We start from the raw sequence: 69,088 nt of genomic DNA, 5'->3' as shown, positions 1-69,088 counted from the left end.
GGGTTCCCTGTGTGGGGTCTGTGCAGCTGGGGTGGAACGGGGCCAGGTGGGTGATCCTGATGCCATCCTGATCCTGATGCCATCCCGAAGGACGAGCAGGGGCTGGGGGCACTCACCTGTCCGGGTGAGGCAGCTCCGGGATTTGTCATTGGAGGAGGAGCAGAGGGCAGGGGTCAGGTGTGACTCTCATGGAAGCAGCTGTGGGAGTGTGTTTGGGGTCCCCCTGATCCACAGAGGGCTTGGGGCTCTCCCCAAAGCCAGGACAGAAACGTTTGGTGCCTCTGGGGATCTCCAGTCCGTGGTGTGGTTTGAGGTGAGAGTGGTGACATCGGTGACATCGCAGTGCTCTGGCACAAGAGAGGAGGAGTTTTTGTGCCGTCCTCTCTTGCCACGATGGGAAACTGCACATCCAGAGGCCATTTCTCATTCTTTTCCTGTTTGAAAAGGTGTCACTCTGTGGGCTCAAGTGGCTGCTGGGACCAGTGTTGGTGGGGTGTGATGATCCTGGGAGGACAGGGATTTAGGCAGCTGTGTTTTCCAGCTTAATTGTGAAGCAGGATGGGCCTGTCCACTGCTTCAAGTGTTAAAAATTATTGTTATAATTCAGATCTTCCCCCAAATATTTGACGCAGAGAATGTTCTCTGGGTTTGTGACAAGCTTTGCCTGTCCCTTCTTGCCACTTGTGTGGAATTCCTGCCAGCTGGGTCCCCTCCAGGTCTCCAGGGACTCAAGGCTGGATTTGCTGGGGGCTCATGCTGGCCCCACGTGTGGTCCCAGGGCCTGTCCTGCCCTTCCCAGGCCGCTGGCTCCTCACCTCCTCCCTTGCTTTCGCCCTCCCCACATGGCTGGAAGTGTCCAGGAAGCGCAGCTGGGGAGGCACAGGCAGCCCCTCCTCTGGGATGCTCCTTTTTATTGGAACCAGACCTTTTGGGAAGGGCTCCCTCCTCCTCCTCTGGCCACTCAGACCTCGGAAATTCAGCCCTGGCCACCCATTGTGTCACCTTTCCTCTGTTCCTCCTCCTCCTCGCCCCATTCCTGCCGGATCGGGCGGCTCCTCTCCCTCCGTGTGGGGCTGCTCTCGGGCAGAGTCCCCTGGTGCTACTGGTGACACAGAAAGGAGTGGAAAAACCACTCGGTTTCCCTGGAGATGTGCTCAGGGCAGGGCATTATTATTTCTTTTTGGCTAACCAGGCCTCCCCAGCAGCTGTTGAGCAATCCCTGGTCCTCCCAAAACAAACAGGGAGCAGCTCTGGTGGCCAAATGTTGCAGGCTCCTTGGAATGAGTGTCAGCACAGGGCCGGGGTGCCGTGGGGCTGCTGAGCACAACAGCTGCACTTCCACATCCTCCTCCTCCTCCTGGGGCACATCGGGAGCTGAGCGGGACAGGGGACTCTGATGGAGCAGCCTGGAATCTCCTAGGATGATGTTTGAGGATAAAGACGTTGGATTTGCCCCAATGCTCTTGAATATTCAAGATTATGGGGTTTATCCCGTAAGTGGAGGCTGATTTTTGTTCCCAGCTTGTCTTCCCGCGGCTCCTGGGGTTTGGGCTGGGAGAGGGATGTGACAGCTCTGCATCCCAAATGCCTCTGTGCATCACCTCCTGCTCCTCCTCACCTGCCCGGGCGCAGCTCCCAGCTCCCCCAAAGTGCTTCCCAGGTGAAAACGATCCCGAAATTGGATTTTAGCCATGAAACCACAACCCTGCTGCTGGTCCCCTCCCAGAAAACTGAGCCTGGCTCTGGACGGGATCCTGGGGGGAACACCTGACATCTGGGCTGGGCTGGGAAGCCTTTCCCAGGATAACTGTGCTCCGCACGGCCGTGCAAATGTCCTCAGTCCTTCTCCCCTGATTATTCCCGGGATTGTTATTTCCTGGCAGTTTTTCAGCCTGGGGGATGGAACAAGGCTGGGCTGGGGCTCTGCTGTCATTTCGAGCCCACTCTGCTCCCGCAGCCCAGGGGATGAATGAGATTTTCTCCCCGGCTTTGCAGATCTGGGGAAGAGAGTTGAGATTGGCGATAAAAGCACTTTCTGCTGCTCAGAGCTGCTGGGAGCGTTTTCCAGAGGTGAGAACTGCTGGATCGCAGCGTTTGCAAACAGCTTTTGCTTTCGGGGACAGTCACACCCAAAATAACCAGGGGGATAAATGCAGGAGCCCCACGGGTGGGGCTGAGCTCCACAAGTTGGGATTTTGTGTATCCCAGGAGCATTTCCTGCAGGATCTCGGCTGTCCTGGTCCCTGTTCCTCCTGTTTGTGCTGGTGTTTGGGTTGGTGCTTGCAAAGGCATCCATTGGAATTGCAGCTGGGTTTGCCTTCCTGGAGGAACAGTTTCAGGGCAGTGAAGGGGTTTGGGATCAAACTGGGATGCAGAAATCCTCCTTCCAGTCCCCCTCGCCAGCTGGGGAAAATCCCTTCAGCTCCGGAAGGCTGCCCTCCCTCCCTGCCTCATTTTCCCCTCACCTTTTCCCTGTTTTGCTTATTTAGACGGGAAAACCTCGGAGTTCAGAGCTGTTTGTGGCTTCCCGTGAGTGCCCCTGGATCCCAGGCTGCTCCTGCTGCCTGTGCTGCTCATTAGCAGCACCCAGGCTACGTGCAGAGCTCCCAGAGATCCCATTAACTCGTACAGAGATCCCATTAATTCGGGTCCCTGAGCCATTCCCTGTGCCCGGAGTGTTGGAGCTCGTTGCTCTGACCTTGGCACCACGGCCAAGCTCGAGGTCTCTGCCCGCACTGGGCTTGGCTGAAAAATGGATTTCTTTGTGTTTTCGTGCACCAGGCGGTCCCAAAAACGCACCCAGGGCATGACCCAGATCCTGCTGGCAAAGCTGTAGGGTGGCTGAGCAGAATTGTTGTTATTCCCGATTTTTTTTGGTGGCAGTTCATGATGCGAACGCAGAGAACTTCAGAGCTGCTCAACAACGTCCTCTCCAGCTCCGGGGATAAGTGGGAATGGTGGGAAACGGCTGATGGGGGAACTGTTCCTCCTGCTCCAGGGTGGGAATGTGTGGAAATGGCCCTAAAATGATTCAAACTCTTCACGGTGCTGACAAGAGCCCCCAGCCGCCATCCGAAGGTGATGAGCTGGTGCTAAGGGAGTTCCTTTCCAGCCACCACTGAGGCTCCCAGCTCCTCTGGGAGAAGCAGGATCCCAAGGAATCTCCTGATGGAGACGCCTTTCCTGGAGTGCAGGAATTCCCTGCACAGCTGCGCTCTTCCTGGGCCTCCACACGATGCTGGTTAGTCCTGAGCCTGTGTCCCGGGAGCAGAATTCCAGGGAAGGAAGGGATGGAGCTGCGGCCCCAGCAGGAACCTCCCAAAGCCTGGCCTAACTGCCCCTACAGCAGGAACCTCCCAAAGCCTGGCCTAACTGCCCCTACAGCAGGAACCTGCCAAAGCCTGGCCTAACTGCCCCTACAGCAGGGACCTGCCAAAGCCTGGCCTAACTGCCCCTACAAGGACCTGCCAAAGCCTGGCCTAACTGCCCCTACAGGAACCTCCCAAAGCCTGGCCTAACTGCCCCTACAGCAGGAACCTGCCAAAGCCTGGCCTAACTGCCCCTACAGGGACCTGCCAAATCCTGGCCTAACTGCCCCTACAGGGATCTCCCAAAGCCTGGCCTAACTGCCCCTACAAGGACCTGCCAAAGCCTGGCCTAACTGCCCCTACAGCAGGGACCTGCCAAAGCCTGGCCTAGCTGCCCCTACAAGGACCTGCCAAAGCCTGGCCTAGCTGCCCCTACAGCAGGAACCTGCCAAAGCCTGGCCTAACTGCCCCCTGCCAAAGCCTGGCCTAACTGCCCGAGCTCCTGGCCGTGGCAGAAGCTGGAGCCGGGCCAGGACGTGGAGCTGGGGCTGTTTAACCCTTTCCGAGCTGCTTTTCCCTGGGAAGAGGTGCCGAGGCGCGGGATGGTGGCTGGAGCTGCTGCAGCTGCAAGGCTTTAAGGAGAAAATCACACCAGCAGTTTATTCAGGGCTGTGCCGGTAATCCTAATATTTAGTGGGGTTTTCCCTTCGTTTTTAAGCTGCTCTGGCTGCTCCTTGGGTTTGTAAAAGTCCAGGTGTGGGATGGTGGCTGGAGCTGCTGCAGGTGCAAGGCTTTAAGGAGAATATCGAGCAATTCATTCAGGATTATGCTATTAATCCAAATATTGAATATTTTAAAAGTCTTTTAAAACTCATCTTGGCTGTTTCTTGAGTTCCTAAAAATCCAGAGTTGTGTGCTGTGGTTGCCCAAATTTGGGCCACCGTGAGGAGAAGCCCCTGAGCCCCACCGTTTTTAGGCTGGACCAGGTTTTTTTTTGAAGCTGAACGTGAGGCTTGCATAAGGCTCTTAAAATTAGTGCTGCCTTTCAAGCCCAAGGGCCGGAATAAGGTTTACAAGCCATAAAAGCCTCTTATCAAAGTTGATTTCCTCCAACGCACCTTTCATCTTTTATAGTATTTGCTTTTCAAATCCTTGAACTTAAAAGGATTAAACAGGTTAAAAGGAAATAAAAAAAAAAAGGGAGGGGGGAGAGAAAACAAATAGGAGGGAAGATGGATTGGGTCTGGATTAGGGGAGGCCCGTATGAAATATGAATTAGGAGAAAGTCTAAACAAAGAGTTGTCATTTTTCTGTGCTGCTGAACATTAACGTGCGCTGCAGGCCCGGCTCTGGGGAATATTTAATTTCTCTGAGTTATTTTTTCACTTTGCCAAAGGAGTGGAGCAGGGAGCAGCTGGGCAGCGGTGGATTGGGAATTTGTGTTGCCTCTTTGCGTCCTCTGTGTGATCCACCCCAAAATCCACTGGTTTTGTCCTGCTGCAAAAAATCGCTTCCCAGGCAGGGAAAGGAGAGCAAAGATTTGCCCAGCAAAAAGCTCCTAAAATTCCAGGAGTTGTGAGAGGGACCAGTGACTTCCCTCTCTCCTCTCCTCTCCTCTCCTCTCCTCTCCTCTCCTCTCCTCTCCTCTCCTCTCCTCTCCTCTCCTCTCCTCTCCTCTCCTCTCCTCTCCTCTCCTCTCCTCTCCTCTCCTCTCCTCTCCTCTCCTCTCCTCTCCTCTCCTCTCCTCTCCTCTCCTCTCCTCTCTCCTCTCCTCTCCTCTCCTCTCCTCTCCTCTCCTCTCCTCTCCTCTCCTCCTCTCCTCTCCTCTCCTCTCCTCTCTCCTCTCCTCTCCTCTCCTCTCCTCCCTCTCCTCTCCCTCCTCTCCTCTCCTCTCCTCTCCTCTCCTCTCCTCTCCTCTCCTCTCCTCTCCTCTCCTCTCCTCTCCTCTCCTCTCCTCTCCTCTCCTCTCCTCTCCTCTCCTCCTCCCTCTCCTCTCCTCTCTCTCCTCTCCTCTCCTCTCCTCTCCTCTCCTCTCCTCTCCTCTCCTCTCCTCTCCTCTCCTCTCCTCTCCTCTCCTCTCCTCTCCTCTCCTCTCCTCTCCTCTCCTCTCCTCTCCTCTCCTCTCCTCTCCTCCTCCTCTCCTCTCCTCTCCTCTCCTCTCCTCTTCTCCAGGACCGGGGACTTTTCCAGGGCTTCCCTGGCCACAGCGGTGTCTGCAGAAGGGAGGAGCAGAAGCCTGGCCGGGTTCTGGCTCTGCCTTCCCTCCGGGACTGTCCCCACAGAGCTGTCCCCAGGGCCCCCGGTGTCCTTGTCCTGCTCCCTGCCTTCTCCTCTGTGCCTTTTCCAGCTTTTCCCCCTCCCCTGCCCCTTCCTTACCCTCGGGGAGGGGCTGAGCTGCCACTTTTTGCTCCAAGATTTGCCCCTGGCCCCTTTTCCCTCAGCACCTTCATTCCTCTGCAGGAGGCTCCTGTCACCCAAACCATGCCAGCCTGGAGGGGAAACGCTCCTGGCAGCTCCTCCTGGGCTGTTCCCCACCCCAGAGGGGCCCAGCAGCCCCCGTGCCCCCTCAGCCGGCGGCATTCAGGGGCAGGTTTGGGGTCAGTGCCCGGCTCTGCCCATCCCCGTGCTGGGGTCTGGGGTGGGCAATGCAAACAGGCCCGGCAGCTCCGGCCTGGGGCAGTCCTGACCTCCCTGGGTCATCCCCGGGGGGGTTTTCCTGTGTCCCAAAGGCTGCTGGACAATCCCGGGGCTGCTGGGCATTCCAGGGGCTGCTGGACAATCCAGGGGCTGCTGGGCATTCCGGGGGCTGCTGGACAATCCAGAGGCTGCTGGACAATCCAGGGGCTGCTGGACAATCCAGGGGCTGCTGGGCATTCCAGGGGCTGCTGGACAATCCCGGGGCTGCTGGGCATTCTGGGGGCTGCTGGACAATCCAGAGGCTGCTGGGCATTCCAGGGGCTGCTGGACAATCCCGGGGCTGCTGGACAATCCAGAGGCTGCTGGACAATCCAGGGGCTGCTGGGCATTCCAGGGGCTGCTGGACAATCCAGGGGCTGCTGGACAATCCAGGGGCTGCTGGGCATTCCAGGGGCTGCTGGGCATTCCGGGGGCTGCTGGACAATCCAATCCAGGGGCTGCTGGGCATTCCAGGGGCTGCTGGACAATCCAGGGGCTGCTGGACAATCCAGGGGCTGCTGGGCATTCCGGGGGCTGCTGGACAATCCAGGGGCTGCTGGACAATCCAGGGGCTGCTGGGCATTCCAGGGGCTGCTGGGCATTCCAGGGGCTGCTGGACAATCCAGGGGCTGCTGGACAATCCAGGGGCTGCTGGGCATTCCGGGGGCTGCTGGACAATCCATTCCAGGGGCTGCTGGACAATCCAGGAGCTGGCTGTGTGTGGAGATGGACAAGGCTGTGCCGCCTTCAGAGTAGCTCCATCCCATTTTTTGGGGTGTCCTGTGCGTGAAGGGGTTTCCCCTCTGCTGCTCCCGGTGTCCCCTCGGCCACGATCTCGTCACTTCAGGGGGTGTGTGAGGTGAGGGACTCAGGGGTGTTTGTGGCTCCTTCACTTCCCATTTTTCCTCAGTGGCCCTTGGGAAGGGTCACACGGGGCTGTCAGTGAGATCCCTCAAGGACCCTCTGAGGGGCAGGGTGGCTCTGAGCCGCGTTTTTGCCTGGTTTTGGGAGGGATGCAGCTCTGCAGGGTTGGCCAGAGACAGACATGGGGGGTGTTGGGATCCTCCAGGAATTTGGGGAGACGTCGGTGGGGGTCCCTCTCTGCTCTCCACGTCTCATTCCTGCTGCTCCAGTGCATTTTAAACGGGAGGGAGAATTCCCAGTGTGAAAGCAAAGAGCAGAGCTGGGAGGTTAAGGGTTAAACCCAGGACGCCTCAGGAATATCCCGAATTCCTCCCCTGTGACTCAACCTGCTGCAGTGGGATCCTGAGCCCCACATTCCATCCCTGTGACTCCACCTGATCCTGAGTCAGTCCCCTGGCCTGGAAGGGGCTGGAATTGTCAGGGAAACTTTGGGATGCTCAGGTGGAGCCTCAGGAATTCTCCCGTGATAGAAACGCAGGATATTCCCAACCCAGGAATTGGTGTGAGGGAGGATAAAAAATGGCCAAAATCATTCCCAGGAGTGGTTCAAAGCCCCCCCCCCCAGTTTCCCTCTGAAATTCCTGTCCCAAAGGAGTTCTTGGTACTGGAAAATGTTGGCAGAGCACCTCAGGGAGATGAAAAGGCTTTGGAATGTGGGTGCCAAACCCACGGCAGCTGCTGGGGGAGCTGGGACTGGGGGAGGGAAGCACTGGAAAGGCGCTGCTTTGAGGATTAGACCCACCAGGTGTGTTCATCCCTGAAATCCCAGCAGCATCCCAAGCTCTCAGCACATTTCAGTTCCCAGGAAGGCTCCGGCTCGGCTGCTCCTCCACCTTTTGGTGCCTCTTGTTGGGAGTTTTTTATTAGATCCCAAGGATGGAGATGGAATTCCCATCTGGGATGTCCCCCCAGCCCTGTTTTGGGCTTGCTGAAGGTTCCCAGGACAAATTTCAGGTGGATCTTTCGGCTCTGGGGGCAGGATCTGGGGTCAGTTTGTTCTGTTTGATGAGTTTGGGGAGCCCCTCTGGCTTTGTGGCTTCCCTGGCTTTGGATCTCTCCGGGATTCCTTTCCAGCCAGGAGTGGAGCAGGAAGGAGCAGATGTGGGGTGGTTTTTGCAGTGAACATTTTGGGGCTGATAAAAGATTTTGGGGCTGATAAAAAGCTTCTAAACATCCTCCAATGGAACAAAATTCTCCGACTGGAGGCTCCTAAACTCCTTGCAGAAGTGAGGCTGTGCAAATCCCACTGCCAGGGAACGGGACTTTGCCCCTTGCGAAGGTAAATCCCTTCTGGAAACGGGGCTTGGGAATTTCTCAGAGCCATAATTCCACCTTTATTCTCCCTTTCTGGGCTGGTCTTTTGCTCTGCCCCGTGGTGAATGTGCTGCTCTCGGTGGGGTCAGGGAATGTGGGAGTTTTCCCCTGGCTCTGCTGGAATTATTTGAAAATCAGCTCCTATTTTGTAGCTTTTTGTGGCAAAACGAATCCTCTCTGTCCTTGTGCCTTTCACATGAACCTGCTCCCGTCTCCTGCCTGAGGAGCAGGGGAAAAGCAGCTGGGAAGGGGAATATTCCAGGCAAGGGGCTCAGATCCAGCCCATTTCTCTGTTGGGTTGTCCTGCGCCCATCCTTCCCCAACCACCACCAGCAGAGTTCACCCAGACCCAGCAGAAACCGCTTGAAGGTGTTGATTTGGGAGCAGGAAAAGCTTTTGGAGCCTTTCTGGCTGCTGTGAGGCCTTAGGGAGAGCAGTGAGGACAGACCCCACCCGGGCTGGGCTGGGCTGGGCTGGAGAGCCTGGCTCAGCTCCTGTCCTGTGGGGCTGGTGGCAGATCACCCCGAGGCTGCCTGGGGTGGGGGGTTAATTTATTGTACTGAGTTAAACTCATTCCACGGAAGGAATCCTTCCCTGGGAGGGTGGGGAGGCCCTGGAACAGGTTAATCCATGGCTACCCCATCCCTGGAAGTGTTCAAGGCCAGCTTGGATCAGCCTGGGATAGTGCGAGGTGTGGGCTGGAACGGGATGAGCTTTAAGGTCCTTTTCCAACCCAAACCGTTCCAGGATTCCATTACACGTAAGAGGTGGAGCCCACGGGATGGAGGGATGGATGCAGGGCAGCCCTGGAGCCGGGGCTGCGAGGAGAGCCCAACACCCATTAATTAATTAATTAATTAAAATCTCCAAGCCGTGCAGAGCCCGGTTTGCCCTGGACTAAACCCAGTGTGAGAAACTTCCTCGCGGCGTTCCTGCGTCGTCCGGGCTCAAGTGTTGTCATCCGAGGCTGCTTTGCATGACAATGCCCGCGGCCCTAATTATGCACGAGGATGCTAATGGGCCCGGAGCGCGCTGGATCTCCATGGGAAAAGTGTCTGCTTGGCCGGGGAGGGGGGAGAAGGAGAAAGAAAATCCACCCAAACAAAATAAACCATGACAGTTCGGGCAGGGAGGAGGAACGGGGCGAGCGAAGGGGCCGGGAGGGGTTGGGGAAGGAGAGGATGAAGCCGGTAAGGCTCAGGTTTGGCTTTTTTGGCGGTCCTTTCTCAGTGTCTGTGCTGCCTGTAAGGGGTAAGGTGACCAAAATCACCTCTTCAGGGCTGATGGCGGCAATAAAATGGTGCAAAACCGGGGTCTGGGATTGCCAGGCATCAAAGGAATTGTTCGGGTGGTGCAGCGGGAGCTGACACTGGGGGAAATTGAGGCACGGAGGAGCTCAGCTTTGCCTGGATGCCAGAGGTGGGCATGGGAAGGGATCCAGCCTTGCTTTTCCCGCGTTCCCTGTGCCCTGCACTCCGTTATCATCCTTCCTCTACTGCTCCAGGACTGCTCCCAGGAGCAATCCCTGCTTTATCACCCAAAAAAGGCAGCTGGAAATGAAGGGTTTTGCCCGCTGCATCCAGAGGCTGCTCTTCCCAAGGGTTTCTGGATTCTTCTCCAGGATTCCCCAGCAGCTTTCCCTTCCTGTGGTTGCCATTTTGCAAAGACTGGGATGAAGGAGGGGAAGGCAGCGTCCTCCACCGTGTCCTCCCAGGTCTCCTGGGAATCATTTTCCCTATTTCTCTCCTACTTTGAAAGGCTGAGGTGGCTCTGGCACGGGCAATGTTGACACTGGTTGGATGGAGCTGGCTGAGCTCCGATTTGCAGGATCATAAAAGACATCAGAATCCATCCCAGGAGGGGAGAGTGGGACCCAAACCCCACATTTTACCGGGGTCTGTCACAGGCTGGGCCTCCAGCCCTTGGCTTTGGCACCTTTGGGAAAGCAGATAAAATTCCAGGCGCTCTCCGAGGAGCCAGGGAAGGTTCCTGATGCACCTGACACCTGCTGGGGCTGTGGGAAATACCTGCCAGGGCCGGGGCTGGGCCAGGGCTGTGATTAGCGCTCCTGAAATGCTCTTAATGAAAGTGAAGAGCAGCCAAGGGCCAGGTGCAGCTCTGGGGAGCTCAAACCTTTCCCTCTGCGCGGTGCTGGCTTTAGGGTCACTGGAATTGCCCCTGCAAACGGGATGGGTTTTAACGCCCTGCTGATTCATTCGGCGCTGTTCCTTTCTGGGTGAGGACAATCCCCACCCAGCCACCAGCAGCAGCTGCCACCGGGGAAAACACAGCTGGAAACACCTGGGCTGCTTTTCCAGAGTTTTTTCCATGGGTTAACAACGTCCTGCTGAGAGTGGCAGGGATGGGCCAGGCTTGGGCTGCCAGGGAAGGATTCCTTGGGCATTTCTGGGGGGGGCTCAACCTGGAAAAAAGGAGGCTCGGAGGATTTTCTGGCTCTGCACAAATCCCTGGCAGGAGGGGGCAGCCGAGGGGATCGGGATGTGCTCCCAGGGAATGTGAGGACAAAAGGAAATGGTCTCAAGCTCCACCAGATGAAGTCCAGGTTGGACATCAGGAGGAATTTCTATGTGGAAAGGGTGGTCAGGCACTGAACTGCCCAGGGAGGTGGCTCCAAATCACTGGAGTTTGGAGGAAGGAGATGAGGATGAAAATGTGAGCTTGGTTTGCGCCAAATCATTGGAGTTTGGAGGAAGGAGATGAGGATGAAAATGTGAGCTTGGTTTGCACCAAATCATTGGAGTTTGGAGGAAGGAGATGAGGATGAAAATCTGAGCCTGGGTTGCTTCAAATCAATGAAGAGAAGGGAGAGGGAGATGAAAATCGGAGCCTGTTTTGCTCCAAATTCTTGGAGTTTGGGGTGGAAGAGGAGGGCGAAAATCTGATCCTGTTTCCCTCCAAATCGTGGAAGTTTTGGGGTGGGAGAGGAGGATGAAAATCTGAACCTGTTTTGCTCCAAATCCTTGGAATTCAGGGGTGGGAGAGGAGGACATAAACATGCAGCGCGCACAATCAATCATCTGCGAACTCCAACCGCTGCGTTCTCCCCTGGGAAAAGCGGGGACAGGGCAGCGTGAGGGCCCCGGTGACAGCCCGAGCCCCAGCGCACCCCGGCCCCACAGTGCGGAGCGCTGGCTCATTGTTTGATCTGGCTGTGAGACAGATTAGCAGCCCCAGGTGGAAAGTCATAATCTGCATTTAAATGGGCCGCTTATAAAAGGTGGGGAGCGCAGGAGCCCGCAGCATTATGCTGCGTCTTTAGCACGCCCTAATCTCTCTTTATTTTCTCCGCAGCCTGACCTGGGGGCACAGTTTCTAATTACCAGGTCACCCTGCTAATATTGTCATTTCCAGCCAGTGCCTGGGAAACCATGGCAACGCCACATTTGCTTCCAAGTTTCTCCAGGAATAAAATTTGCCTTTTAATCACGGAAAATGACTGGGCGGCTCCCCGCTCCCCCCCTGCCCTCCTCGCTGATGTCATTCGTTTTTGGGGCTTTTCAAAGGTGTTTCAAGGGGGACTTTGGGAAGCTCCAAAGGGATAAACCTGTGAGGTTGGAGGCTCCACGAGGGCTGGTTTGGATCCCAAAGCTTCCCTGAATAGAATCATGCAATGGTTTGGGTGGGAAGGGACCTTAAATCCCATCCATTCCCACCCCTGCCATGTGCAGGGACACCTTCCCCAATCCCAGTTACTTCCAGGGATGGGGCAGCCCCAGTTTCTCTGGGAATTCTTTTCCAGAGCCTCCCTACTCTGGCAGTAAAAGTCCATAATGTCATTTTAGGATGGTTCTTATCTTTAAAAGTTGTGGGTGAGCTGCTACAAGAGGGAGCAGAGGGTGTTGGGCATCCCAGAGATGGTCACCCTGGCTCTGCTCGGAGGTGACCTCTGGGATGGTGGCTCCAACTGATGGACTTCACCTCTCAGCTTGGAAAAAAACCCAGGTAGAATTAGGAAGCAACGGGGCTGGTGAGGTGGGTGTGATCTGTGCTCTGTGCTTGTCATTCCTTGGGCATCTCTGGTAGTTTGGGGCTTCAAAATCCACGGTTTCCTCTCCCTCAGCTGTTAAATCCAAGGTGGGTTTTGTGTCTTTGATAAAAACTTGCTTGGGATGAGCCTGAAAAGCTCCTGAACTCATGGAGCTGATTCCCAGCTTCCAAGGGCTGGGCTGGCAGTCCCCTGGTGAAATCTGCACCGACGTTGGGAGAAATTCAGGTCAGCTCGGAGCTGAATCTGCCCCTGGGGCCTTCCCCTGGCTCTGCTCGGTGCCTTCCCTGCCTTTCCCGAGCAGTTTCTCACTCTCAGAAAGTGAAACTCTCACTCCAAACGAGTCAGACGTGAACTGGAATCCCATTTGAAGGTGATTTTCCAGCTGACAGGAGTAGGTTAATTGTAAACTGTCTACTGAAGCTTTAAAACTCCTGTCCAGCCTTATTATTAGCAGCTGAAAATTTATGGAGCGAGACTCTGCGTGGTGATAGCTGGGCTCTGCCCAGACGAGGTGTGTAATTAATCCCCACGCTGGCAGCAGGAAAATCAGATGGAAAGCTGCTTTTTTTCCCCTCTGACACATCTGGGAGGGGACAGAAACTCTGCCCTACCTGTGCTGGGCTGGGGGACCTCGTCTGAGGAACTGAGAGTTAAATCCTTTCCATATGGGAGAAACTCTGGTGTGGGGATGGGTCGAGTTTGGGAAATTGGGTGATGGATCTGGACTCTGCAGGGGGCAGATCCCCAGGGGGTTTTCCCCTGAAATTGGGGTATTGGGTGGTGGATCCTGGGAATTTTGGGATCTCTGGGATGGCTTGGGGCTTGGTGTGGGAACAGCCGGTGGGGATGACCCATCCCTGCTCCAGAGGGGTTCATTCTGCACTGGAGGAGGCTTTGCCTTGAGGGCAGAGCAGGAGGGATCTGGAGGAGCCTTTTCTTCCCCTCCCTCCCGTTGTTGGTGTCGTGATCGGGGTGTGCTGGGTGGCAGCTGGGGGTGGCAGGGGGGACAGCAAATGTCCCTGTGCCCTGCAGCCCTGCCCGGAGCATCCCTAGCAGCCACTTCCTGAGCATGAGCTCTCCCAATCCCATCTGCATCCTCATTCCCAGCCGGACAAAGGCAGGAGGTTGTGCTAGAGCTGCTTCAGGTTTTATTTTGTACCCTCTCTCATTCCTTGGACCCCTTTGCTCCCTGTGTCTCTAAGTTCTCCTCTCTCCTCACCTTTCCCATCTTTGCAGCATCAAATCCAAGCATTTTAACCAAATTTTGCAGAAGAAAGGCCGTTTGTGTTCGTCCCCCTTTCCTCTCCCGGGTGGCTGCAATTCCCTGCCGGGGGCTCAGTGTGGTCCCGAGGGAAACAAACCCCAACTGCGGGGAAACACCGCTGCTTTCGCTTTTCCTTAGAAAACCCCACCTGCCTGCTGGAACGGCCCTGGGGAGGGCAGAGAGAGAGCCCAGCTCCTCCTCGGCTCCGCGGTGCCGCATTCCCGGTCCTTCCCGAGCGCTGCAGCCGGAGCCCATCGCGGGATCCCGGCACAGCTGCTGCGGTCTCCTCCTCTCCGGGAGACAGCCCCGGCTCCAGCGCGGTGTCAGCACCAACAGCTGGCCGAGGAAATGCAAATCGCCGCTCCCGAAGGGAGCAGCTGACACCGAGCCCGGAAAACCGGGCTGTCCCAGGGAGCGGGGCAGCTCCGCGGGGCTGCGCGGGAACTTTCTCCCTTTTTAACTTGTTTTTATCGGTGCTCGTGTTCCGCAGAACTGATAAAAAAACCCCAGCTCCTCCCGGCACTGCGCAAGGGCGAGGATCCAGGGCTCAGCCTCGCTCTGCCCACCCCCATCCCGGCTTTCTGCAGGAACGGGGGGCTCTGCCGGTGCCCCCCTCCCCACAGCCTGGCAGCACTTCTGTCCCCGCACCCGCCCTGATCTGCTGCGCTCAAACCTGCCCTGCAGCATTGTCAGAGTTCCCTCCGCTCACCCTTTCCCTCCCCGCCCCTCCTGCTCTGCTTTCTAGCACAGGCTGCCCGAAGCTGCGCGCTTTTCCAGCGTTTTCCCCTCCCGGCCGGGGCTGGGCAGGAGGCCGGAGCTGCCCCGTGTCCAGCTTGGCTTTGCCGAGCGGAGCCCAAGAGCTTCCGAGCCCACACCCAGAGCAAACAGAGCCGGAACGGCAGGGCCAGGCTGGGGCACGAGCTTTGCTTTTGGGGTTCCTGCGAGGAGCAGATCCCCGGGATGCTTCCGCTGGGAAGGTGGAGCCGGCTCTGGAAAGGGGGACAGAAGGAGCTGAGCACGGCTGGGACGGGACAGAAATGTCCCTGATCGCGGCTGCGTCAGCTCTGCCCGAGTGGGATCCTGCAGGAGCCCCGGCCGGGTCTGCCCCGCTCCCGCTGCACCCAGCGCTGCTGGGGTGGGATGGGAAAGGTCCCTCCTGGCCCAGACCCCTGCAGGGTCAGGCAATGTCCTAATTTTGGGCCGTTTTCCAGCCCATCCCACCCACACGAGCGCTGCGAAGACATTTTCTGCTTCATGGAATTGTTTGTGGCCGCTCTCGGCAGCGCCGTGGCCCCACCGAGCTCTCCCTGGAGCTCCTTCCTCCCCATAAAACCGGGAGCCGCGTTTGTTCTTTTATCCCAAAAAGCAGCCGGGCCAAAACTTGCAGCGGGCAAAGTCCGAGTGGGGCAGGGGAGAGCGCTGAGGAGAAATGTCTGGGATCAAAGTGTTCCCACGTGGCCCAGCAGAGTGACACTGACCCCAATTAGTGCTCGAAGTTAATGAATCCCTGCAGGTACTTGGCTGAAGTGCTTTGCAGAGGTGTGGAGGGTTTGCGGCGTGGCCGGGAGCTCTGGGTGCTCTGGGGCTGCAGGGCGCTGTCCCCGGCTCCGGATGGGATCAGAGGGGGCTTTCCAGCCAGGAAAAGATTCCAGGGGGGATAAAATCTCCCCCTGGCGCCTGGAACTGGGCCCTGAATCGGGCAGGTCGGAGCAGACACCGCAGGGAGAGTAGAGCCAGCGGGACTTGGGGACAGCCGGAGCTCAGGTGGCCCCTTTGGGGTCGCACTCTGGATTTGTCCATCTCCCATCCCATTTATTCCCTGGCTCTGCTTGCTCCGGCTGCCCCACAGCAGCCCCGTGCCAGCTGCGGCTCCAGGGGGAATTGGGGACAAGCTGTGGGACACTTTCACAGAAGTGTTCCCAGGTGGAATCTGCGGCCCCGTGGAGGGACCTGCACAGGTTTGTGTCCCCAGCGAGCTCCGCAGTGACAGCAGCGGTGGGGGAGGAGACAAAGCCCGGCCTGAGCCGCTCCAGAGGGGCAGAGAGGGCAGGGCTGGAGCAGGGATTAGTGTGGGATGGGGTTGATTGGAAAAATCAATGCTGGGCTGAGGCAGGAGGTCGTTCCTTCCTGGGGAGCCGTGCTGTGCCCCTGAGGGGGACAGGGGACATTGGGCCCCGAGGGTGACACAGGTCCTCCTTGGCTGTTGAGAGATTTGGGGGGGGATTTCAGCCCCAAGCCTTGGGGTGGCTCCTTTCTCCTCACCTCATGCTCAGCATCCCCCAACTGGGGCAGACACCACAGGGAGAGCAGAGCCAGCAGGATTTGGGGACAGCCGGAGCTCAGGTGTCCCCTTTGGGGTCGCACCCTGACCTGTCCAGGCTGGATTTGTCCATCTCCAATCCCATTTATTCCCTGGCTCTGCTTTTTCTGGGACACCCCAACCCTGACCCACAAACCCAAACCCATCCTGGGGCTTCAGCATTGCGTGTTCCCTGGAGGCTGATAACAAACCCTGATAATAAACCCTGATAACAAGCCCTGATCATAAATAAACCCTGCTAATAAATCCCACACCTGGGGCAGGTGGAACTTTTAATACAATGTATATTTATTGCAAACAATAATATACAAAAAAACAAAACAAAACAAAAAAAGGTAAGTTTCACAAAGAGAAGGATCTTGCAACCAAAACCAAACCAAACTTACCTAAAGACAAAATATGATTTAAAGGACAGGTCTTTTAAGTTACAGAAATACTTTAAAAAGATCTGCTTTTATACAGAAAATAGAAAGATGCCATATTATAAGAGTGCTTTAAGATTTTTTTGTAACTCCTACTGAATCCCTAAAAAAAAAAAAAAAGTTAACAAATATATCATTTTTTTTAAATAAAAAAAGTCTGCTGTCTTTTTTAAAAAGCAATCCTTAACTGTTCAGCCACAGCTTCACCAAAATCAGTGTCCCCCCCACCTCTCCCAGGCAGTTTTTGGGGGGGTTGAAGGCTAAAACGGTGCCACCCCTGCAGCAGGGCTGGGGTGTGGGGCTCGTCCTTGCACGAGCTCGTGTGTCCCAGAGAGCTGAGGCAGGAAACAAGGCAAATGATTCAGTGATCCGCTACATTTGCAATCTTTAGTTTGTACAAATCTCATTTTTCTTTTTTCCTTTTTTTTCTCTTCCAGTTTCTCCTCGAAGGCCAAAGAAAAACAAAAAAAACCAACAAAAAAAAAAAAAAAAAAAAAAACAAAAACCCAAAAAAAAGGAAGAGCACAAAGTTCGTACAAACCCAGGACACAGATTCCAAAAAAAAAAAAAAAAAAAAGAATAATAATAATAATAATAACAACCAAAAGGAATTGAAGAGATAAATAAAGGACTGGTTACAGTTTCAGACCATAATTTAACAGGCACGGTCACCTTCCAAATCATGCTCCCACTAATGCAACGCTTCTGAAAGGACTTAGAAGGGAGATTCAAACAACAAAAACCAAGGAAAACTGTGATTAAAAGCTGCTCTTCTCCCCCAAATAAATAATTTAAAGGATCTGTGATGTCCCCCAAGGCAGAGAGGAGCCCCTGGCTGGGTTTGGCACCCTGGGGCGGGCGGGGGGTGCCCGGAGGGGTCGGGCTCAGCCCCCCAGCCCAGGGCCAATGATTATCACGGGGCTGCTTTAAGGCTTCTCAGCAGCACTTTGGGGCTGCTTTATGGAGCTGTTCTTTTTTTTTTTTTTTTTTTTTCCCTCTTTTTGTTTTTCTTTTAAGGCTCAAGGTTATTAAAAAATAAAGTGAAGTTCTCCTCCTGGCTGGTTTTGCTACGAGTTAGAAAAATAAAGCCTCTCCCATGCTGGTCCCTGCCCTGGTGCCAGATCTGGGTTCCCAGGGCAGGGCACGCTGGTTTAGTTTCATTTTTAGAGCAAAAAAAGACACTTCTCTATACAAAAATACCTCTGCAAGAAAACCTAGGGCTGCTCCACTAAGTGTCATTTTTTTTTTTTTTAGCTGTTGGAAAAATAAGAGCATTTGAAAAAAAAAAATCTCTAAAAATTAGGTATAAATCCCCTCAAATTGGTAACGAATCATACACAGTACATACTAAAAATATTTAAAATAGAGAATATTCCTCACAGAGGACTCCGAGTTTTCTCTTTTACCCCCCATTTTTTTTTTTCTTCTTTTTTCGTTTGGTTTTTTTTTGTCTTTCTTTTAATTACTGCTAAAAAAAAAAAAAAAATCATTACAAAAGTCCAGAGAAGGAGCCAGCTGGGCAGGTTGGGTGGAAATCTCCTCTCCACGCTGAAAGAAGCAGAGTTCAAGTCCAGTCCTTGGCAAGTCTGTCCCCAGTTTTGGGGCTGGGAGCGGGTCCTGGAGGATGCTGTAGTGCAGAAGGCTCGAGGCGCTCTCTCCTCCCCGCCAGCTTCCACGTGAGCGGCTTTTTAAATTATCATTTCAATTTCAAACACTGAACCAGTCTGAGGCAACTCATTCTTGCTGCTTTTCTGCTTTTTACTTTTTGATTCTTTTTCTCGTCTTTTTCTCTTCTGGCCGCCGGCTTTAGGGCCGGGTGAGCTGCGTGTAGACGGGCTGCTCCCAGTGCTGCGGGCTGTGGGTCTGGGGGATGGAGGGCACCCCCGACGTGTCTGCGATCGGGGTGTACATGGGGCGCTGCGAGGGGTTCATGTAGCTGAAGGTGGAGTAGAGGCCGCTGCCCTGGCCGGCGGCGTGGCTGTAGTAGGAGCCCGAGCCCTGGTGCTCGCCGTACTCGTACTGGGCGCGGCTGATGCTGGGGTAGGACGAGCTGTAGTGCTGCAGGTTGAAGGAGCTGTAGCTCAGCTGCTGCGGGGAGTGCTGCTGCTGCTCGCTGTAGTGGCTGGGGCTCAGCTGCTCCGTCTTGATGTGCGTCCTCTGCTGCTGCGGCTGCTGCGGCTGCTGCGGGCCCTGCTCCGCGCTCAGCGCCGGCAGCTGCGGCTGGGGCTGCGCCGGCGGCGGCTGCTTGGACATCCACACGTGGCCGGCGCCCGCCGGCGTCCCCGCGGCGCCGCTGATGCCGTAGCTGCCCGTGTAGGTGACCTGGCCGGGCTGGCCGGGGTGCCCGTTGGGCGGCAGGTACTGGTCGAACTCGTTGACGTCGAAGGTCTCGATGTTGGAGATGACGTCGCTGCTCAGCTCGCCGATGTCCACGTCGCGGAAGTCGATGTGGGGCGGCTGCCGGCCGCCCTCGCCCAGCGCGCGGCCCTCCCGCTTCAGGTCCTGCTTGCCTGGCTGCGGGTCCGTCTTGGGGGTGGTGGGGGGTGTGGGGGGGCCCTGGGACTGCCCTGGGGAGGAAAGAGAGGGGTGAAGGTGTGAGGGGGTGTCACTGGGACAACGTCATCAGCGGGTCACACCTCCGGGCTTTTCTCAGGTGTGAGGGACGGAGACCCGAGCCCCATCAACACCACCCTACAGCGCCCTTGGACACGAGTTGTTTGGGGAGGTTTTTTGGTTTTTAAGAAGAATGGGTTCGTGTTTCTCACAGGCAAACAGGGGGAAGTGGCTGCAGTGGCACACTGGGGTGAGGATTTGTGTGCCCGGGCTACGGGCACGGCTCATGGGCAGCTCTCCCCTTCTCACTCCACTCCTGGGTCTTTCCTTCCCCCCCTCCCCTCCACCCAAGCCCAACTTCAGCTCGGTTTGGGCTGCAGCTTTGGGCAGCTGTGCCGTGTCCCCGTGCCCCCCGTGGGTGTGTGGGTACCTACCCGAGTGCTCCCCGGGCGAGTGCACCTCGCTGATGCTGGAGGAGGACTGGGGCGAGTCTGCCTGCAGCGCCTTGAAGATGGCGTTGGGGGAGATGTGGGTCTGCTCCGAGCCCTCCTCCTGCTCCGCCTGCCCGTTCTTCACCGACTTCCTCCGCCGGGGCTGGTACTTGTAGTCGGGGTGGTCCTTCTTGTGCTGCACCCGCAGCCGCTCGGCCTCCTCCACGAAGGGACGCTTCTCGCTCTCGTTCAGCAGCCTGGGGGGACACGGGGCACGAGGGGTCACTCGTAGCTCACGGGGGGCACTGAGCAGTGACATCAGTGCCAGTCTCTCCCCTGGGTCCTCCCCAAGGGCGATGCAAAGCCCCCCACAGCGCTGAAGCCCCTGTCCGGGACACTCGCTGGTTGTCACCCCATTGTCCCGCAGATTCCCTCGGTGGCCAGACCAGAGTTGCAGGAGTGGCAGCGGGGTCCAGCCCTCGCTCTCCCCACCCTGTGGGCACACCTCGCTGTCCCCGGGCGCTTTGGGGACATCCCTGCCTGCCAGGGCCAGCTTTCCTCGCCCGTTTCTCCTCCTGCCACCGATTTAGGATCCCCCCTCCCCCCGGTGCAGTCACGGAGGACGCGGCGGCCAGGTGACTCACTCGCCTTCTGTTTTCCTCCCCTACCCGCCTTATTCTGGCACTCAGAGGCCACCCGGCCCTGCGCCACCACCGCCGCCACCCACCCTCCCTCTCTCCCTCCCCGCATCGCCCCGCGCTCCCTCTGGCCCGGCCCGAGCTGATGCAATCCCCAAAATCCATCATTTCCTCCGCACCGGGAGCGCAAACAAACAACGGCCGGGACAGCCCCCGCACGGTCCCTCCGCCCCGGGCATCGCTCAGGGAAGAGAAACTTCCAGCACCAGAAGGCGGCCACAGGGAACGACTTTCCCTGCTTTCCCCCTCCTATCCTGGCTTCTCCTCCGCCAGACGAGTTTTGCACTCGCAGAAGTTTTCAGCGAGTTTTCCGGGCACGCACCATCCTCTCCCTCCGCGCAGCGCTGCTGCTGCGCGCTCCGCATGCCCCGCTGCCCCCGGGCGTCCCGGCCCCGCACTCACCTCCAGAGTTTGCCCAGGGTCTTGCTGAGCTCGGCGTTGTGCAGATGCGGGTACTGGTCCGCCAGCTTCCTGCGGGCCGCCTGCGCCCACACCATGAAGGCGTTCATGGGTCTCTTGACGTGCGGCTTGTTCTTGCTGGAGCCGTTCACCCGCACCGGCATCGGCACCAGGGTCCAGTCGTAGCCCTTCAGCACCTGGCTCACCGCCTCCCGGATGCACACGGGGAACTTGTCCTCGTCGTTCTCCTTCTTCAGGTCCGGGTCCCCCTTGGGGAAGGTGTTCTCTTGGGGTCTGGTGTTCTCCGTGTCCGAGCCGGATCCAGAGGGGCAGGGGGACCCGGCGGAGTCATCCGACATGGTGGGGCTGGGGGCGTCGGAGATACATTTGTCCTGTTCTTCTGTCATTTTCATGAAAGGGTCGAGGAGATTCATGCGAGAAAGTGGCCGAGGGGGAACAAGGGGGCGAAAAAAAATTTAAAAGAAAAAATTAAAAAATCAGGCTCTAAGGGACGGGGATGGCTTAAAAAAGTAAAACGCGGAGAAACGAAGTCTCCACCGGCTGCGGAGAGGAGGGGAAGAACCGCGAGAAGTTTGCGAAAACTTTTTATTACTTCTCCCTGCCCTCGTCAGCACAAAAACGCTAAGAAAAAAAAAAATTAAAAGCAAGAAAACCAAAAAAACTCCGAGATGAGGAAAGGGAGACACTTTGGCGAGGCCGGGAGAAGGAGCAGGAGAAGGAGGCGAGCGGGCGAGCGGCCGGGGCAGTGTCGGGCGCGGCGGCCCCGCCGGTCTCCAGCGCGGCTCTGCGGCCGCTGCGCGCCGCGCGCACAAATACCCAGCGCGGGGCCGCGCGCCCGCCCGCGCCCCGCCAATCACAGCGCGGCCCGCGGGGGCCGCTGAGCCGCCATTGGCTGAGCCGCGCAGGGGGCGGGGCCGCGCAGCGCCGCGCAGGGGGCACGGCCCGGCCGGGGCGGGACGGGCGGCGGCGGCGGCGGCGGCAGCAGCAGCGACGGCAGCGCCCGCGTCCCGCTGCGCCCCAGGCAGCCCGCGGATCCCCGCGGACGATTGCTTCTCCGCGGATGGTCCCCGCGGATGATTCCCCGTGGGTGATCCCGGCGGGGCCGCTGCGGCCGCGCTGGCGGCGGGCGGGACGCGCGGAGCGGAGCGCGCCGGGGGCCGCGGGCGCTGCGCGGCTCCGTCCCGAGGGGGCGCCAGAGGCTCAGGAACGGCGCGCGGGGGGCGGGGGGGCCGGGCCGGGCCGGGCGCGCCCCCGAACCCCCCCGGGACCGCGGGGACAGAGCGGGGGCGGCCGCGGGGGGCTTCGGTGGCCGGCCCCAGATACCCCGAATCGCTGCTTGGCTTTGGTTTTTTCCTCCTTTTAAAACTTTCTTTTGGTGTGTTTTTGGAGGGGGACCCGGCGCGTCCCTCCGCCCACCCCGCGCTGCGACATCCGTGCCTCGCCGTTTATTTCTCTTTATGTCGCTGCTCCCCAGCCCGGTGGCCCCGGCGAGTCTTCCCCTGCGCGGCCGGACAGGGCTGCGCTGCCGCGGGATGCGGGACCCTCATCCCGGTGCCGCATCCCGGTTCCTCATCCCGGTCCCGCACCCGGGTCCCGCACCCCGGCCTGGAGCTGTGCCGGGGGAAGGAGCGGCCTCCTCCTCCCTCCCCCTCTCCACAAAAAGTTTTGTGAGTTGATCAAGTGTTGTCCTCGAAACGGAGCACCGGGAGCTCCCCGGGGGTATCCGTGGGTAATGCAGACACTTCTCGCTACAGAAATCTTTAGCGATGTGTAGGAATCACACGTTTTGATCCGCAAACGGCTTTCCCGTGCGGGTCAGAACGAGATCAGGGCTGTCGCTCCAATCCTGATCCAGGTGGGCAGTAAAGCAGATCCCGGTTTTTGAGGCTCCAGGATTTGGGGATTTGGTGGGAGCTGCTGAGCGCAAAGGCAGCTCCCGAAGAGCTGCTCCCCTTCCCACCTCCCTCCCTTCACCCCGCGCCCCTCGGCGCATTTCGGGGCAGAAACCTTGGAGCGCTGCTCCCTTCCCAAACCCCGGAGCCGAGAATTTTGCATTTCAACTCGAGCGTTAAAGTTGGGGCTTCCTCGAAGCTGCCTTAATTTGCTGCTTTAATTCGCAGCCTTTGTGCGGCCGGACAATCCTCGGGACAGCGGCCGCCTCCGTGCCCTGTCGCGGCGGGGCTCCCCTGTCGCGATTGTCGTCGTTCCCGTAGCGAGGGAGGGTTAAAGGTATTGGAAAGGGCACGTGAAAAAAAAAATACATTAAAAAAAAAAAAAAAAAAAAAAGGACGAGGACGAGGCAGTGGGGAAGGAGCTGTGAATAAACGCACTCGAAACCCTCTCCCTGGGAGCCCTTGGTTGTTTTTATCTTTCCTTGAGGTTCTGGTGATGATTTTGGTTTTTTGTTTTTTTTTTTTCCTGCTTGCAAACTTTTGGGAAGTAGTTGTGCTTTGGGTGAGTTTTAAGGTAAGTGGCTGTGCTCTATTGCAGAGCCTTTGTCTGCAGGAACTCTGTGAGCAGAGCGGGGCTTTGCTCCAGGAGAATTGGGGGGTTTTTATTCCTGAAACGCCGAGGACGCTTCTCCCAGAGTTGTGTTTCTTCCCTCCGCTGAATATTCAGTATTCCAGGAGAGGGACACTGAATTTTGCGTGGTTACTTGCGGTGGACAAGGTAAACTTTGAGGAGATAATGTGAATGATTTTCCCTGGGTAATGTCAGCTCCAGGGCGGCGCGTGCTGGAATTGCGCTCCCCAAATCTCATCTAATAAATGTGTTTGTTGCAGAACATCAAAGCAAACGCGGGCAGGGGATGGTTCTGATCTCAGCTGGGGCCTGAATCTGCACGAATGTACCTGGAGAGGAGCAAAACGCCGTGACAGCAGCCTGTGCCCCGGCTCTGCTGCTGACTGGCAGGGACAAACACCGGGACAATTTGGAGGGTAATGGATTGGCCGAAAAGGGTCATAATTAGGACATTTTTCATCCTGCAAGTCCATCTGCTGCAAGGGGCTCTGCCTTCCCAGAGAGGCTGCTCGGAGCGCGGCGAGGGGCTTGACAAGTTTGAACAATAAACAAGAGCGAAAGGGGGAAGGAGCTTTGCAGTTATTGTGTGTGATTTGATAATTTCTGGCTTATTATTTTTAATTATTGCTCGATGGACTATTTAGACAAGGTGGACAAGCTGATTAATCACAGCCGGGTGGAAGCTGCCTTTAAAAGCTGCTGCTGCTGCTGCTGCTCTCCTGTCAGGATGGAAGTTTTCCTTTTCTTTTTTCGGGAATTCACATTGTTTTACCCCCAGTGCTGAGCTCAGAGAGCCGGGAAGATTTTTAGTGAGGATTACAGCCCCTGTTTGATGGGTTTTTCCTGCCTTGGTGCTAAACCAAATCCCTGGTTTTTTAGGAAATAAAACTCTCCAAGTGTTTGTGCACGGAGTGGAGGAGATGGGAATTTTGGGAGCGGAGGGAACGGCGGCCCGAGGGGGATTTTGAGGAGGTTTTTCTCCCCAAATTTAAAATACTGCTGTGCTTCCGATGAGTTGTGCTGAAAGGAGTTGTTTTGTGGAATTCTGGGGGTTCTGGGGGGAGGAGGGGTTGATCCCGCTCCCCTTTGAGCCTGGGGAGGTTCAGGCTCTGCTCCGACCCCCGGGATTTGGAATTGGGGTTGGGAAGGCTTCCCCAGGGATGCTGTGATGTCACCGGGTCCCTCTGAGCTGACACAGGCCAGCGGTGCCTCTGCCCTGCCACCAACCCCCCCAGTGGGTGAGAAATCCAAGGAGAAGCTGCTGCCATCCCGGGAAAGGCTTTCCCTGCTCCTGGAGCGCAACGAGGGAAAAGCGGGAAGGTTTGGGGTGTGGTGGAATTCCCTAAAAACAGAGGCATTCCTGCAGCAGATCTCTTAATTTTGATATCAAAACTGCATCAATTATTGATCCATGGCCCAAAAGACGAAATTCCAGGTGCGATTGTGCCTTTGGATTACCTGGGAATGTTTGCTCTGCTGTTTTCTGAGGGTGGTTTTGGCAGGGTTGGTTCATCTCTTGTTAATTGCAGCTCCATTAATTGCGGCTTAATTATCACAAAAATCCCCCTCCTCAGCAGCGACATTTTATTAAATACAGGAGCGGGCTGCATCCCACAGAAATATTCCCAGACTTTGCCTTTTCCCTGAGCAGTGTGAGCAGGGAAGTCTCAGCCCCGTCCCTGCTTTTCCCTTTCGGCACAGAATGTTCCGTTTCTCCCTGATTTTCCTCCGTCCCCTTTTCCCAGCCCTGCTCGGGTCTGCAGGGATCCCGCCTTGTGCCATTCCAGGTGTGAAGTGCCCCGGATTTCCCTCCTATCCCAGATATTCCCGGTGCAGGGATGGAATTTGTGCTTTGGGTGTTGGGGGGAGCTGCCCGAGAGCTGTGGGACCGTCCTGGATCCCAGGACATGAGGTTGGTGCGGAGCCCCTTGATCCCATTTCCTATTCCTGCTGATCCAGAGGTGTTGGACACCTCTGGCACGGCCTCCCCAGCTGCGCTCAGGTGCCTCTTTGGCCCATATCTATTTAATTTCCCAAATCCCAGAGTTTCTCAGGGATTCTGACCCGGCCTTATCAGAAGGTCGCGGTGCAGTGGGATAGAAAAGGAGATAAGGAGCAGGAGCTGATGGGGAACGGCCTTGGGGCCTTTAATTGGAATTTAATTCCTTCCAGAATTGCCTTTAATTGTGTAACTCCAGCTCAGAATTCCTTGGGATTGGACCCGTTTTGTAACTCCAGCTCAGAATTCCAGGAGATTTTATTCATTTGGAAGTTCTGTTTCTCTGGCCTGTCGTGATAAAACCCAGCCCTGCTACACCTTGAGCTGGGGACAGCAGGGTGTGATTTGAGCTTGGCAAATCCTGGGAATGGCTGGAAAAACTGGAGAACAGGCACTGTCCCACTTCTTTTTTAATATAAAAAGTAACAGCAGCCTGAAGGCTCCAGGGCAAGTGGAAATAGATTCATTTTTCATTTGTGCCTACAAACACCATCGTGGGGGACTCGCTCCGGGGAGCGAAGTGAAAGGAATTCGGGAATTTCGGGAGAATAATCCCAGCCCTGGGGGGAAATGATCCCGATTATTTCTGAGCTGGGTGGCAGCGTTGGTGTCTGTTAAATACTGGAACAGTGGGATTCATTTCCCACTTCCAAAATCATCCCAGGAAGGCAAAGCTGGGGGGAGAATCAGGGTTAGGGTGAGATTGGAGGCAGCAGGAAAGGAAAAGATGTTTGCTCCTGGAAAAAAAGGTTGGGAAGTGCTAAAAAGAGGAGAATCCGAGGAAAAGAGAGGAAAAGTTGGGATTTGCACCGTTGCTGACAGAAATCCCGGTGCTGATGGGCAGCTCCCCACTTTGGGGAAGGAAAATCTGGGGTGGGTTTATTCCCATTCCCACCTGGGAGTCGGGAGCTCGGAGCTGGAGCATTCCCTGGCTCGGGCACTGCCTCCACTGTGGAAAACAGAAACAATTCCCTGTTTTCTGCTCGTTCTCCCACAGCTGGAAACCACCGGGCACAGCCTTGGACTTCACAAATGCTCTTGGGAATTTTTTTTTTTTCTCCCCCCTGGAGATCAAAGGGATTAATGTGGAGATTTAGGGAAGGGGGGGAGGAACATTTATTTATTTATTTAGCATTTATTTATTTGTTTATTTATTTAATGTTTATTTTATTTCTTTAACATTTCTTTCTTTATTCATTGATCCATTGATCCATTTATTTCATTATTTATTTATTTATTCGCTCCAGGACTTTTGGCTCCAAGCTCGACAGACTTTGCCTGCATGGAAAATTTATCCCTCTCGTTTCGAGCGGGATGGAAATGCCCTCCCCAAAGTGTTCCCCTCCCTTCCCAAAGGGTTTTCTCCTAAGAGGAAAGAAAGGAGAATTTTAATGAATTTATTCTCTTTTTTCCCCCCCAAAGTGCAGCTTTAAATTTTGGGGTTACTTTTTTCCTGGCCAGTGCTGCTGGCTGTGGATTTTCCCGGTTTTCCAGGCACAGCTTCCCCTCAGAGCCAGGGCTGGAAGAGCTTCTCCATGCTGGGATAAATCAATCTGCTTCCAATCACTCGGGAAAACCAATCAAAGCCTCAAGGAAAACTCCAGGAATGAGGACAAAAGAGGGAATTTTCCTTCCTAACAATCAGAGCACTCCAGAAAAGGGGAAATTCCCTGCAGGGAATGCTGGAGACACAGGATCACCATCATCATGTACCCATTTGAATCCGTTTTTCCTCATAAATGAGTGATGTGGATGAAAGGAGTAATGTCCTGGTGGGAATGCTGGTGGTGAGGGATCACCATCATTTTCTGCTTGTTTTTATCCATTTTTTCTTATAAATTAGGGATCTGGAGAAAAGGAGTAATGCCCTGCAGGGAATGTTGGTGGCACAGGATCACCATCACAATTTACCTGGTTTTATCCATTTTTCCTTATAAATGAGTGATAGGGACAAAAGGAAAAACGTCCTGGTGGGAATGCTGGTGGCCCAGGATCACCATCACAATTCAGCGACTTTTATGATTTTTTTTTAATAAATGAGAGATACAGAGAAAAGAAAAAATGTCCTGCAGGGAATGCTGGTGGCACCATCATTTCCTACCTCTTTTTATCCATTTTTCCTTGTAAATAAGGCTACTGAGTGGTCACTGTGCCACCACCTCGTGCCACCGTGAAATCTCTCTCAGCGAGGTTAAAGGGAATTAAAATGCCTTCACAAGGCACAAAACCTGCTAACAATTTTTATAAAAATTATGATCCCAACCCAGCCCTAAACTCCTGCTGGCTTCTCATTGTGATCTCTTTATTTTTTATCCCTTTCTTTTGCCCAGCGAGCAGCGTGGGGGTGAATTCCGTGCCCGATTCCGAGTCCCATCCAGAGGGATAAACGGCCGTAATTTCGAAGCAGCCCTGCTCTGTTTTCCGAGCAATAGCTCAAATTACAGAGCCCAGCACCAGCTTTACAAGAAAATCCATCAGAATTGGGAAGGGGAATAAAACTGCCATTCTCTCTACCTGTTTGTGCAGCTCCTGCCTAATGCAGGCAGAGCCCGACTGTTTATTTGGAGAAGGAAAGTTGTGGAAATATCCTTGGAGGGTGTAATGTGGCCAGCACGTGTTGCTGGGAGCTACCTGAAGTCTGGGCCCTAATGGCTTGCAGATGTCCCTGGGTCACCGATTTCCTCGGAGCCAGCTCCTCAAATTCAACAAGAAATTCAAATGAATTAAAAAAAAAGAAAAGAAAAAAAAAAAGAAATAAAATAAAATAAAATAAAGTAAAATAAAATAAAAAATAAAATGAAATAAAGTAAAATAAAATAAAAAATGAAATGAAATGAAATAAAATAAATGAAATGAAATGAAATAAATGAAATGAAATGAAATAAATGAAATTAAATGAAATGAAATAAAATAAATGAAATGAAATGAAATAAATGAAATGAAATAAAATAAAATAAATAAAATAAATTAAATAAAATGAAATAAAATAAAATAAATAAAATAAAACAAAATAAATGAAATAAAATAAAATGAAATAAAATAAAATAAAATAAAAGGGGGTGTTTGGGACGGTGGGTTTGGGGAGGGAGAGGAGGGGGTTTCGACTTCTGGAACGTGTAAAATTGTTTGTTTGGGTTGTTTCCAGCTGCCAGCCCCGCAGTGATTTGGAAATCGGAGCTGCCCGCTCCACGGAGGGGTGAGGGGGGAGGATGATTTATTTGAAAAATAGAGAAATCTGCGCCGGGATCCCTCGGAGTTTGCTCAGGGTGGGGAGTTTATTTACACGGGGATTATTGATGTAAAAAGCCCGCAGTTTTCTCTGCTGAGCAATAGACAGGGATTTGTTGGAGGTGGATCCAGACGGACCTAAAGCCAGGCTCACGTAGGCAGGCCTAGAGCCGGGCCTGGCTGCCCCGTGCCAATCTCTGTAAAGATTTCCTTTCGCCAGCCCATCCATGGTAAACCAGGGCTGAGAGCCGAGCCGAGATTTTGGTGCTTGGTGTTTTACTCCTTCCCCGGAGCTGGGGGTTTTGGGAGTCCCCTCCTGTTTTCGGGGGATTTTTTTGGGATTTTTGAGGGATTTTTTGGGGATATTTTGGGGATTTTTTGGGGACTTTTTTTGGATTTTCGCTCTGCTGCTGGATGTGGCCGTGTCTCTCCACGGCTTAGGTGTGACCCTGGCACAGGGGGTGCTGAGCCTTCCCCAGCTGTGCCGAGTGTGGCACATCCTTTTCCTGCTCCCCACGGGTGCTGAGGGTGCTCTGTCCCGGCACCAAGCGGCTCCCGAGTCCCTTTGCCATGGGAAAAGCCTTTTGGAGGTAATTTGGAGGTGCCCGTTTTGGTGGTGGCAGCTGGGTGGCATTGCTGGCACGGGGGGCTCGTGGCTGCATCCCTGACATCTTCATGGAGCTTCCCATTTTTTCCCTGTCCTGATAATTTAAGGAGTTTCCTGGGGCGGGTGCCGCGCTCTGGGCTCGCTCTGCTGGAATTTGGGGATTCCAGGAGGATTTTTGCCTCTGCTGCTGGATGCAGCAGGGGGTGAGGGCCCTGAAGCTCGTTCAGGAGGTGCTGAAATGGAATTTCAGCGGATTTTATGGAGCTCCAGGTCTCCATCCCAACCTGGAGCCTCCAAGGGGCAGGAGAAGCCCGGGAGCCGCCGGGGCAGCGAGAGACGCTGGTTTAATTCCTCTCTAAATCGCTGCAAAATTCATCAACAGAACTGCTCTTTAATGAATTAATTGACTTCCTTTCAGTTTTACAACGAGACCTTGCAGAGGAGTATCGTTTATTCCAATTTCCTTCGCTGAAGTGGCCAAAAACAGGAACAGCTCATGGTGAGACAAAAAACAACCCTCATGGTGTTAAAATTGAGGGAGAAGGAGATAAAACCCCCAGAAATGGGGAGGGCAGGGATTTTCTGTGTGTGTCCCTCTAGCTCTGACAGATTGGAAACACGCTCTGACCATTTAGCTTGGCAAAAATCTGACTTTTTTTTTTTTTTTGTGAAAAAAACTCATCCTGCTGCTAAGTGGGAAAAGTTTATTCTGAGCATTACACCCTCCAGCTCCCGTTTTTTTTTCTTCTTTCCCAAGAAACGTTTGCTGGCTCTTAATAACAACACAGAAAGCCTCTGACTGCCTGACTTCTGCGTTTTCATTGAATTTTCGGGAGGAAAAACTCGATTATAAATACGGCTCCGGAGGGTGTGTTTGTGCCTTGGCGTGGAGTTTCGCTTCCAACTGCTCTTTATCATCATCCTGAGCTCCTACACAACATCCAAACCCATTTCAGACTGGGAAGAGCAGGAGGAAAACAGGTGCTGCCTCCCAGCAAAATTCCCGAAATCCCGGTGACAGCCCTCGGGCAAACCCTGGGGCACAAAAGACACCCGCGGCTCGGTTTGTGTTTTAACGTCGAATTCCAAAAGCTGCGCTTGAGAAATTTGGGTTGCGAGCTCTGCTGGGCTCACTCCTCCAAAAAAAAAAGCCGGGCTTAAGGGGAAGATTTTGAAAGAAGCGTTGGGAGAACGTACCTGGGCGTGGAGCGCGGCTGGAGGCTTAGTCCCGGCTCTAAGCGCTGCCTTTGCAGCCGCTGGAGAGAGATTTACCGGGAATTCAGGGGGATCTGGGCAGGGAGGTGAGTTTGAAAGGGGTGCTTTTAAACACGGCCCAGGTGCTGGTGTGTGACCCCCCCCCGGCTGTGCTCAGGGAGTTAAAATTCACCCAAATATCGATGGCAGTTCCCTCTGCTGCCAGCTCTTATCGGAGAGGGCCCGAGCAGGGCTTTGGCAGGGCCTGAAAGGAGGTATTGTTACCTGACAGGGGGAAAAAGGGAAGAAAAAGGGAAAAAAAAAAAAAACGGCAGAGAAAAGGCGAAGTTGAGAAACAAAGGAGGATTTTGGGATCAGCTGCCGGCTCTGCCAGCCCTGGGATCGGGATCGTCCTCCTGCCCCCAGCGCCGGGGCCTGGCAGAGGGGAGTGTTTGCTCTTCAGAGAACAGTTTGGGTTGGCTTTGAAAATCTCTGAGGCTTCTCAGCGTCCTTTTTGTGTGCCTGAGCTCAATCCAGACCGGGTTTGGGTATGGATTTGTGTGGGACGGATCTGTGTCCGCTCCTCCCTGCCCTGTGTCCTCCTGCTCCAATTCCAGCCCAATTCGATGCAGAGGATGTTGAAGGGACCCTTTTTTTGGCAATTTGTGGAGGTTTGGTTAAACCCTGCTGAGAAGAAGAGCAGCCACGTGCACTCCCCCTTATCCCAGACCCCAGAGAACCCACAGGCCCCGAGGATTATCCACAGGAAAGCAGGATCCCGTTTCCCACTGCACATGCAGCTCCTCGTGGGCTTTCATTTAATTATTTCCTTATCTGTCACCTTATCATTTGTCCTCAATCGGCTCAAAGACTGGCCAGAATGAGATATTTTATCTTTTGGGATCAAATGGTCTGGGTTTGGTGTCCAGACCAAGTCTTTTCCAAGAGGTTCCAGCCCGAACAACGACCCCCAAAAAGGCAACAAATCCGAGCTCTCGCCAGTGACCCGAAACTGCGCAGCAACAGCCACATTTTTCCTGTGTGACTGGGGCAGGAGGGATGGATTTGGGGACAGGAGGAAGAAAAAAAGTAGAAATCCCCCGAAGAGAATCAAATCCAGTCCTACCGGTCTGGCAGCTTTCGTGAGAGAAAGAGCCACGAGGGCAACGGGGTGACCACGGAGTGTCCCGGTGTGGGAAGAGCCCTCTGTGCCTGGGAAGGCTCTCCAGGAAAATCTCAGCTATTTTGGGGCTGTTTTAGGGGAATCTGGTGGGTCGGGCTGAGGAGGCTCTGTCCCATAACTCCCAGCCTGGTGCTGGTCAGTCAGGGGAATCTGCGCCCCCCTCCCAGGCAGGCTGAGCAATCCTCGGGATTAACCTTGGGATGTGACCCTGGAGGATGCTGAGTGCCCTCAGCCGCCCCCGCGGCAGGGCTGGCACTGCTGGCTGGCCCTGGGAGCTCCCTTGGCAGCAGGAAGAGCCCCGGGAAGGCTTTTTAGGGGAGCACGAGGGGTCCTCGTTCAGCTCAGACAATGAGGCTCCCACCAGATCCATTTCCCGAACCAGCAGCTCCTTTCTCCCATCCAGCAGCTCCTTTCTCCCATCCAGCAGCTCCCTGCCAGCCCCTGAAGGGGATTAAATTCCAACATCTTGTGCCTGATCCGAGGCCTTGACTCGGGAAACGGGAAAGGTCAGTTTGAGTCACCCCGAGCTCGGTGCGGATCCAAACCAAACATCGCCCTGCGGGATGCAGGAGGCACCAGAGAGGATTCCCGTGGGAGCAGAGGGCAGCTCTGGGTCCCTCCTCACCCCGCTGGCACCCGGGGGAGGAGGGGGAAGTGTGGAAAGCCTCACGGGCTGGCAAACCAGGAGCATTTTTGCAGAGGTTGGAATGAAAAAGGGGAGGGAGAGCGATGATTGCTGGAAAGGAGCAGAAGTGTCCTTGTTTTTCCTGCAGGATCCTGGTTTTTAATCCCCTTTGCACAAGGAGGGACCACACCAGCGGGGCTTTGGGGAGGGGTTTTGCTGTCCCGCGGCTCTGCGGGGCGGAGGAGGAAATCTCAGCCCGGGATCAGCTTTCCTGGGCGTTTTTTGGGTGTGCAAACAGAGCTTGGCCAAGGGATCGTGCCCTGCTGTGCCCTGGGGTGGCTTTTCTGGGAAGATGGGATAAGGAATGGGGATAAGGAGTGGCTGCTGGAGGGATGGGATGAGGGATAGGATGAGGGATAAGGAGTGGCTGCAGGAGGGATGGGATGAGGGATAAGGAGTGGCTGCAGGAGGGATGGGATGAGGGATAAGGAATGGCTGCAGGAGGGATGGGATGAGGGATAAGGAATGGCTGCAGGAGGGATGGGATGAGGGATAAGGAGTGACTGCAGGAGGGATGGGATGAGGGATAAGGAGTGGCTGCTGGAGGGAGGTTTCAGCTGTTTCAAGTCTCATTTTTGAGCACTCCCTACCCCATCTACGTTGCCCTCGGGGCTTTGAGTGTCGATAAACCACTGCTAATTCCCTGAGGCCAAATCCCCAGAGGGTTCCTGGTGGTCTCCAGCTCCCCAAACACAACCCCCTGCGCTGGGCACGTTCCCAGCCTGGAGTTCAGAGCTCGGCCCCGGGAGCTTCTGGAGACCATGGGGATCCCGGCTGCTCCCTCCAGCCCTGCTCCCAGCGCTGCTGCGCCGGTCACGGTGAACCTCGGGGCTCCTGCGCCGATAACACTTTGTTATTAATGACAATAATGAGTCGGGGTAATTTGTGATTCTTGAACCGAGCCCAAGCCACCAAGTTCAGATCGAGATCTGACTTCAGGCTCCGGAATGGAGGGGTCCGGGGAAACACGGAGCAGTTCAGCTCCTAAATCCCTTCTCCGGGCCCCGGGCCAGGGTTTAACCATGAGGAAAACCTCTCGATGTCAGGGTGTGCCACCCGTCCCTGCTTTTGTTTGCTTTAATTGCCGTCCTCAGGATGAGCTGCATTAATGAAGGTGCTGGTAATTGCAGGTGATCGGCGCTGGCAGTGCTGGGGTTTGAATCCCTCTGGTGTGACCTCACTGCCCTTTAGGGTTGTTTTCCCACGTTTTTCCATGCTGGAGAGTCCCAGCCTTTGGAGATCGGCACAGGCTGCGGGAATGTGGCTGCAGGGCTGTCAGAGCTCCTGGCTGGGCTCTTTGGGGGAGCTGTGACATGAGGCTGTCCCAGGGCTGGCGAGCAGCTGCTGCACATCGGGCTCAGGAGTGCTGGAAAAAACCTTCTCCCATCCCATCCCATCCCATCCCATCCCATCCCATCCCATCCCATCCCATCCCATCCCTCTTCTTCCAAAGGGGGCTGGAGAAGGAGCAGCTCCCTCTGTGAGCAGGGCAGATGGGGAAGAGCTTTTCCCATTTCTGAGGTGTTCCCAGAAGCTTTGGATAAATCTCTTCCATCCAATCCATCCACGGGCTTCCCTTTCTCTCCCTGGCCATCTTCTGGCACAGAACTCCGTCCTTTAGGAGCTCCATCTTTTCCCAAACAGGCTTAAAATTGCCTAAAAGTTCAGCTGATCTTTTTTTTTCTGAAGCTGCCAGGACAAATCCAGGTGAGCGCGGTGTAACCTGAGGAAAAGAAGTCAACCTACGGCTGAAGTTGTGTTTTTGGTGTGTGGCACCTCTCAGGTTGGGCACCCAGCACAATTCTTGGCCCACCTTGGTTTTTTTTAGGGTCCTCAGCAGAAAGCAAAACTGTCCCTTGGGGGATGAGTTTGTACAGGGGGTTTGTGTCACTCAAGCTCAACTTTTTTCCTAAAACCAGAAGCTCTGCCCGAGCAATTGGCATTTTCTTGCTGACTTTCCAAAGCTGCAGCAGCACAGCCTCTCCCTTGTTCCCCCAAACGTGGGTGGGAGCAGCTGGAGGTGGGCGAGTGCTTGCTGGTGGCTCTGGCCAAGCCTTGGCTGCGGCCCAGCTCAGCTTCCAGCGCTCAGGAGAAGCCAAACCAGCGGGAAAAGTTCTCCAGCAGCGTTTGCTGCCGCTCACAGCCCTTCCCAGTGCTGTGTTTGCCTTTTCCCATGCAGATGGGCACCAGCCATGGCTCCGAGCTGTGCTTTGCAGCCCGAGCCAAGCCAGGCCTTGCCCTGGCTCAGCCTCCGAGGAGCTCCAAGCCCTGGTGTCCGCCTGGGCTCTTTCTCCCTCTCGCAGTTGGGCCCACAAGCTCCCAGCGGGAGGTTTCTGCCTGTTTGCATCATAAAATTGTGTTTGGAGTGTGGTTCTGGGCAGCAAAGAGCCAGGCAGCAGCTGGAAAATCGACATCTGCGGGCGTTTTTAGTATTTTTTAGTATTTCTCCCTTGTTAGGCTGCCCCTGTTGAATCTGCTCCCTTTAGGAGGTTCCTCCTTCCCAAATCCAGCGTGGCACTGGGAGCCGATCCACTCCTTGCTTGCCATGGCCAAAGGAGAGCGCTGGGAAGCCAAGGGACACGGAGCCAGCGGGGCTTTGGGTCACTCAGGCTGGACCCAGCTGAGCCCAGAGCTCGGTGTCCATGGCTGAGCATCCAGGAGGGAATTATCTGTGCGTCCATTCCCTTTTCCCAAAGGAGCCTGGGCTTCAGGGCCCTCTCCTCTCCCACCTGATGGGATCAGGAGCATCCAGTGGTTTTGCCCTGGTGTTGTTTGGAACTTTGGGCTGTCCAGGGTGGGTGCTGGGGAGATGGGGCGGGAGGAGAAGCAAACAAGCTCCATAGTAGGTGCCCCAAAGGAGACTCCAGCCCTCCCCGAGCTGGCAGCAGAGCCTGCCCACCATTTTTCCAGGGAAAAGTGGCTTTTCCCCAAGAAGATCCCACCAGGAGGCTGCGCCCATCCCAGGGGAGGGACGGCTCCGAGCGGGAGGGCTCTGCTGTGGGAGCCCCTCCAGCAGCACCATCAATGGGGGCGATTGTCCTGCGGGCTTTTGCTGCAGCCCTCGCCTCAGCAGCTCCATTCATCTGCATCGGGACACACAAATATTCCCTGGCACTCGGCTGCCGGGCCAGGCCGAGGCTTGGGCAGAGCCCAAAAAGCACAGGGCGAGGTGAGGAGATTGCACAGCCATCCCTGCCTGGTTGGGGTGAATTCCTAGAATCTGTGGGGTGGCACAGGGACAGGGTTGGCACCGCTGGCGAGGTTGGAGGGGGCCCTGAGAAACTCCTCAGCCGGGCTTCGAGCGGCTGCGTGAAAAATGCAGGACAAACGTTGGAGGTAAAGTGAGAAATGAGGGCTCAGGTCCCTCCCAGCTGCAGAGGGGATGTGAGAGGCTGAAAGTCGCTCTCAGCTTTGTCCTTCCCAGCTCCTCCCTGGCGATCCCAAACCTCCTGGAGCACGGGCAGGAATGGGGGGGGCACAAAAACTGTCCCAAACGGGGCTGATTCCGGCTGGGTGGGGGCTCCGCTCTTCCCTCACAAAGGGGATGTCTCCAGGTTGGGAACCTGGGAAAAGCCCCAGTCCGGTCCCCGAGACCCTTCCTTAGCTTTTCCCCCATAAATTGTATTTTCTCCATTGGAAAGTCTCACAGAGAAAATCCCTTGGTGGACGTGGGGGTTTGGTGGGGGAATTTGGGATCTGCTTGGAACAGGGAGCTCCAACCCTGCTGCTGTAGGGAAATGGATTCTGGGGATAATCAGAGCAAAACCAGTACTGGAGACCCCAAATCTGGGGAAATCTCATGTGTGACCCAAGGTGGGATCGGTTGGATGATGGGGTGGGTGATGTGGGGGACTCTGGGGGCCTTCCAGGGTGTGCGGATCCCAGAGCTGCCCAGCTCCGTGCGCTGCGGTGGGGAGGAACCCCCTGTGGGAAGGCAGAGTGTCCTCAGTGCCACCCCACGGGGCCACCGCTGGCAAGTCCTTGACATCCCTTGTCACAAAACCAACAAAAAGGGATCGTGGGAAGCGTGGGAGCAGCACCCTGACCCTGCTGTTTGGTTTGGGTGGTGAAAGTCCACGTGAGGAATGAGAGGAATCCCGCTGGAATCCTGCGCAGGCCCCGGGACCAGCCGGGGTTGGGATGCTGGCGCTCCTCGCGCTGCCCAGGGCAGGAGCACCCAGTCCAGGAGTGGGATGGTGGCGATTTTGGGATCACACCTTCAAAACTTCTGGGTTTCATTGCTGCCCTGAAGGGCTCCGGGGTTGTTTGAGAACGGGAGCACCCTGGTCAGGTGAAAAATCTCCATATTTTGTGTTTTATATCCCTCCAGTGTGTCCCTGCTCCAGAGCTGCTTGTCCACCTCCTCAGGGTCTTAAAAATGTTCGGCAGAAGTTCCCAAAAAGCTGGGAAATGCAGGTGCAGGGGGCCTCCTTTGGGGATGAGGTGTTTTTAAATCCCAGGTCCGTCCCTCTGCCTCTCTGCCCTGGTTAATGGGTTACAGGTGCAGACTGGCACCTCCAGCCCTGACCTGAGGTGCCCTGCTCGGGTCTCCTGACAGGATCCAGCGGGGCCAAGGAATACGGACAGGCTGCGAAAGCAGCAGCCTCTGCTCTCCGGAGATTCCAGCCCCTGGAATTGTGTGAATCCTTAATTTCCCTACCTGAAAGCTGAGTTTCGGTGGAGGGGAGCGACTTTTCTGGGTGAACTTCACCAGTGCCAGGCGCTGTTTTCATACCTTCGCTTCCGGAATTCCATTTAACGAGGGGTTTGATTGTACTTCAAAGCCTTTCCAGGACTTTATTTCCTTACTTCCAATTCATGAGGGATTTAATTATATCTTCAAGTGACGGTTTGATGACTTTTGGGCACTCCTGCTTTGCATGAGCCCAGACCCCCAGGGTACACCCACACTCCTCCGGGGGATGCTCAATGTCCTGGATCACCCAGAGCTGTGGGTTTCAAGGCAAAATTCCTTCCCCAAATTCCAGCTGCTGGGAAGGGATTTCCCAGCTCTCAGAGCTGGGTTTGGCTGAGATGGAACCAATTCAGGAGCACTGGGATGTGCTGGGGATCCTTGGAGCTGATCCTCATCACTCCCTGCAGGACTCCTCTGTTTCCCCAGGATCTCAGGGACGGGGGATTAAGGGCCAGGGGATGTTTGGTGTCGAGGGTGGGAGTGTTTAAGGACCTGTTATGATGGGATATTCGGAGATGGGAACTGTTTAAGGACCTGGGATATTCGGAGATGGGAATATTTAAGGATCTGTTAAAATGGGGTATTTGGAGATGGGAATATTTAAGGATCTGTTAAAATGGGGTATTTGGAGATGGGTATTGTTTAAGATTCTGTTAGAATGGGGTATTTGGGAACGCCAACATGAGCAGGGTGCTCCTAAGGCACTTAGTGCCTGGAAGAATCCCGTGTTCCCTGTGGATGTGGCTTCTTGGGGATCAGGTGGCCCTTGGGATGAAGAGGGACAGGGGATAGGGACACAGGGAATCATCTCACTGAGGCTGGAGGAGCCCTCCAAGGTCATCAGGTCCAGCTGATCCCCACCTTGTCCCCAGCCCAGAGCCCTGAGGGCCACATCCAGGAATTCCTTGGACATCTGCAGGGATGGGGGCTCCAATCCTCCCTGGGCAGCCCCTTCCAAGGCCTGAGCACCCTTTCCATGAGGAAACTCCTCCTGCAATTTCTTCCTGTGGTTCTGAGGTGTGTTGAGCACCCTGTGCCAGTGAAGGTGTCCCAGGGAGCTGGGATGGGATGAGCTTTAAACCCCTTCCCACCCAAACCATTCCGTGACTGATGTGGCCGAATGGGCCTAAACCCCACCTGCTCTTTAGGAGCAGCTTATTTCAGCTCAGCTTAAGCCCATTCCCAACCAGCTGATTCCGAGGAAAATCCCTGGAGCCAGGGGACAGCTCAATCGCAGGAATTTAGAGCTTGGACCTGCTGTGAGCTGTTGGATTTTTGGGGATTCCTTCAGGCACCTGGGGCCAGCAGAGCTCCCCCCTCCCCACCTTTCTCCTCGTTCTCCTTTTGGGGAATATTTGGAATTCGCTGTCCAAGCCTTTTCCTGCTCCTCCTGTACCTCTGCTCCCCAGGAACTCCTCCAAGGCTCCCTCCTATCAATTTTCCCTACCATATGTTCTCATTAAAACATTTATTGTGCGCTTTATCTGTGGATTATTTGCCATCAATTAATAAACCACGGGGCGAGCTTCAAATGAACCTTCTCCCCCTCCCCGCCTCCCCTTAACGAGGGAAAGGACGGAGGAATAAGGGAAAGCAAATTCCCTTGACAGATGGTGCTTTTTAACCTTTCTTTTGCCCAATCTGGGACAAAAAGGGCATTTTTCTCAGAATATCGGCGTGGGGTTTTCCTGGTGAGTTACAGCACTTGGAGGGCTAATCCTGAGCTTAGCTGAGCTCAGCCTAAGATGTGTTGGGGTGTTAAGGGGGTGATGGCACAGGGACACTGCTGGAGCAGGGGATTGGATCCCCCCTCTCCTCCAGGCACTGGGATGAGCAGGGAAAGCTGCAAAATCCACTCCTGGAAGCAAAATGTGCTGTGGCTGATGGGGTTGGCGGCCAAAAGGCCCTGTCGTCCTTGGCAGGAGCTGTCTGGGCTTGTGGGGCCTCCAAAAAGTGGCTTTGGGGTTTTTTAAAGAGTTCCTGAAGGGAGAGACCTCCCTGCTGTGCCCCTTCCCATGGGGAATATCATCCCTGGTGGAGGGCGAGGGCGGAGGCAGCGCGGAGGAGCCCTCTCCTTTCCCACCCGATGGGATCAGGAGCATCCAGCGGTTTTGCCCTGGTGTTATTTGGGATTTTGGGCTGTCCAGGGTGGGTGGTGGGGAGACGGGGCGGGAGGAGAAGCAAACAGAACATTCCCTGTGGATAGGCAGGGCCGGGACGCCGTGTACCCTGCGGAGCAGCTCGCTGGGCCTGCGCCCACCAGGGATAAATAAATCCAGGGATAATTCACACACAGGGGTTTCTTGGATAAACAAATGTCTGGGAGAGACCTGGCTGTGGGGAACCTGCTGGAAAAGCCCTGCTCAGCTGGGAATTGGGGAGTTAAACACTCCAGCCTGGCTTGGATGTGCCCGGGCTTTGATTTCTCCCTGGGGCTGGATGTTTGCCTGGCCTGATCCCGGAGCTGGGGCAGCAGCACGTGTTGACACTGGGGTTTAGCTCTGGGGAAAGTTTAAACTGGGCTTATCGTGGCTCTGACACCTCGCAGAGGCTTCCCTGCCCTAATGCCACGCTCCTGCCACCCCTCACCGGGATCTGCTGCCTCCCTGTCCCAGGCACTCAAAGAAATTCAAAGAAAGAAGCCAAACTCACAAGATAAACTCATGGAAAAGCTCATTCAAGGCCTCTTCTCATTTTAAAATAACCCCACTGCCCTCGAATTTTGTGGCCAATTCTCTTCTGGCTCGTGCTGGTGGAATATAAATGTGGGAGGAGAGATTCGGGCTCAGCGAGGCCCTTCCAGCCCTGCAGGAACTGGGCTCTGCTGGGCCCACATCGCCCCAGTTTGCCCCAGGAGCTCTGCTGGGACTGGAACAGCCTCAGGAAGCAGGAGAAACTCATTTTTGGGTCTGGCACGCAGAGAGACTCAGCTGGACAGGCTAAAAATGGCCACTCTAACTTGGGACCATCGTATTTTTTCCTCCCAATTCACCTTTTTTTTTTTTGCTTTTAGTGGGAATTGCTCAAATTGACGCTGCCGGGGTCGTTCCCATCTGTAAAAGGATGGAGGTGCCTGCTCTGGGAGCAGTTTTGGGGGCCAAGAGCTGCCCCCAGCTCTTCCTGCACCCTTCCATGCAGGAAAAGGGGATGTGGGATAATATTATCCCACTTATCCCCTCTGCCCACCCAATTCTGAGCTCAAGGCCCACCAGAAGTAGGGTTTGAGCCACACCAGGAGTGGGGTTTGAGCCACACCAGGAGTGGGGTTTGAGCCACACCAGGAGTGGAGTTTAACCCAGCCAACCCCAGCCTTGCCTTTGAATAAAGCTCGTGCTAAATTGCACTGAACTAATTAAATTTTCTGCCTTGATTTTTATGAGCAACAATTAAGAGAAAAAGAAAAACACCCCCAAACCCAAACAGAAGGTAATTACAGCCCCTCGAAGGCCTGAGCTGCGGTTGGGACGTGACAGCTTTTATCTGGGATCTGATACGGGTGTTATTCCTGGTATTAAAAGTTTGCCAAGAGAGGCTTCCCTGAAAATGACCCTGTGTTATCACAGGGAGCAATATCCTGCTTTTATCAGGTGGAATAAACAAACAACAGCGGCTTCAGGCTCGGCTTTAATGAGCTGACACCGAGTGCAGGGCGAGGAAACGGCGTTACCTGCGAGGAGAAGGTGGTGAAGGGGGGATGGAAGCAGAACAGAGAGCGCCCCCGGAGTTCTTGCACGAGCACGGGGTTGTATTCCCATGAATTACGTTATCTAACAGCAATGGGATGGAATTTGGCTCTGTCTGCGTTTGAAAAACTCTTTGCAAACATCTTGGTGATTTGTCCATAAAATTCCACTTGGGTGATGCCCCCCAACACCGTTTTCCCTCCCTGACCCGTTGTGGTGGTTTGGCTTCGAGCCATCCTGCCAAAAAACCCGCCTCTGGGAGCCTTTTCCATGGCATCTCCCTGGTGCTTTTCCCCCTGGAATCCCCAGCCTGCTGCTCCACAAATCCAGACTCAGAGCGATGGTGGATCGTGGGCAGCGCTGCTGGGAAACCCCAGCACTGGAACTGCAGTGGCTCAAACTGGGGGGGATCCGCAGGGAGCACCAGGGCAGCTCCCAGCTGCTGGGAGCCGAGCTCACAGCACATGGAGCTGACTTGCTGAGCGTGCCCAGGTGTGCTGGCCAGGCATTTTCCCAAGGAAATGACGGAATTTCTCCAGGTGAGCAGTTGTGGAATGTGTCTGATACCGACGGGAGCAGGGCTGGCTCTGTCTGAAGCCAAGGGAAGGGAGGGCTGGAATTTCTCTGGCTGCTGTGGCACTGCCTGGGGACATCCCACCCTGTGCTGCTGTTAGGTCTGAGTCTGGATTTGGGAATTCTGTGCTCCTGTGACCCATTTTCCTGATGAGCAGCGTGTCGTTATGGGCAGGGAGGTGATTAGCCTGGTAATTAGCCCAATTCCAGCCTTCACTAGCCAAGAGCCTGGGATCTTTGCACCTGAACCGAAGGATCCTCCGGGATGTTGATTAATCCCTCACACCTTTTGAGGTTCCACCTGGCTGGGGCTGTGTCAGCACCACAACACAGGTGGGAAGAAACCAGGAGAGAGCAGGAATTGACTGAGATGAGAAATCACCAATGAGAAATCACCCAGCGGGACGAGAACCGAGGGGCTGCACTCCCGAGCTGGCTCCAGGGAGCCTCAACACCTCCCGGGGCTTGGAATCATCTGGAAGAAGGATTTAAGATGGCCAAACCCAGGAATGCTCATCCCAACACCACAGCTCTGCCTGGCCTAGGCATTGCTCTGGCTTTCCTTCCAGAAAGGAACTTTTTTCTCCCTGACAGCAACAATTTCACTTCCAAACCCCAAACAAGCAACCAAGCCGCTTGTCCCTTTGTGGATGTCGATAATACTGGGAATATTCTTCTCCTCTGGGCTCCCATCGGCTCCGATACCTCACTTGGGTAGGTTTAATTACCTCAGCAGTCATTTGGGTAGGTTTAATTACGTCCGTGCCTTTTCTTGCAGCCCTCGTTGCCTGCCCGGTTCCTGCGCTGGGGAAGGGTCCCGGCATCCCCGCGGCTCCTCGGGCACAACAATCCCTGGCTGCGCTGGTCACGCTGCCCTGCCCTGCCTGAGTGCAGAGTTTGTGTGTCTCCAGCCCCCAGCGAGCCGGGAGCCCATCCCTGAGGAATGGGAGCAGAGCCAAAGTGTTCCTGGAGCGAGAGGAAGGGAAGAGATGGAGAAGGAGAGAAAGGAGAAGTGATGGGAGGTGGCAGACGGGGATAATCCGGTGTGTGCGCCGTGGGGCTGCTCTGGAGAAATGATTTTACTGTTCCAAGAGAAATTGTGGGAGTTCTGTGTCTGGGAGCCCCTCTGGAGGAAATGGGAGTACTGGGAGGGGGTGGAGAGAGAGCACTACAGAGAATTCCAGAGCCCTGCAGCTCTCCAGCCCAGCCCTCAGGGCAGGGACGGGTCAAGGGCTGACTCTCTCCAAGGATGGAGATCCCACATTCCCACCCCAGTGTCTGATCACCCTGCTGGTGACAAGGATTTCGCGGAATCACAAAACGATTTGCGTTGGAAGGGACCTTAAATTTCATCTCATTCCACCCCTGCCGTGGGCAGAGACGCATTCCACAATCCCAGGTTGCTCCAAGCCCTGTCTGAGCTGCCCTGGGACACTTCCAGGGATGGACTTGGGGTGGTTGGTGTGTCCTGTCCCTGTTGTAGCTCCACCTGACAGGAGGGGCAGCCGGGGGGGTCGGGCTCTGCTCCCAGGGAACAGGGACAGGAGGAGAGGGAACAGCCTCAGGCTGGGCCAGGGGAGGCTCAGGGTGGACAGAGCAGGAATTTCCCCATGGAAAGGGTGCTCAGGCCTTGGAAAGGGTCAGAATGGGGTGAGGGGGATGGAAGGGGCCTGGATGAGCTGCAGGTAATTGTTGGAGCTCTGGTCCAGGCTGGAGATCGCCATGGAAAGTGGGAATATTGGTTCGTGTTCATCTGGGCAATCTGAACTGGAATAGGGAATTCTCTGAGATGAGATCAGAACGATCAGATCAGCTCAGATTTTGGGCTTAAATATTTATTTTTAAAACCCTATAACTAAAATAACCTTTTTTTTTTTTTTTTAAGTTTTAATATTCATTTTTTCAACGCTTTTTCCGTAAAAGACAGAACCTTTTTCAGGGAAGTGTAACCAAAACCTCCCGATTTTTGCCCCAAACCAGTCTGGAGCAGCCATCCCAGCAATGCAATCATCCTGGGGTTTGGGTTTTCCCCCTCCTCAGCAGACAGCAGGCCAAAAAAGTGGAAAAAAAAAAATTAGAATCACCAAAAGAAAAGATTTTAAAAATAGGAGTTTTTGCCATCCATGGTGTATTTTTCCTTTGGAAATTGGCCACCCCAAGCACACACAGGGCTCTGTGTGAGCCTCCCTCGCCCTCCAGGAGCAGGAAAAGTCCCTGTGCCTCGGACGGGATGCGGGGGGGAGGCGGGGAGGGCTCGGGGAGCCTCTGGAGCTCGGTGCCTCTCCCCGCTGCGCTCCCAGGAGCTCCAGCGGAGCAGCCCCGGGCTCGGCACCCCCTGCGCGGCCTTCTAAGGTTTCGCGAGGGAAGCTGTCCTGCCCCATTTCCTGAGCTCCGCGTTCCAGCAGAGCGCGGGGATTCCGAGGGGAGGAAAGGACGAGTGATTTAATCATCTTTATTGGATTCCGGGCCGGGGAGGGGGCAGAGCAGGAGCAGCTTCTCTTCTCTTCTCTTCTCTTCTCTTCTCTTCTCTTCTCTTCTCTTCTCTTCTCTTCTCTTCTCTTCTCTTCTCTTCTCTTCTCTTCTCTTCTCTTCTCTTCTCTTCTCTTCTCTTCTCTTCTCTTCTCTTCTCTTCTCTTCTCTTCTCTTCTCTTCTCTTTCTTCTCTTCTCTTCTCTTCTCTTCTCTTCTCTTCTCTTCTCTTCTCTTCTCTTCTCTTCTCTTCTCTTCCCTTCCCTTCCCTTCCCTTCCCTTCCCTTCCCTTCCCTTCCCTTCCCTTCCCTTCCCCTTGCAGCACAAGAGTGATGTTCCTAAAGGATCACAGAGTGATGGAATTTTTGGCCGAATTGATGGATTTTCCTGAGTAGTTGCTGTAGTCTCAGTCTCAGGCAGGATCCGTGACTCTCCGTGGGGTTGTTAATGACCACTTTGTGATTAAAAATGGTGATTTTTTAAATGCATTTGGTTACAGAGAAGGGAATCCCATCCTTCCAAAGGGTGTTTGGGAGCAGGGTGAGAGGCTGGTGGGGCTGGATCAGAGTACGGGGGGGAAGCAAAATGTGGAATTTTGCAATGTCCCAGTGTTTTCTGGGAATCTGAGGAGGACAGGCAGCCTCTCCCAGGAGCATCCTGGGCATGGCTCTGCCCAGCTCCCACTCCCTGGGGGGAGCCTCCCCCAGCCCCTCTGTGCCAAGAAGAGGCAAAAATTGGGGAGTTTTTTGGGAACTAGAGATGATGAAGGGAAAAACCCCAAAATTGCTTCATTTCATGGCAGTGGCTCAAAAATGGATTCTTTTTGTTATCCTTACTGGGCAGAGCTGATGTGGATGCACTGAAGGGCAGCAGGAACTCTCAATTTCCATGGATGAGCACTCCTGCCCTGCCAGGACCTGCTTGTGCCAACTCTCCCCTCACACATTCCCGGTTTTTAGTTAATTTAAATCCCCGCTGACCCACTGATGCCAACAAAGCCGGGCTTTTCCAGCCTTGCCTTTCTCATGCTGCACACTCAGCTGTGACCTCACAGCTTCAGAGATATTAAACCAGGCTCGGTGGGGAGCAGGGGGGGGGGCTGTCCCCCTTTAATTCAGATGGAATCAAACCCGGGATTTTTTTAATAAATCCATTTTATGGCTGGAACAACAGCAGGAGTGGCGAATATTTGGGACCTGGAGACCCCGGCTTCGCTCCCTCTCGCCGTGGGTCGGAGTTCTTATTTTCCTGGCTATGAAAAGCTCCCGTGGAGGGTGGGAGGGGTTTATAAGGCACTAATGGGTTTCTCACCTCGAAGTGGTTCCAGTTTTTCTCTCTGGGATGGGATGGTTTCCATCATGTCGTTAATGGGCGGGAGCACTGAGAGGCTCCAGGAGCTCTGGGGACAAACCGGGGACGCTGACCCAGCCCAGGTGGTGTTGGGGGGCCAAACATCTGCAGCCTGATCCGAGGGTGCAAATAACTGTCAAACGCTCCTGTTCTATTCCCTGAGGGGAATTTGCACTTGGAGAAGGAGCTCCGTGGCTGCAGCTGGAGCGGGTCGGGATGATGTGGTGGATTTTGGGGGTTTAGCAGCTGCTTTTGGGGGCTTTGCTGCATCTCCGCACGTGCAGGTGCAGTGAGTGGCTCCCTCATTCATCCTGCTGGGAAAATTGCTGGGAAAACTCCCTTTTTGGGGACAGGGACATGAGGCAGCAAACCACAGGAGTGTCACCCTTGGCGGTCTGGGAGGGGAGGAGGAGGAGGCAGGAGCTGGTGGGGGTGCCCTGGGAGGGGCTCTGGGGGAGACCTTGTGGAAATGCCGAGGGGGATGTGCTTATCCCAGGACATATCCAGGGTCCTTCCCATCCCTTCCCACTGCCACAGGGAGCAGGGATGCTTTTGGACAGGCTTGAAAACCCCACAATGCACCTTCCAGGCTGTGAAAGCAGCTGCAGGTGCCAGGGAAAACATCACGGAGGGACCCAACCCCCCCAAAACTGCTGGCAAAATAAGCTGTAATTCGTGGTTTTGGGGGACGTTTTGGTGCAGCTGCAGCAGCCTGGAGTTCGGCTGCTGAGAGAGGGAGCAAGAAATGCCAAATTAAAACCAGAGAGCCCTTTCCCCCCTCACCTCTTGGTTCAAGGAAGGCAGAATTCGAGCCATTATTGTCCAGGTCACCTCCCACGGGCTGCGTTATCTCCAGAGGCACCCCCTGACTTTTCATTACGAGCAGGACGCCGCAGAGGAACTCTCTCTGCTGGGAGGGAGGCAGCCCCGAGCCCTCCCGCTCCTGCCCGAGCCCATCGGAGCTGCAGGAGGAGGGAGGGATGAAGGTCACCTTCCTCACCTTCCGCTGCCCCGGCAACGCCGCCACCCCGCGCCAGGGCCCGCCTCGAGCTTTTTGGAGTCATTATCGCGCCAGGCTGCGAAAGGTTAGGGAGGAAGGAGCTTTTCGGAAGTCTGTGCCCACTAATTGATGGCGAGGAGCGGAAGGAAGGATGGAGGAAGAAAAAAGAAAAGGCCCCCGCGTCGTTTGCAGCGCCATCCGCCCCTCCCTGGGACAGGAGAGAGCAGGTTGGGGTTGGAGTGGAGCAGAGGAGGGAAATCGGATCCAGCAGGAGCAGGGGCTCCCTCCGGCCTCGTGGAAAAGGTTTTCCAGCATCATTAGGAAGGATGAAAAGCGCTAAAGGCTGTGCTGGCCCACGGGAGGGATGGATGTGCTGGCTCATGGAGTGTGACAGGCTCCTGCAGGATGCTGCAGCCCCTCCGAGCCTCACCAGGAGGTCCCTGAGGGTCAGAGATGTCCCCCAGGAACAGCTGCTGCAGCCCTTGTCATGCCTGCATTGGGGCTGCTCCGATAAGCCCCGCTGGGGAAGGGGACTGCTTAAAGCAGGAGGAGGTGGGAACGGTGTCCCCGGGATTTGGGGCTTGGCCAGAGCCAGGAGGAAGCTCTGAAATCCCAGTTTGCCTCCAGCACAGGCAGGATTCACTGCAGGCTCAGCACAGGGTGGGGCCCAGCCCAGCCCTGGCCTTTAATGACCCCCATCTGGAACGGGAGCAGCTTGGGACAGATTTTTCCACCAATTCTCCTTCCCTGCAGTCCCTCAGCTCTTTCTGTAACCTGTGCACTGGGCCGTGGTTCCCAGGGAAAAACACGGCGCCAGGTGCTCCAGAGGGGCTGGAGAGGAGATTTCCCCTGATCCAGCCCCAGGGAAGCTGCTCAGCCCTGGGCCAGAGGGGAAGGAAATCCCTGCTGAGGCCGTGACCCCCTGCCCCAGGCGAGGAGGTGCCCAGAAATGAGAGGCAGCTGCAGAATTCGCCAGGACTGGCTGAGGCCAGAGCACCCTGAGGTGACACCGAGGAGGAGTGAACCCGCTCAGGTGTCACCTCAGGACTGGCTGAGTGTCTCCTGGACAGCCTCGTGTCAGGATTTACAGCAGACAGGGCAATTTCGGGTTTCCCAATCACGGCTTTGCAAAGCCAACAGACAATTCCTGCCGTTCTCTAAGCTCTCCTTAACCTCTCGCTCCGGCTTCCAGATCCTGGAGAAAATGCAGTGGGAAGGGATGAGCTGCTCTGCTGGGGAGTGACTTCTTCAGCAGCTTTAATGGGTGCTGCAGTGCCCATCCTGGTGCAGCCTCGCGGAATTATCGTCACTGTTACATCGGTGAGAAAGGAAACAACCCCCCAAATGCCATTTGGGGCTGACAGGGTTTGCCCAAACCACCTGGCTAAAATCGGGAACGCTCCCCGAGCGACCAGGAACAGCCTGAGGCTGGAGCCCAGTGGCCTCCATGCCTCGCTCTAACCACCAGACGATCCACCCTGCGTGAGCAAACGGAATAAAATCTGAAAGAAAACACAAATCCGACTTGAAAAATGTGCTCCGCGCAGAACCAGAATGTTCAGCGCCGAGAAAAAGGATGCAGTCCAGCGTTTTACTTCCAGGCAAACATTTCAAAATGGACTTATAATGTAGCCTTTCATTTCAGGTTTTATATGAAGGTTTTACTTGAACTCGTAATGAAGATGGAAAAATCCGAGCTTGCCATGGCTCCTGGCACTCTGCCTAATGCACTCCAATCTTTTTCCCCTAATAAAGGAGATTTCTGCAACCCCCCTAGAAAAAGGGAAGAGTTAAAGACCCCATAAACGACCGGAGGACCAAGACCATGATTTCATGTAAAGCGAGTTGAACATCACGGACAGGGAATTGTGTTCGTTTTTTTCTCCTCACCAGGGAGGCCCAGAGTCCTGCTCTGGGTGGTTCTCCTGGAAATCAGCAGGAAAATTCCCAGGGTAAGAAAATCGAAATTCCCTCTGGCTCTTTTTGGGATGTTCTCCTACCGGTTGGAATTGCATCTACCTTGTCACGGAGGAGGAAACTCGGATAGCTGGGATGCTCCTGAGCCCTCAGCTCCATCCCAGCTGGGATGGCCCCTCCTGGGTGGGATTCCAGCTGTGTGCTCAGTTCCCATTCCAGCAACATTTGGGATAGCTCAGGGTGCTGGCGCCGAGCAGAGCTTTTGCCTGTGAGGTGAGGAATGTTGGCTCTAAATCCTGGGCTGGAGATGGCTTTGGGCAGCGAATTTAGGGGCTGGGGCTGGGGTGGGAGATGGGCGGCTCCGAGCCTGGATGGACACCTTGGAATGAGCTGATCTTTAGGGTCTCTTCCACCCTAACCGAGCCATGAGGATTTGATGATGATACCTGATGATTTGATGATGGTTTGATGATGATTTAATGATGATGATGATAATAATGGCTATTTGATGATGATGAGATGATGATGATGATTTGATTATAATATGATGATGATGATTATTTGGTGATGATGATGGTGATTTGATCATAATATGATGATGATGATTTGATGATGACTTGATGATGATGATGGTGAGATGATGATGGTGATTTGATGATGATGATGGTGATTTGATCATAATATGATGATGATGATTTGATGATGACTTGATGATGATGATGGTGATTTGATCACAATATGATGATGATGATGGTGATTTGATGATGATGATGACTTCATGATGATGATGATGATTTGATCACAATATGATGATGATGATGGTGATTTGATGATGATGATGATGATGGTGATCGTGATTTGATGATGATGATGATGATGATGGTGATGGTGATTTGATGATGATGATGATGACGATATCACAGTCAGAAAGCAGCTGGAAGGGGCAGAAGAGGCAGCTCGGAGCCATCTCCGGACTCTTTGCAGCTCCCTGGCCAAGCCAGGATTCTTGGATCCAGCAATGTCCTTCTTCAGCTTCCTTTCCTGACATCCTTGTTCTTCATCCCTGGCAGCAGAGGGACTCTGGCCATTCCCACGTCCTTTCCAGGCTGGATTTTTCCCCTGAATTCGGGGGCTTTTGGAGCTTTTCCCCTCACAATTTCATTGGAGATCTTGGTGGGATGCGATTTGATCCAGGCAGAATTGGGCTTTGAGGTCGTCTCCGAGGAGCCTGAGCCTGCTGGAATTTTGGGGATGGCAGGGCAGTGGGAACACACAGAGATTTTAGGAATGGTTCAAAAATTCCTGTAGGTGGGAGCCAGCACATGGAGATGCGATGAAGCCCTGGAGTCCTCCTGGTGCTGAGGACAGGAGGGAAGTGCTGATGCTCCTGTTCTCTCCAGGCTTTCGGGGGATCCCTTTAAAGCAAGAGCTCCTTGGCTTTTCCGAGTGGTGGCTGCCTGCCAGCCCCATTTATTCCCCACATGTGGTTCTGATTTGAAAATGTCCAGATCTTGAAATCTTTAATCTTCTCACACCTCGGGATTTTTTGTTTTGGTTTGGTTTTGGGGAAGGCTGAACCGTGTGCTCGGGATAATGGTTAAAAAGCAGCACAGACAGTTTAACAGGGGAAAAAAAAAAAAAGGAAAGAAAGAAAAGAAGAAAGAGAAAGTGAAATTATTGATTAAAAAAAAATATAAAAATCCAGCAGGCGCTTTCCTGGTCCCAAAGGTGGGGTGTGGAGATTCGGGGATGCTTTTGTTTGCCTCACCTCCGTAATCCCTGATGAAACTTCAGGAATTTAGGGATGTAAAAGATCCTGATAGATCCCTCCAGGTGACAAATAAATTAAATATTTCTTGTCTTCCCAGAGGTTCAAATCCAGTCCAGTTCTGGTGTCAGGTGGAAGGACTGGGTGTCCTCCCCGTGCAGGATCAGCAGGGCTGGAAGGTTCTCCTGGGATTTGGGAAGGTCACCAGATATCGCCTGGGATTTGGGAAGGTCACTGGATCCCTTCAGGGGTTTGAGAAGGTCACCTGAGCTCTTCGGGATTTGGGAAGGTCCCTGGATCTTTCCTGGAACTGGGAAGGTCACCTGATCCCCCCTGGGATTGGGAAGGTCCTTGGATCCCTCCAGCCTCTGCCAGGGCAGCCCAGGGAAGCCTCTCCTGGAGAGAATGGAACAGTTTGGCTTGGAAAGGATCTTTAAATTCATAAATTCCAACTCTCCTGCAACGAGCAGGGACATCTTCAACTCAACCAGGTCACCAGAGCCCCGTCCAGCGTCCTCCAGGAACGATGTGGCAGCAGGAACGGGGTGGGAGGAAAGAGCTGCATCCCTGTTCCTGCCTAACACATGGACTGGGGCTGCTGCCTCTCCCTCCTTCCCATCCCTGTGGCTCTCCCTGGAGCAGGAGGGCTTTTCCGGGTCTCCCTGTGCACCAAGAGTTAAGGGGCTGGAGCAGCCGGGAGATAAGAACCAGATGATAAAGTTTAGAGGGGATCACGTTTCCATTCGCAGCCTGGGAGCGCAGACTCATTAGAATGCAGCCTCCAGCCCCAGAACATGCAAAGAAAGGAAAAAAGCACAAAAATCCTGCTTTTTTCCCCCCAGGAAAGAAGCCGAGTGAGCACCAAATCCATGAGAATGTGGAATAACTCAGCTTTGCTGCACTGAGCTGGGAAAGACCCATTAACCCAGCCGTGATGTGCCGGGCTGCCCCGGGGGGCTTTACTGGGAGCACTGGGCTGGCCTGGCCCTCTCTGGGGAACACTTTGGGATTCCCCCCGCTCCAGGCGCCCCGTGGGACCGGCGGCTCCCTCGCTGCCCCTCACTGGGTTGTGCTTGCTGGGATTCAGGGGTACAGGGCTCGCAGCAAAGCCGGTGGGTCCTGGCAGGAGATTTTCGGGCAGCAAAGGAGAGGACGTGGCACAGCTCACCAGGGGCACTGGGATTCCAAAAGGAAGCAGAAGAGCCTCGTGGTTCCCTCGCAGCCCAGGATATTCCATGATTCCATGAGTTTATTGCTGTCTCCACCACCAGGGAGACCTGCTGGGCTCTCATCTCCCTAAGGCACAGGTGAACACATCCCTAAATTCGTGCTGAGCTGCTACCTGGGGGTTCTTCTACCCAAACGCGCCGAATGAGCTATTCCTGGGCCTTTAACGCCACCTATCCTTGAGCATGCCCAGGAAAGGAGGTCGCTCCTTATCTGGTGGCTCAGACCCTGCAGCTCCCCGTGGATCAGCTGGATGCCCAACCTCGAGTTTCACTTTGATTCGTTTGTCTTCCTTTTCTTTTCAACTTTATTTTTCTCTCCTCTGCAGTTCATTAGCATCTTCCCTTTCCTTGCTTGCTTTCCCCCCCTCCCCCGCCCCCCCCGGCTTTCTTCTGGAACCCAGAAGTATTTCACTGTGGGCTGCCAAATGATTCCTATCTCAGTGAAAAAGAACTTGCTATTTCCTGAAAACCTACCGCTGTTTTCTCTCTCTCTCTGCACCCCCTCAAATCCTTTCTGAGCATTGAAACAAATCCCGGTAACTTGATAAGAAGGCAACGAAAACAGATGGGTTCTGGTTGGCAAAGGTGCATCAAGAAGGGCAGCAGAGTTTGGGAGCTTGGGGATTGTCTCTGCCCAGATCTGGCTTTTAAATCCACCCCCCCTGCCCAAATTTTTGCAGGGGAGAAATGACAAAAGGAGAGGCTCTGGAGTTTTCCACTTGTGTGGGATTTTTGTTGGTATTTTAGACGTTGTTTGGGAGAAAACTCCAGGGTGACAACATTGGGTCAGCACAATTTGATGTTTCCTTGCCAGCTGTGGGTGCCAGGGGTGGCTTTAACCTCACCTCCTGCTCCCACCACCCATCCCACCCACCTGCCCACCCTTCACCCCATAATATTCCAAAAAACCCATGACTTTGGCTGCTAACCCCGATAAAATCCCAATTTAACCCCTGCCCTTTGTCCCAGGAGCTGGGATGGGCACCAACCTCCTCTGGCTGCTGTTCCCAAAGTGCCTCCGGTGCCATGGGGATGTCACTGTGCCAAGGGACACCCGGGTAAGATTTGTATTTTATTTTCCACGGGGTTATTTCATGAACTGGAGCTAAAAAGAGAATTGAAACATTCACTTAACGAGGCGATTCTTTTATTAGGCTGATTTTCAAGTGCATTTCACCTTTCAGCACAGGGGAAGTCAGGCTTTTAAGGAGTTTATTTCTTTATGGTGCCTTCATTTCCGAAGGCTTCGCTGGGCTCCGGGGTCGATTTCTGTTTGGTTTGGGACTCGCAGAACCGAGCCTTTGAACCGAGCACTTGTGGGATTAGGAACTCTGTTTGTCAGCTGGGTTTTGGTGTTGCATAACTCACAAATCCTCCAGCATCCAAGAAAATGGATGAGCTTGGGGTTTTTTCTTCGCCCCTTCCCCCTCTCAAGCCCTCCCCATCTTCGCTGTGATTTTTTTATGGTCCGTGATTGGAAGCAAAAAGTCCAAAAGAGAGAGGAAATCAGGCCCGTCAATAAATGCTAAAAATATTTAGTGTGGCAGCCTCTGTATTTTCTTTTTTGTGAAACACTGATTAATATTCAGTGGTTGAAGGTTAATACCCCATTCATTTTATTCCCTTTACATCCTCTGCACAGCAGTCGCTGCTCCAATTTCGACTCCTAATTCATGCAAATCTGGTTCCAATCAGGATATTAGGGACTCACTGCATAAGCAGGGGGGGAGTTAAAGACAAAAACAAAAAAGCAGGAGAAATCACCCAACTGTTGAAGTTATCTTTGGGGACAAGTCCAGCGCACACACGGACACCCCAAATCCACCACCCTGTCATTGCAGGGTGGTCATTGTGCGTTTCTCTCCTTCCAAACACAGAGGGAACATCCATGGGAGAGTTTTTGGCAGGCTTAGCCACAAGTTTTTGTTTGGATACGGCAGCAGAAGTCTCTGGCCTGGCTTACAAGGGAGCTGGATGATAACAAAACCTCATGCTGAGCTTTAAGCCCAAGGCTCAGTGCAGGGACTGGGTGATCCCAGCTCAGGTGAGGTTCTCAAGCCCGGCTTGGTGCACAAACAATGCAGGAAAAATTATTTTTGTTTCCTTTTTCCCTTGTGTTTCTTTAACGTGAGTGCAAAGCACTTCCCAGCAGTGCAGTGCCCATTCCCAGCCCCTGGAGTGGATCTTGGATTTTCCACCTCCTTTGGAGGTTCTGTGTGGTCCTGGTGGGGGCTGGGTGTGGGATCTTGGGTCCTGTGAGGAGAATCCCAGTGATCCCAACACCAGGATCCTCCGGAGGGCTGCCCGTCCATCGTCTCCCGCGGGAATATTCTGTGCGGATCCTGAGGAGAACCACCACGGCTGGGGGTTCTCGTGGTGCTGGTCAGAGCAGATGGGCCTCCAGGGAGCAAACTGCCTCAATCCCAGCGCATTTCCCTTGGAAACGGTGCAGGGCTCAGCCTTCCCTACCAGCAATCCTGGGTGGGAGCGTCAGACCCTTCTGCCTGTGCCTCTGGGGGTGAGGCTTGGGGTCCCTCAGGCCCTGCACGGCCAGGGGTGGGCACAGCTTTGCTGCTCTGTGATTTTCCCCAAAATCGGGCTGTTGTGAGAGCCGTGGGGTGGGTCAGCCATCCTCATCCAACATGGTGGAGTGGGAATTCCCTGCCTGGGCCTTCCCAGTGTCCTTGAGCGTCTCCGTAAAGTGTGAGGGTGGAGAGGAAGGTGGTTAGGATTTGTTTTGGATGGGATTTAAGGAAGAAATGTTTTCTGAGGAGGCTGAGGAGGCCCTGGCACAGTTTTCCCAGAGAAGCTGTGGCTGCCCCATCCCTGGAAGTGTCCAAGGCCAGGTTGGAGCAGCCTGGTCCAGCGGGAGGTGTCCCATGGCTGGGTGGGCTGGACTGGGTGGGTTTTGATGGCTCCTTCCACCCAAACCATCCCTGGGCGGCCTTGGCCAGCGAGCAGGAGAATGTGACCATCCGTGGGCTGCCCTTCAGTGGGAGTGATCCCAGCTGTGTGATCCCGAGTGTGATCCCAGCTGTGCTCCCTTCCTCCAGGAGATGCTGCTCCACATCCTCCTCTGAGGTGGGAGCGTTTCCCCCTCTGTGGCTCGCCGGTGACTCCAACTTTGCAAAACAAGAGCAGGCTCCAGCAGGGCCCTGTCTGGCCAAAATGCAAAACTTCCCCATGGGGCACAAGTGGGCCGTGTTTTTCCGACCAGGGAACAGCGTTAGGCCCCTTTCATCACCTCTCCTCTGCACTTCTTTCAGAAGTGATTTAAATTGGAGGCAATGGTATCGAAGCTCGGACGCTGCGAGCGGGCTCTGAGTCACACCCTGCAGCTCCAGCCTCTCTCTAGAACCGCTTTGCCTGCAGCTCTTGTGCTTTGGTCTATTTTTTTCCCCCCTCAGCATTTGTTCTTTCCACTCTGTGCCACCTCTGGGAAATTTCAGTTCATTTTTTGCCTCGCTATAGGAGAAAGTGCTGGTGACTGCTGAGGGCTCCTTTCCCAATCCTATTCCAAACCCAAGGCTTGCTTCCAGCGCTTCCAAAAACGCGCTGAGCCCTCATCCCCGTGTCCATTGCCCAGGAGAACACCCAGCAAATCCCAGAGTGCTCAACAGAAAGGAAAAACCAGCTTGGAAGCCCCTCTGGAAAGGGGCCAAAGAACAATCCCAAGGTGTGTGGGTGAGAATGGCAGCATCGCCCTCGGAGTTGGATGGAGCAGGAGCTGCTCCCACCCTCTCACATCCAGCTGCTGCTTTTCCAGCCCCGGTTTTGAACCAGCTGAAGGAAAACACTTTTGTGGGCAGCAAAAATAGTGCTGGAAAGCTGTGTCTGCTGAGGGTGGGAATTGCTGGGAGTTCCTTGGTGGCTGTGGCTGATGGTTGGGATTGTCACCAAGGAGCGGTGCTTGGGCAGGGTGTGGTGACCCTGCTGTGGCCACACAGAGCCTGGGCACCCCTCAGCCCCAGTCTGGTGGCTCTGAGGGTGCTGCTGAGTGGCCCAGAACAAACAAGAGCATTTTGGAGGGCTCCCCCCTGCCTGGGCTTTTCCTCTCGCAGCAGCAGGGTCCCAGCAGCTGCTGCTGCCCCTGAGCAGCCTCACTCTTCCTTTGGGTGCTCCCAGGCTGGCTCTGGAGCCCACGTGGGGATGCTGGAGCAGCCATGGAGCCTCTGGCTGCAGGAATGAGCCTCATGTGGCAGCTGAGGAGCTGCAGGTGGCCCAGGCTGTTCCTGTGCTCTGCTGCTTCTCAGGACCTCATTTCTGCTTGATGATGAGGTGAAACCCGCTGGAGCTTCCTGAGGTTTCTCCAGCGAGCTCTGGGGGTGCTGCTTCCTTCAATCCTGCAGGATGCAGGCTCTGGGAGGAGAAAGGAGCCGGAGATCACCTGCTGAGCCCTCCCCTCCAGGTACTGCCCCTGTCCCTCAGATGCTGCGGGGAAGCGAGGCGATGTTTGATTACATCCCACCCTGCCTGATGTGAAATACTCCCGGATTCACTCGGGATCAGGTGAATCCTGCTCCCCTCCGGGGCCAGGTTTGCCTCCCGCCTGCACGCTGCGAGGCGGGAGCGCTGTAAATCACCCACGTGCTGTCACAGACGGCCCCAGCTTTCCCTGTCAGCTTTGCAGTCGCTTTCCCTCGTGCCCTAATTGAGACCAGAAATCCAATTAGACCCTCATCCCGTCCTTTTTGAAGTCCCTGGCTGCAGCGCCACGCAATGAGAGGATGGACGGGATGCTGGTGACGGGCCCGACTGGTGCTGACATCGCTGCCCAGATGATGAAATGCATTTCTGAGCTGCATCCACGGCGGGGCCCGGGGGGGCTGAGCCCTGCTGCCCTTGTTGGGACAGCAGATGTTCCAGCTGCTCCTTTCCCAGCGCCGCTGGAAGTGTTTATTTGCACAGATGCTCCGGGAGAGCGGAGCCGGGACAGACACCGCAGTGAGGCCCCTTTAGGAAACTCCCCCAAAGGTGCTGCGCTACGAGCGCTGCTCCCTCGCTTTAGGGACCCCAAAGCTCTGCTCGAGGCCAGCGGGAAAATTGCTGCTGCTGACTCTGGAAGGAGTCTGCCGTGCCAGGGTGAGGAGCTGGGCATGGCTCGGGCTCAGTCAGTGGCACTGGCGGTTCACTGTCCCCTAAAAAGATAAAAATATAAAATATTGTAGTGCCCTGGCAATCCCTGCCCTTGGAGTTCATCCCGTTCCGTATGGGTATGTCATGCATATTTTTAACATGAATATCTGTGTGTGCAGTGGGTGTACACGTGCAGCGGGCACACATACATTTATATTTATATTTATATTTATATTTATATTTATATTTATATTTATATTTATATTTATATTTACATCTATATCTATACTTTAATATTCTAATATTTTAATAATGTGATTTATTTTTATATATTTATATTTACATATTTATATTTACATATTTATATTTACATATTTATATTTATATTTATATTTATATTTATACTTTAATATTCTAATATTTTAATAATTTCATTTATTTAAATATATTTATATTTTTAGTTTTTAGTTTTTATTTATATTTTAATTTTTAGTTTTTTATTTTAAGTTTATAGTTATAGTTATTTATTTATAGTTATATATGTTTATATATATATTTATATTTATTTATGTATATTTACATTAATTTATATTCATTTCTATTTTTTTTATTCATTTCTATTTCTTTTTATTCCCTTCTATTCGTTTCTATGTATTTCGATGGGTTTGTGTGTGCTTGGCAGAGGCTTTGAGGAGATTTGCTGCGTTCCCGGGCGCTGAGATCCCCGCGGCTGTGAGCCCTGGCTGGGCCGTTCCCGATCCTTGAGGGTCCCTTGCACCTCGGGACGTCCCGTGGCTGTGCTTGGGGAATAATCCCGGAGCCCGTGCCCCTGGGTCGGGTGGAAGCGCCGCAGCCGGGGCGGTTTCTGAGCTCAGGGACACCAGGGATGCTCCTGGAAGCTCCACATGGACCAAACCCCACCCCTTGGCTCCTGCGGGATCCCTTTGTGCTGCCTCACAGCGGGATCGTGGAGTTATTGATGCTGGCAAAGGTCACATCCAGCAGCAGGCAAACAGCTTCGGGCTTGGCATTTTCCACGCTGCAGCTGGGTGTGCCACCCCAAATCTGCCAGCCCAGGAGCTGCTGGAGCAGCTCAAATTCCCAGCAGTTCCCTCTCTCCTCTACCTGCCGTAGAAAAACAGGAAAAGGCACCAAATTAGCTCGGCCACTGAACCTCCCCAAAGGCACAGCACGGAGCTGGCGGCACCATTCCATTGGTTTTTCCAAGCACTTGGATTTGGTGTCCCAGGCTGCTGTTGTGGGAGAAACAAGAAGGGAAGGAAATGAAGGGCTGAGATTTAAAGCCCAGGGCCTCCCTTTGCATTGTTATTATCCTCTTCCCATCCTGGAAAAGGACTCAAAAATAGACTCCAAACCCATTTTCCTGCAGGATTAAATTAGCCTGAGGTGATGGCAGGAACAAAACTGTCCAGCTCTTGATGTTCTGTGTTGGGCAAGACAAAATAGTGTTGAATTTGGGAATTTTAGTGTTTGGTGGAGCCGGGATCCAGCCACAGCTCGGCAGGGTTCAGGGATGAGTTTCCATGGGAATGCAGCCGTGGCTGTGTCACATCTCCTGTGGCTTGGCACGTCCCACGCGGTGACACGAGTGCTCCAGCACCACTGAAGTGCTTTTAGGTGGTTCTTGTGTGGCTCTGCTTTTGTCCAACTGAAAAAACCCAACCAAACCTCAAAACCCAACCCCAAAATGTGATAATTGGAGCTGGTTTTGTCCCAGCCATAAATTTCCAGCGTGTTTTCTACAGTGTCCAGAGAGGGAAGGGTATTCCTGTTCCTGGCGGATCAGTGTTGGTGGGAATGATGGGGAGAAGCCCAAAGGGATGAGAAATGGGATGAAGAAAGGGAGAAAAGCCCAAATTCTCTGGGAATCTCGGAACCTGTGCAAAAGGAAAAGGCAAAGAAGTAGGGGATTAATTCTGGGCAAGTTTATAAAGGCAATTAAATACAAAATCTAGAAACTCCATCTATTTTAGGGTGGTTTAGGAAAGAAAAATTTGCTCCAGAAGGGCACCGGGAATTTCAAGGGAATGGGAATGAACACAGCCGGCTCCACTGCTCCAACTCATCCCATAAAGAGGGACCTGTTAAAGTGCAGTTTTCCTTCAAAACAGTGAATTTAAAGTGATTTTGGTGGGGCTGGTAGGGCAGACGAGGGGAACATGGAAGGATTCAGCTTTTATTTTACTCCAAATTGTTTGTTTGTTTCTCTCTCCTGTGCTTCCGTTGTTTCCCAGCCTGCAGATTCCTGATCCTCAGCTGGCAAAATTCCCCATGTGCCTGTGATCCCAGCCTTTCCTTGTTTGCTCCTGGCTCTTCTCCAAACGAGCCTTGCTCCCGCTGCCTCCCTCTGGGGATGCTTTAGGTTGGAGCTGTGCACATCCAGGATTTCAACAGAACCTCAAGGCTTGGTTTTTGGGAAGGAAAAAAAGGATTGGAGCCAGTGAGAGGGTGGGAAATGTGGAAGGGTGGCAGATGGACCTCAGGGTGGTGCTGGGTTTGGTTGCTTGAGGCTGATGCAGCTTCCCCCTCCTGCTGGTGGGGCTGGTCCCCACCACCAATCCCTCTGGAGCAGATCCCAAACTCCCTGGATCCAAACTGGGATCAAACGCTGTCTCCCACAGCTGCCAGCTCCTCACACAGCTTTGGGCAAAGTGACCAGCCCAGAGTGGAGGCCCTCAGGAAGGCCAAGTCCTTCTTTAGCCTTTCAATTAACTCCTGATCCCTCTGCTCCCATAAAATCCCGGCTGCAGCTGTCCCTGTCTGTGTGTTCCCACTGGAAGCACCTCGCTGAGGATCTGCCTGTGTGGTTTGGGCTCAGCCCGGGCCGTGCTGGTGGCCACACCTCTGGGCAAAGCACACGGAATTGCAAAGTTTCCTTTCTTCGCCCCTTGTCCTCCCGTTTCACATCAGACCAGCAGACGCCCGTCACCGTCCTCAGCTCTGGGCTCTGATGCAAACTTTTTCCACCTGGCCGAGTCAGGCCTTCAAAAATATAAATAAATAGGGAAAGGAAAGGGGAAAAAAAAGGAAAAAAAAAAAAAAGAGATCTTTTTAGAGGTATTTTTAAAGCCATGACACAGAGGAGGGTGACACACTCGCTGCTCTCCGTGGGTGGGAGCAGGGCTGCTTCGTGTTGTTCTTGTCCCGGGGCCCAGCATTACAAGCGGCCACCTCATTACGGGGTCTGATAATGGTGTGGGGCTGGGGGGGTGCAGGTGGGTGCTGGGGAGGGTTTGGGGGTGGGTGCTCAGCTGGTGCGGGTGGTGCAGCGGTGCTTTGGGCCTCTGAGCATCGCTGGGATGGGGGCTCCCAGTTAGGGACATTTTATTGCCTTGTTCATCCTGTTCTGCTCAGGCACTGCTGCAGTTCCACCTTCCCACGTGCACGTATCTGTCCTCAGGTGGGGGTTCTGGGGATGGAATGAAGGTGGGATGGAAGTGGAATGGAGCTGGGCTGGAGCTGGGATGGAGGGAGGTGGGATGGAGGTGGCAGAGGCCAATGCTGGCCAACGCCTGCCGGCCTCATCCATGACCTCGTGGTTTTATAGCCCCATAAAAGGCAGCTGAGAGAGGTTCCAGGAGAGGCACCAGGAGAGGTTCTGACTTTGGAGGCTCCAACGGAGCTGGGAGGAGCTGGCCTCGTCTCCTGGCGCCGGGGAGGGACAGCCAGGCTGGGATTCCCGACTGTCCGAGGGCAGGAGCCGGGCACTGCCCCAGCCCTGGCCCGGCCCTGGCAGCAGCTCCTGGCGCTGCCCTTGGAGACTCTGTGCAATGCCTGGAAGGGGCTGTGGAGCACCTTCCCTGGGTTTGCAGGGAGGTTGAGGCCAGCTGAGGCCCCAGCACGCTGGGCAGAGCTGGTGCAAAGCTGGTGTAAAGCTGGAGTAAAGCAGTAGAGTCTGGTCCACAGCTGGTCTCCCACCCTGGCCTCTCCTTCTTGGTTCGACTCGCTGTTCCCTGGCTCTTCCCACCATATCCACTCCCACATTCCGTTCCTGGTCGGTCCCTGGACACCTGCACTGGGCCCAGCTCCCTTCCCACACCCAGCCCCCTCAGGGATGGCGGTCACCAGCTCTGGAGGCCTCGGAGGGACCATGACAGGGATGGATGGCACCAGGATGGGCACAGGAACAGCTCCTGGAGATCCTTTGGATCTTTCAGATCTGGGCAGGGGCAGAGCTGAGGATGCACCAGGCATTCCTGGTTTTATTGGGACCACCGTACGCTGTCTATTCCCAGTTTTCCTTGGGACATCCATGGAAAATTTGCTCTCACAAACGCACTCTGGGGTGAAGGTTTGGTGTTGGAATCAGGGGTGCTCCCTCTTAACAAGACTTGGTGGCCAGCTCAGAAACCAGGGAAGTGTCTTCGTCATCCCAAAGCAGAGGCAGTGAGGAAAAGCTGCTTGGAAAAAGGAGAATTAACTTTTAAAATGAGTTTAATGGATGTAAAAAAAAGAACAATTCCCTTTGGAAATGTTCGACTCAGGTTTGCTCTGTAAGGTTGGAAACAGGAGGGGATTTGTCTTTTGGCCCATTTCAGTGGGAGAGACGGGGAAACCACCTGTGAACCAATGGGGTGTGGGATGTGCTGCTCCATTCCCTGTGTCCATGGGGCAGCTCCGTGGGCCTGGCAAACCGGGAAAGGAAGGGCAGAGCCAAGCCCTGAGCTCTGCCTCTCTCCCACTCAGCTCCGCGGTGCTCTCGTGCCTTGATCCCCCACCACGACCAATGGATCCTGGCCCTGTTTTTATGGAGACTCCCCACCGAGGCAGACGCCAGTTAAAAAGGTTACTGCCCAGCTGCGAGAGAGGCAGACAGGGTAACAGCTCGATGGCGGGGTGACCTCATATCTCATATTTATTGACTAAATGTGGCTTGAACTAGTCACCACCAGTAAAATAAACCACAGCCCTGAGTGCTGCAGGAATATTCCATGGCACACACACTCCCAGGTCCTCGTCACTCTCCTGCTTTCGCTCGGAATTACAAAAAAAAAAAAGGAAAAAAAAGGAAAAAAAAGAGGTAAAACCCTCGTTACTAATCTCATTTCTTTTACAAGGTGGGTCCTGCAGAAACCCTTTCAGTGCGGGGTTGGTTTTTCCTCTGAGGAGAGCTGGGAGTCTCTCTGGGTTGGCTCTGGTGGAGATGGGGCAATGAAAGCTCTGGATTATTTTTGTGACAAAGCTTGATTGGATTAGGATGGACATGTCAGGCTTTAACAAGATCTGGGGACAGGCAGCCTTTTTGTGTCCATGTAACACTTGCTGTCTCAGGGAAGAGAAATCTGTGAAAAATCAGGAGGCTGCCTTAGGTTCTGTCTGCCTGAAGAGCTTTTTTTGGTATAAAGTGATGAATTTCTTGCTTCTGCTGTGAATTAAACCCATCCAGCATCGGAGATGCTTTTCTGAGCATCTCCACCTGAAGGCAGGGACAGCACCCAGCAGGGATGGGGGAAAAGTAGGAAAAGCTTTTCCAGCTTTAGGCTGTATCTGTCTAGATCCTTATGTGGTGATGCACTGAGAATCTGTGGAAAATCCTGGAATATTGGCTTTAATACCCAGCGCCAGGTGCACGATTCAAGCATTGGAAGGGGCTGCCCAGGGCATGGAGGAGTCCCCATCTGTGGAGGGATTTAGGTGTAGATGTGGCACTTGGGGACGTGGTTTAATGGTGGCCTTGGCAGTGCTGGGGGGTTGTTGGACTCCATGGTCTTAAAGGCCTTTTCCAACTGGAATGATTTTATGATTTCTGTGCTTTGAGTGGTCTCTCCCCTTCAGCATAAAGTGAGAGAAAACCGTGGCACAAACACTTGGAATGAGAGTTTCTGATTCTGCTTCAGCCAGGAAGGAGAAATTCCGTTCGTCGCATCCCTGGCACCCCAATTCCTCTCGGAATCCCTGTCCTGATGCAGCCTCTGCCCTTCCCACCAGCCCTGGCTGCTCTGAGCGCACCCAGCACCACCTTCTCCATCCCCCAAAACCTCCATCCAAGTGCCCATTTCTCAATCCCTCACGACCCAAACCCCTGCAGGGCGCTGTGAACAGTCTGCCTCGTGGTTTATTAGCTCAGGGCTGCTGACAGATCCACAGGGAGCCTGGACCACGAGGGGAGTTTGGGCTGGAAAAGCCGCTGCGCGTCGCAGGTGCTGCCGAACGGGGTGCCCTGCATCACCTTTCTGGTCACAGCTCCTGGTGCTGTGTTTCCCTTTGGAGATTTACGTGCATGTGGAGGGGGTGTGGAAAGTCTTGGAAAAAAGAGGAATTGGCACGGGGATGGGATGCAGATGTTCCAGCTGTGAGCCCGTGTCAGCACAGAGCCGAGCAGCTCCTTGTGGCTGCCCCACCGTGCAGTCCCGCTGCAGAAATCTCCCTCACCCAGCAACTTCTCAGCTAAACTCGTTAAAGAAACTCAGAATTCCAGGCCTGAGTGGGAATGGTTATCGGGATGTTCCCAGGGATGTGCAGCAGCGGCACCTTGGCTGCTCAGAAGTCATCTTGGCCGTGTCACCTGGGATCTTATCCTAATTATTATCATGTGACTTATTTTCCCAAGCTAACATATAGATAACGAGGATCAGGGAAAGGAGAGGGAACGGCTTCGTTAATGCTCTGTAGGGATGATGATCCCAGCTTCTGGCTGGGGGGAGCTTTGCCAGCAGAGAGTAGAAAAGTTGGATTTCTGGGGCCGAGACATTCCCTCTTTCCTCTCTTTTTTAGGCAGGAATGAATAATTGTGTGTCCTCCTGTCTGTGATGATATTTTGGTAGGTGACCAAGGCTTGCAGAGGTTGCTGGGGTGGTTTTGGGCCATGTCCTGGCTGTCCCAGGTCTTCAGCACCACAAAGCCACCCCTGGGCTGGGGCCACCACCCACCCTCGGGTTTGGGGCTGGAGCCGTCGTGTTCCACGGGTTCCACCTGAGGCCATAAATCAGCGCGGGGCTGGATTAAAGCTCAGCTTGGATTCCCTGGCAGTTCTGCTGTTTGCACTGAACCTTGCAGAGGTTTGGATGTGAGCTGGAGATTTATGGGTATTTGCAGAGCCCACGGTTCCAGGTCACAGCTTGGACTGAGGCATTTCCAGGGAATCATTGCTTCCCTCGGCGTCTTTGGTGGCCTCGTCTGGAGCGAGGCTTTGCGAGGAAAATGCACCCAGGGCTTATCTCCCTGCTGAGTCCCCTTGTGAGGGGTGAGAGGCTGGGTAAAACAGCCCAAAAATGCTGATACAAACATTGCCCAGGAAAAATGGGATGTGTCCTTTATTGTGGCTCCGTGTGGGAGCCTTGATGGAATAATCCTGGGCAGCTCATGAGGGGAAAACGAAAATTGAGGTGGAATCCAGGGTTTATTTTCCTTTTCTGATCCCAAAACATGCAAACAGGAGCTACAGAAACCCCAGCTCTGCGTCCAAAGAACCGGGCTGAGACGATACTGGTGATATCTCCCAAAAATCCCATGCCAGGGCAATCCCTCCCTCAGGAAAGGGGACTGGAATGCCCTGCTGGACACAGCTGCCATCTGAGCCACCTCCTGCTGTCCCTGCTGCCATGTGCCAGCCCACGGACACATCCCTACGTGCACAGGCACACGTGTTCTCAGCCCAGCCTATCCCAAATCCGCTCTGGGATTGGAGCTGGAGCCATAACAATATGGCAGTAAAAAATAATGAAATGCCATCATAAAAAAAAAAAGATGTGGAAAAGCAATTCTTTATTTATACCTTGGGAACTAGGAATAATACACCTGTTTCGTGGGGGTGGCTGGCACAAAGCTGGCATTGCAGAGTGGTACTTAATAATTTTTTACCACACTTTATAGGCTCTTTCCTGCAATTAATGCTAAATAAAATCAACATTTCTCCAACTGGAGTTTCTGGCTCTCATTAACTCCCTTTTGGCCATTCAGCATCTCCTTCCCTCTCAGTATCTTTTTGTGTTTTGTGTTTCTCTTGTACATTTTTCTTTGCTCTTCTCCTCTCGTGAGCTCTGCTGGCAGCTTCAAAGCACAGGAGCTGGTTTTAATGGAATTAGCTGAGATTAGGTGCAGGATCCTTCGTTCTCCAGGTGGAACAGAGGCTCCTACCAAGGGAAGGATGATTCCAGAGCCATGAGAAGGGGAGGCAGCAGCTGGAAGGGCAACAAAGCAGCTTGAACCATGAAAAAACCTATGGAAAACCTGATGGATGGCCACGGAAGAGGAAGGCTGGAAATTTAGACTCATCCTCCCAGGTGAACTCATAAATGAAGGAATGTGTGAAGCAAAATGTTGTTGATGGTGCTGGGAGGTGATTTTGGGACAAAAAATTAATTAATTCAGTCCTGAATTAATTGGCTTTTTTTGTTTAGGAAGGAGAAACTTCCAAGAATGAGAAGTTCTCGGTGGGGAAGTGTTGGTGCAGCTCTCAGCAGACGGGAATCCTCTTCCCACATTTTCCCTCCCTCCTCGAAATTCCAGCTGATTTCAAACGATGGGATTTCAACACTTGCCAGGGGATGACAATCCCTGCAGCAACACTGGCAACAGGTAGGAGGGAAATTCTGAAGGAATAGAAATCTTCTTTCGGGTCCATTTTAGGATTTCACGTCTTTATATTAAAAATATCAGGTGGAAATGCCCCCAGGTTGGTTGATTTTTTCTCTGTTACTTCACTTGATCAGGCCCCGAATAACACCTCTTAATTCCCACCCCAAAAAGAGAAGAGGGAGAGTTTTTTGCTTTATGAATCCCTCCCTTTTGTTTTTTAAATTGCACATTTTCTGGCTTTACTTTCCATTCTCTTAAAGAAAGAGAAAAAAAACCCTCCTGACTTTTCACACAAATATTTTGGATTAAAAACTCCGCCTCTTAAAATCTCCTGTCTCAAAATGTGTGGATTTATTACTAATAGCACTGAAATTATTTCATATATTTAATATTTATTCAAGTAGATAAAGTGAGCTGGGAGAGTATTAAAAAGGCAGGAATTTCCCTGTGCCGGTGAACTCCAGGTGAGAAAGCAGCAGGAGAGGAGCAGCCCAAGGATGAGCACGCAGAGCCTGAACCCAGCATCTCCAGGGAATTTGGGATGGTGTGGGGAGCCCTTCCCAGCCTCTCCTGAGTTCCATCCAGAGAGTTTTTCCTTCTTGTCCTGGGTTGCAGTGTATTCTACTCCCATCCTCATGAGCTGTTGAAATCAGGAGGGGCAGTGTCTCCTTGCCTCCTCCCCCCAGACCATCTTTCTGTTCATGGCCCATCATTGTCCAGCCGCATGTCTCAGAGATAACTCCCTCCGGACTATCTTCTGTTAATGAGCCTAATCAACACTTTGGCCTCATGACTCATTACCCCATTGTGAGATGCTCCACCCAGAGGGAGGAACCAAGCATCCCATCGTGGATATAATCTGGGATTCTGAACACCAGAGAAAACCCTTCCCACTGGATTTCCAGAGGACAGGAGCTACACAGCCACCACTGGACCTTCTGAGGAAGAGCAGACCCTTTTTCTACAGGATCACCGCTTCAGAGGACTGCAGCCACCATTCTACCAGACTGCTACCACCACCCTGCCTAACAGGGTGTCAGGTTGCATCTTGACTCTGTCAGTTTGAACCAGTGTTTTCTTTGAGTTTTTCCTTTTCTTTAATTTCCCCATTAAGTTGTTATTCTGACTTGGTGCCTCCCACTGGTTTGTTTTCAAACTAGTACACTTCTTTAATCAGGAGCAGTTGCTCACAGGCCTCGGGTGGCGGGAGGGCTTTATCTGCCATCCCACTCCGCTGGGGGAAATGGGACCCGCATGGGATCAGCTGAGGGATGAAATCCAGGGGGATTACTGGGGAGGAGAGAGGCCACGAGGAGTGGGGAGCTGTGCCTGCTGCCGAGAGCCTTCTCCCTCTCTCCCTCTCCCCTCCCAGCCCCAGCTCCGTGATGAGAAGGCGCTGTCAGGAATCTGGGATTTATGTGGATCACGGCGCAGCCAGACCTGGCATCAGAGAATTGGATGCACGTGTGGCTCCTGCGGGATGATCCGTGGGCAGGCTCACGGCACTGAAACACGATGGAGGCTCTGGAGGCTCTGGCTCGGATCTTTTCCCATTTTTTCATCCATTACCTGCTGGTAGCTCCTCATGGATGGTGCTGGTACCTCCAGGGCTCCTGGGTGCTCGTTTTGGATGGTTCCTCCATGGGCAGTGGCTCAGGAGTGCCTGGGTGGTGCCCTGTGGTGGCAGGTGACCAGGGACTCCTCCTTGACCACAGATGAGCCACACCAGGCTCCCCTGGTCATTCCCACATCGGGCATTCCCACATCGGGCATTCCCACATCGATCATTCCCAGGTCAATCCTTCCCCTTTGCTCCATGAAATGCTTTCCATTTGTCCCTTGCTGAATTGTCCCTGTGAGTTTTTTCAGGCCCTCACTCCAATTTTTTGAAGCTCAGACTAAAGGCCTGATTTTGGCAGTGTTTTTAGGAATTTTCTTCCTTGGATTCCGCTGGAGTTTCCCCATCTCCAGCACGGGGCTGACCCTTAATTGCCCATTTGCAGCGCATTTCCACACACGTGGCTGGGAAGTGCTGCGTGAAAAACCCAGGCATTGTTATTATGAAACCTTCAGGAATAAAATTAATGGATTCATAAACTCCAGAGTCATTAAACCAAACCTGATGTGGATGGAAGAGCCCAGAGCTGAGCAAACCTTGAGCAAACCCAGATTTTCCCGAGGAAACACAAACTGGCTTTAATCAGCAGGGCCAAATCACTTTTGTTTCCTGAGGTTTCTTTTCCCCTCCCGTCCCCTTTTCAATGTTGGGGATCGCAGGAGAGCCCTTTGGCCTGAGGTGAAGAGGGGAACGCTGCCCATCTCTTCATGAAGATTTTAAAAAACAACAACAAACTGCTCTGTTTGGCCTGGCCAGCTCTCGAGCTGCTCTCAGGATCTCAGCCAGCCTTTCTCAACAATATCCCGTGGTTAAAACACTGCTGGTTGTCCCTAGGTTTGGGATCCCTTGGGTTTATCCCCACCAGAAGGTGAGAGAGGCTTCACCATCACCTCCCTTCCTTTTTTTCCTTCTGCCTCCCCAACGCTTCTCTCTTGCAGGTTGGCATCGAATTCCTGACAGGAAATATTCCAGGTGGTAAATCCCTGTGGTGGGATTCATCGAGGGCAAGGAAAACGGAACTTCCCTTCTCACTTTGCTTTCCTCATACCAAATCCAAGCCCCTCTCTGGGGTGAAGAAGGTGGAAGCTTCAGCCCAGGAGGAAAAGCTGGGAGAAAGTGATCCTTGCTAAGGAACACCTCGTTTTTAGGGTGTTTAGGGAAAGCTCTGACGCCTGCTCACGAGTTCGTGGCAAGTACTAAATTTAGTGCCACGGCTGCAGCGCCGTGTGTGGGGGAGGACTTTCGGATGACGCATGGATCAGCCTCATTCCTTATGGGAAACTTCCAGCCTGTGCCACTTTCACTGTCTGGAACAAATGAGCACCTCCTGGTGATGCCATCAGCCCATGGGAGCAGCAGCCAGAGCTGGAGATGTTCTTGGAAGCCGTAGGAGTGTGGGATTGTGTAACCCGCTGGCAAAGGTGTGTGTATCTCTCAATCTGTTGTATCCTGCTCCAGGTTTAGGTCCAGATCAGCAACAGGATTTAGTCACCCAGCTCTCGGTAATTCCTTTGGAATGTTGATGTGCAATTACATCTTGTCCTCAGCTGAGTCCATCCTTTTTAATTTATCACTGGCAAAGACCGAGCAGAAAAACTTGGAGTAACTTTTGAGCAGCTGCCGGTTCCTGGGGGTGCTCAGACCTTCAGTTTTCAGCTCAGTTGACCAATTTATAAATTCTAAATGTGCTGATCTTGCACCCAGATCTAAGCCAGAGATAAAAATGGCACTGTCACTGCACTGTCACCAAGGGCTTCCAAATGGGAGGGGCAGAGCCCTGAAGAAATTCCCTTCTAATGTGGGTTGAGATGGTGACAGTGACCCAGGAAAGCTGGAAAGCTCCAGATTCTTTGGCCAGGTGAGATGTCCCACTGATCTTGGAGGGTCTCGCACTTGGGTGAGACTCGGAGTCCCCTCGGCCCAAGGGATGAGTGAGTGGCTGGATTCTCTTCAGGAGATCCATCCAGGGCTCTTGGACCACTGCAAATTGGGGAATTGTTGAGGTTGGAAAAGACCTCTAAGATCATCAAGTCCAACCATCAAATGCTTTACAGAACTGTAAAATATTTTTAGCAACCTCACTTAAACCACTCCCTCTGATGCAAATCAGTTAAAACATGACCATGACATAGAACAACCAGGTAAGAGACCACAGTGTACTGGTTCATACTGGTTCATACTGGTTCATACTGGTTCATACTGGTTCATACTGGTTTATACTGGTTTATACTGGTTTATACTGGTTTATACTGGTTTATATTGGTTTTGAGTGGTGAATGCTGAGGGCACCATGGCAGCTCTGGGACTGTTTTTTGGGAGCTGAGGATGACGAAGCCCCAGGGATAACTGGATTTTCGGATGATGTTCCCATGGCCTCACTCGCAGGTGTTCTCCAGATGAACTCATGGAGTGCAGCATCGTCAGCACCACCAGACACAATTCCTTGAGGCTCTGGTGGCATCACCCAGGGATTTGTCCCAGCTCAAGTCCCCACACGCCTCATCCAGCGTGACTTGGGCGTTACTCACCGTGTTTATTTTCCGTCCAACTCCTGGCGCACAGAACCAGCTGTGCCAGCTCCCAGATCCATCTGAACAGCATGGAACGGACTTCCCATGGGCTTGATATGTGAGCTCATGGAAGTCCTTCCCAAAAGCTGGAATTAGGGGTGGCCACACCCGCCTTGCACAGGTTGGGCTCGCCAAGGCTTGTTGGGCTGTGAACCCCTGGTAGCCGGAACTGTTTCATCCATGAGGAGCCAAATCCATGGATGGAGACTGCTGGCAGGCTGTGGGATCACACAGAACAGTCCTGACCGCCAGCTGGGTGCTGCTCTCCCATCCCATCCCATCCCATCCCATTCCACATTCCCATCTCCTCCTCCCAACCATGGGCTTGGAGGTGACTGCCATGAAATATTCCTGGAGGGAAAGCACCCTTTGCACAATTCCTTTGGCCAGGAGTATTTTCTGTTCCATAAAAAACCAGTCTCTCCAAATAGAATAAAATTTCCTTTTCCCATTGCTGTGGCTTCCAGCAGCATAAACAGGAATGGATCCTTTTTTTAGGTTCTTCTTTAGGTTCTTGTTTGGTGGAATGACAAAAGAAAATTGTAAAGAGTTCGAAGCATCTGGGAAAAATTTTCACGTGTTAAAAGAAAAAATTCAAATTGGAAGGACATTTCCAAGACCACATGGGAGAATGGAATATCTGGGAAAATTTTCACTTGTTAAAAAAAATCCTTCCGTTTGGAAGGACTTTTGCAAGAGAATATGGGAAAATGGAATATCTGCTCCACCTGAAAAGGAATTGCCTCTTTAATTGACAAGAGGCAGAGAGGAAACTCTTCTTGTTTAAACTCAGCCCAAACCTGCAGCTCATAAACTTCTTGTCAATCCCACGCTTGTGGTTCCT

At 53.7% G+C, this 69,088-nt stretch overlaps 1 protein-coding gene and 2 long non-coding RNA genes across 3 annotated transcripts in view; 2 read left to right on the top strand and 1 right to left on the bottom strand.

Annotated features, from left to right (window-relative positions):
• Positions 1 to 16,081: 16,081 nt before the first annotated feature.
• Positions 16,082 to 20,869, bottom strand: SOX9 (SRY-box transcription factor 9). The gene is made up of 3 exons (XM_039562427.1): positions 20,322 to 20,869; positions 19,225 to 19,478; positions 16,082 to 18,804 (listed from the first exon to the last, which is right to left on the bottom strand). Exons 1-3 carry the CDS (start codon positions 20,750 to 20,752, stop codon positions 18,044 to 18,046), a joined length of 1,446 nt encoding a protein of 481 aa, XP_039418361.1. The 5' UTR covers positions 20,753 to 20,869; the 3' UTR covers positions 16,082 to 18,043.
• A 447-nt stretch (positions 20,870 to 21,316) lies between these two features.
• Positions 21,317 to 23,432, top strand: LOC104695995. Its single transcript, XR_005603343.1, has 2 exons — positions 21,317 to 21,422; positions 22,783 to 23,432. It is a non-coding gene; the product is annotated as an uncharacterized LOC104695995 (long non-coding RNA).
• Positions 23,433 to 63,511: 40,079 nt separating this feature from the next.
• Positions 63,512 to 69,088, top strand: part of LOC109146063 — a 10,948-nt gene continuing 5,371 nt past the window's right edge. Inside the window, exons 1-2 of the long non-coding RNA XR_002047836.3 lie at positions 63,512 to 63,761; positions 63,879 to 64,056. This is a non-coding gene — a long non-coding RNA (uncharacterized LOC109146063). The remainder of the gene's footprint in view (positions 63,762 to 63,878; positions 64,057 to 69,088) is intronic.

This window comes from Corvus cornix, chromosome 18 (assembly GCF_000738735.6).
Source record: "Corvus cornix cornix isolate S_Up_H32 chromosome 18, ASM73873v5, whole genome shotgun sequence".
NCBI lineage: Eukaryota > Metazoa > Chordata > Aves > Passeriformes > Corvidae > Corvus > Corvus cornix.
Note: the sequence above shows the minus strand (reverse complement) of the source record. Positions and strands in the feature narration are given on the sequence as shown.

Bases quoted from the DNA above. Each gene is read 5' to 3' on its own strand.
- SOX9 (XM_039562427.1), bottom strand. From the start codon at position 20,752: ATGAATCTCCTCGACCCTTTCATGAAAATGACAGAAGAACAGGACAAA. The intron at 19,479-20,321 runs GTGAGTGCGGGG...GTGTCCCCCCAG, and splicing joins ACCCTGGGCAAACTCTGGAG to GCTGCTGAACGAGAGCGAGA. The intron at 18,805-19,224 runs GTAGGTACCCAC...TTTCCTCCCCAG, and splicing joins CTCGCCCGGGGAGCACTCGG to GGCAGTCCCAGGGCCCCCCC.